General features: G+C 38.3%; 1 protein-coding gene across 6 annotated transcripts; it reads left to right on the top strand.

Moving 5' to 3' along the window:
• Positions 1–4953: 4953 nt before the first annotated feature.
• SLC6A15 (solute carrier family 6 member 15) lies at positions 4954–45057 on the top strand. 6 transcript variants are annotated; one of them, XM_068936507.1, is made up of 12 exons: positions 5009–5122; positions 14087–14552; positions 25627–25784; positions 26266–26392; positions 28586–28767; positions 30426–30536; positions 33643–33884; positions 33987–34179; positions 35123–35315; positions 37037–37196; positions 41760–41922; positions 43606–45055. In XM_068936507.1, exons 2-12 carry the CDS (start codon positions 14264–14266, stop codon positions 43975–43977), a joined length of 2190 nt encoding a protein of 729 aa, XP_068792608.1. In that variant the 5' UTR covers positions 5009–5122; positions 14087–14263; the 3' UTR covers positions 43978–45055. The 6 variants fall into 6 exon arrangements, with proteins under 6 accessions (XP_068792639.1, XP_068792608.1, XP_068792616.1 ...); XM_068936515.1 differs by lacking the exon at positions 5009–5122 and adding an exon at positions 5384–5480; XM_068936527.1 differs by lacking the exon at positions 5009–5122 and adding an exon at positions 5506–5700.
• Positions 45058–60948: the final 15891 nt, after the last annotated feature.

Here is a 60948-nt window from a genome sequence, read left to right as displayed (position 1 = left end):
CAGCACCAAGGGGCTAATAGCCTGAGTTGCCTAAATATGTGTGAGACAGTCTGCAGGTAGGACATAAACCCTTAGGGTGTTCCTTTACCAACCTGTTACAGATAGCAACGATGACAGATATCACATCATTCACACTCCCTATTTCATTCTCTTATAACCATGTGGCAAATATATACACCACAAAAGACAAGGGCTGAAAGAATATTAACCTATTATAATTCTAAACAACAGATAACTGCTGCAATCACTTCCTCTTGCAGTGTTATTGTAGAGTTACAGAAATCCTATGTATAGAAATCTTGTGCACCTTCTGTCCAACAGTAGAGGAAGTGAGATTGAAATATAAGTTTATTTGCTAATCCTATATACCCTATTGCCCTGCTACTATGGTTGAATGTGCCAACGATATGCTCATAAGATTTTTCAATTACTTTTTTCCTTTAGATGCCATGAATATAAATTAGTAGCTAGACTTTCTGGATATAACTATAAAAACATTTCAGTCATCTTCTCAACACACGCTTAAATACCGCAGTGAAGTTACACACAGAGTAACACACAATCCGCCACCTGACAACACGGACACAGACGTGTCCTTTGATGAAGTCAGTAAAGGGTGGCAAAACTCTTACATCTGTTGATGTCTTTGAAAATATTTAGAAATGAAAATGTGGAGAACTGAAGCATAGCAACACTTTAAGGATTCCATCATCACTGCAACATGAAGGCGCAATTGCTGTAGCTTATGACTGTTCACAAAACCCTGACAGAACATTTGCAATGCAACTATCGCCTGAACAGTGCTTAGAATCACAGTGGCTTCTCACCTGATCAAGATTTGTTGACATGCTCATCATTTGTAAAAGAACCACATCAAAGTCTACAGTCATCTTTGTAGATTTGGCAAAAATGTTTAGCAATGCAACTACTGGGCTTGTTTGCTTGTCCAAGGAAATTTGGTCGTGTCATCAGATCCTTCCCTGGTGAGAAGCATTGTATGGTCAGAACGAACACCATCCTATCTGATATACTCCCATCTTTAGAAGTACTAGTTAAGTTAGGTGACAACTCAAAGATTATTCTCTCCCTTCTAGGCAGCAGTTCCTATTGATGCAGTCAGTAACGTGATCACCATAATTTGGACATGTTTAATAATCTGGAAAGCTATTTAATTGCCCTAAACTAGAGTTTCACAAGCAGTCGAGAGTTACTGTAGGATTATAATTGCAATCTTGAAGCATACACACAGAAAAATTATGAGCGAGCAGATTTGAAGAGCGAGCAGAGAGGAGCTAAAAAATTAGTCTGCAGATCAATTTGCACTGGGTAAATTAAATGCTGAACCAAAAATTGTAAATGATAGTGCAAGGTGGAAAATCCAGCAATTTGCTATTTTGACAGCACGCTATCAAATGATGCTATCCAGAATAAGTCATTGACAAATTATATTAACAAAGTGAAACGTATTTCTTCTTCAGTTTCTAACGGTTTGAAAGTAACAGAGCATCAAATTTCAGGCTGAATATGATCCTTACGACAATCAACTTGCTGTGTAAGTACAAAACTCTAGACTTGCTACTGATAACATCCTTCACTTCTTGATGGGTTTTGCGTGTAGCATCTGCATGCTTACTGTGCATCAGATCATAGTTTAAAATATGTAACAATAAAGTATTAGCGTAAATCAATCTTCCAGAAATTTAAGTCACCATTGTACAGCTATAGAAGACTGGTCAAATATCTAGAATGGCTGATAATTACTGGTGTCGGTCGGCTTACAATACACAGTATTTTGAATTGCAGTAGTTCCAGCTAAGTTCCAGTGCTGGCCTAATACTGAGAAAAAGAGATACCATTAAAAGTAATGACATATTCAGAAGGCAGAAGATCCTGGATTATTTGATTTCACAGTTAGCGAGTGTAGGAAAAAAGTAACATTTATGCACTGGGAATATTTGCTGTACTCGTGTACAAAAGGCTCAGTTAACAAGCAATGTCATTTTCAATTTGTTGCACTATGCAACAGCTGTTATGGAAAAGTCCTGCACAGGTTCAAATCACAACGGTCCTGTCTTTCAAGCTCATGCCTAGGCTCTGAACCTTAAAGATGACTTTAATCAGTAATAATGACAATTACTTATCATTGTTTCTGCTCAAATTTACTGCTGTACACTGACTCCTATTTTTTCGTAATACTTTGGTACGTGCTTGCCTAGTGCATCATTCTAGTCACAAGAATGCATTCCTAACTTTTACCTGTTACTGACTAGCATACCATCAGACTAACGAATACAAATAGTTTAGGGCAGAGGAGGTTTCTAAAGAATACGAGAGTATTAAATATAATTGTAGCTATTCAATAGTTAGAAAATACATGAAAGTACTTTTTAATAAATGAGTGGCTTATTTCATAAGTGCTTACTTCCAACAAAACTATAGAAAACTGCATTTAAAATAGAAATGTCACAGAGGTGACAAGGTATTAAAAGAAAAAAGAAAGCCTCAAATTGACAGAAATGCCCATTTTATAAAATTGGCATAAATGCCTAAAACAATTTCTTCCAAATAATGCACATTTATTTTCTTTACTTATGAATTTTTTATCTGAAGTTTTGATAGGGTAGAGATTTTGTACGGGAGCGTCTCAGCTTTGCTGTAGGATAACGTTTCTCGTGTTGGCATTTCTTGCTTTCCGCTCAGACTGCTTCTAACTGAACTGCCCTCAAATCTCCTGAGTCACATGCCCAGATACATTAACAGGCTGACCAGCAAATGAGGCACACTCTCTTTATGCAGAGGCTTATAACTCGGATTTAAGAACGATAATAAGCTCTCCTCCAACACAGGTCAAGCTTACAAAGGCTAACTGCAGCCTTTTTGTCCATTAAATACACTGGTTTATTGTGTTTAAAAAAATGACAAAGAATTAAGAAGCTGGTCTTGTATCATATTTTTGTCATTTCCACCCAGAAGCAAAGGATGGAAATCTTTTTGCTTCTACCATTCTGAAGCTGGAAATATCTGCCCTTTTAAGATTAAACCAACGTGGAATTTAAGGAGGGTTGTTTATAGTTTCAATAAACCTAATAAAAAGATTACACAGATCATTTACAAGAACTGGAGTAAAAATACCCTATTTACAAGAGCTGCAGTAAAAAAAGTCCATCTGTTCAGAACGTAGATGGGTAGTTTATAGAAAGGCTGAAGAAGAAGAGGAAAATAACGCTACTGAATGCTTATCAAGGTGATACTTTAAATATGCTTCTGTTACAATAACGGTATTTGAGGAACTGTAATTGCTGAAGAAAAGTGTAAATATGTGATCATATGCTTGGCGGACATTAAAAGTTGAATTATAACTTTCTCATGGTAAAAGCAGAGGCATGAAATTATTGGGGACATGATTGGCTCAGACCTAAGCTCATCATTACCTGTACCAAAGGATCCAGAAATTACCTTTTTATCTCTCAGTTAATTACATAGTCATGTGATAACATTATCTTTATTAGTTAATTTATTAATAAAAATATAACTCATGATTAGGCATTGGATAAAAGTGAATTCTACTTTTCATTTGTACTTAGTACATAGACACAATTCACAGAAACTAACTCAAACAAAAATTCAAGACATGAGACAAACCACATTTTTATATGTTTTGTTCATTTTTCAAATGAGTTTCAAATAATATTCAATAACTAGATGTAAAATGTATTGTTTATAGAGCTGTTTTTGGAAATAACTGAAATCAGGCTTGTGGAAATCATTAGTCAAGAATACTAGCAACAATAATGAGAAATACTCGATGCTATGACAAATTACTTTTGATAACGAAGTAAAAATATGAACGTAAGTGTGCATCCCAGCTTTCCCTGTGAAACACTGCTCTCCGAAACATGAAGGAAATGCAAATCAGCAAAGGGGATTCATTTTCTAAATCTCTGAAGAACAATCTCTCATCGACTCCTGCAGTGTAAAGCAGTTACATATTTTGCTTCCACCTGTGCCGAGACTGAAGCCGTCGCAGTAATTATTCGAAGACCGCACAGTAAAGACGCTCATTCGCCACTCCATCCCACCGATCTTCAATAAAGTAAACGTGCTTTTGCCGCCTGACCACCACGCCTTTGAACGGCTTTTTAAGTCTTTCCGATGACCTGTCCTTCCCAGCCCCAATCCATCTGCTTCTTCAAAAAAAAAAAAAAAACAAAAAAAAAACCGCAAGCAAACCAAAAGCGAGCGGAAGACCGCAGGACAGGCTCTATGAAAGTTGAAGGGGCGGCGGGGAGGGGGCTGAAGAGAAATGTGCCGATTTCCTCGTCATGCCGCCTGCGGCGGCGAGGCCGAGAGCGGGCTGCAAGACTGGCGCAGCATCCCCAGGGGCGTTGGCCGGCGCCTCCCGCCCTGCCCGGGCCCCCGCCAGGGCTCTGGCGGACCCGCTCTTCCTTCCCCGGGCCCACACACCCCTCGCTTCCCCTTCTCTTTTTTTTTTGGGGGGGGGGGGAGGGGGAAATCCTCACGCTCTCTGGGGAGACGCACACCGCGCCGCCCGCCTTCCCCTCACGGCGCACCCCGGACCTCGCCTCCCCGTCTCTACCCCCACGCCACCAGGGCCGCGGGTGGATGCCGGCGCAGCACCGGCTCTGTGTAGGGGCCCACGAGCACCGGGGGCGGCGGGGACGGGGGCGGCCGCGGGGCCGCCCGCCCGCCTGCCTCGGTGGGGAGGCCGCGGCGGGGCCCCGGCTGTTGGCGCGGCGGCGGGGCCGGGCCGGCGGGGGGGGGGGGGGGGGCTCGGCCGCCGCCGCCGCCTCTGCCCGCCTCCCTCCGCCAGCCTCCAGCGCCGGCGACGCTGCTGCTGCTGCTGCAGGCGGCGGCGGCGGCGGCGGCGGGGGGGAGGGAGGGGGGTGCGCTCCTCCCTGCGTCAGGAGGTGCGGCTCCCCCGGCCCGGCCCGGCCCTGCACCGCACCTCCCCCCGCCGCTTTTATGTCTGTCTTTAAACAGCCGCCGCAGAGAGGGCTGGGCACATGTGCCGTCTCGCCGCCTGTGCGCGCCGCGCCCGCCGCCCCGAGCCCGCGGGGCCACGCAGCCCCTCTCCCGCCCCGCCGCCGGTGCCCACGCAGAGGTAAGGCGGCGGCGGCGGCGGCGGCGGGGCCGGGCTGGCAGCAACGAGCGACGCCGCCGCCGCCTCGGTGCCCGGGCCGCGCCGCGCCGCCGAGGGGAAGCGGGCGGCGGGCGGGGAGGCGCGGCCGGGGCGCGGTCGCCTGCTGCTGGCCAGGCCGCGGTGCCGGCGTCGTGTCGGCGGGCGGGAAGGGGGCAGGATGCGGCGCGGGGGGCGGCCGGGGGCTCGGCGGAGGGCGGCGGGGGGGGGGGCGGCTGCCTCCGCCTCCCCGCGAGCCCCCCGTGGGCAGGGGCAGAGCTGCCGCCCGCGCAGACAATAGCGGCGCCCGCCGAGAGAGCCGCCCACGCGTTTTAAATCCGCGGTAGGTTATAAGGACGTCTGTGTGGGCCTTTTTTTTTTGGTTCTGTTTTGTTTCCTTTTGGCGGGGAATTTGCTCCCTTTTCCTCGCATGAATGATAGAAATTTCATTCATCTCCCGCGTGTTGCGTGAAACACCTTATAAACGTACGCGCGGCGCCTGCTGTAGGGGAAGAGGGGGCGAGGGCTGTCTCCGTCGCAGGGGGAACGCAGCTAATCTGGAGGTAGGTGTTGGCACGCTTGGCTGTGGCGATGACGGCTCCCGGCTTACCAGGGGCAGGATGATCTCCGCCGGGCTGGCAGGCCAGCCAGGACGAATACGGCCCGGCAGCGGTCCACCAGTCTGCGTCGCCCGCCGCCAGCCGAGCGCGATGCTGAGGACGGGGCGAGAAGGAGCCGCCGACGCGCACGCGGGTGGCGATGGTTTCGGTGGAGCCCTGGGTGAAGGAGGAGGATGGCTGGGAGGTGGGTAGAGCCCGCAGGTGGTGGGCATGCTCCGACGTCGCTGCCGCTGGTCCTCCCGCCGCCAGCATCCCGCATCCTGCATCCCGCGCAGGCAGGCGGGAGTCCTCCGGCAGCGGGGCCGGGGCACCCCCGTGTCAGCCATGTTTGGGTGGGTATGTTAATGAGGACTTTTTCTCAACCTTTATGCGTCTTGGATTTATTTTCTGCCCCGAATTTTAATGATTGCAGCGCTCCACAAACTACAGCATATCCACAGAGTGACAGCGTAGATTCATGTCTACAGTCTTCTTGCCAGGACTGATTTCTTTCATTTTTTCTCTTAATAATTCTTATTTCCCATGTCCACCTTTGGTATTTTTTGTTCAGATTTTGCTAGTATTAGAATGAACTGGAAGCCCTGCAGTGAAATTTAGAATTGCTTTGCAATACTTTGTTTTTATTGTGGAAGTAAATGAGATTATTGAAATATGTCCATGCTGTCACACTGACCTGCTAAATGAGCGGCTGGAAAAGGATTTGTTCCATTCCAATAACTCTCACTTTGTTTTATTTGTGAAAGATGCTGTGCTCAAGAGCTCGTCCTTATCAGCCATTTTATTTTGTCTGCGTGGAATTGCTACATAGCAAGCCCGCTGTCGTAGTAGTGATTTCTAAGAGCAGCCTAATTATTTTTAAATAGCATGTCACTGTGAATATTTCACTGTATTTGCTATAGGATAAGGCTGTAGATTTCTCCAAATGTCTGCTTCCCCCTCCAAGGAAAAGTATAGATTAGGAAATTAAAGATTTCTCTGAGTTTTTTGACAGAGTGTACATGTGTGCTGGATGTATTATCCAGACAGTTTTCTCCATTTAATAAAAAATGGTGACAACACCCTAAAATCTTTTTTATTTAGTATTGTATTTCCCAGATATACTTTATCAGCACCCCATTAAAAAGGGAACTTTAAAAAAATACTTACTTAATGATTGCTTAATTTTGTACTTGGCTAATACACAAAATTATGATTTACACTTAAAACCTATTAAGATAACAGTTTTTTTAGGGCCTAGTTTTGAATTCCAGCCACATACAGCACTCCATTTGGGCTCAGTTCTGCACTTAAGGTTCAAGAATGAAAACTGCCATTGATTATGATCTATGGATGAAGAAACAAGCCATTTCATAGCTGTTCCGATGTGACACCAATATTGAAATTAAATAAGTGAAACTGCTAAGGCATCCTGAAGCTACTTTTGCAGTATAAGCTGATTCATATTGACCTTTAGTGCTTTGTCATTCTTACAGTTTTCTTTTTTCTTACTGGCAAGCAACGGGAAAAGTAGTAGTACAGATGAGGATTGTATAGTTTGAACAACTCTGTCAACTCTTTTTTCTTTGCTGTATATTGCAGCAGCCTGTGTGCACAAAATTTTTAAAAGGTCGAATTTATCAGAAAAGAAAAAACGGATTATTCAGAGATATGTACCCATTTCCCTAGCTACTACCATGGCACTGACTTTCTCTCATAACAAGGAATAATGTTCTTGCTCCAGAAGACAACGTATCTGTTAACTTTGGAGGAACAATTGTGGGTTGTTAGCTCATAAACTGTATGAATCAACATGGCAATGAGTCATAAAAAATGGTAAACACAAACTCAAATACTGAAATGTAGTGTCATCAGTGTTATACGGAAGAGGTGACGAAGATAATTGAATTGGAGTTTACCTTCTGAGTATACACTTTCACATAAATAACACCACTAGAAAAGTGAGATTTAAATTTAAATAATCTGCTTAAAATTTCAGTATTAGTTATATTTCTTAGAGTTTGTTCCTATCTCTTTTTTCTGGCTTTGATCTTTTAATAGTTATGCCACCTTCCCATGAATGCTACTACTACCAGTAGTAGCTTCTCCTTGTGACTTTTTAAAGATCTCTGAATTCTCAGTTGTTTGCAGAAGAGCTTTTACATTTCAGCAGGTGGCATCCCAAAACTTCAGCAAGTCCCTTCTTCCCCAAATTTTAATTAAACCTGAGCTTGCCATTACTCAGGAAATGTTCTCAAATAATTGAGGGAAGATGTCACAAACAATAACAGAATACTCTTTAGCATTCTGAAGAGCTGGATGTGCAAAACCTGACACACATAGTATTGCCAAAAGAAATACTAGCTGTTAAAGCAATTGCTTAGGGAAGTGGCAGCAATGGGACTGAACTTTCCAGAAGCCTGCGTTGAAATATGGGTCTTGATTCCTATTTTTCACGCTAAGATTAGGGGTTTCTTTTTTTCTGTTACGGGCGAAAGAAAAGAGCAAGGCTGTATAAGGATGTGTACAAGAAGGCCTTGAATCTACTTTGTGGTGCCAATAGTCCATTTTCCACTTTGCGAAAATGGACTTTTGCAGCTGGCAAGTGAAATTATTTTTGTATTTCAAGTGTCTGAAAAGTGTACTGCAGTGCTAATGATTCATCATGGTTTTCTTATGAGAAAATGGAGACAGGATGGGAAATTGGAATGGGAAGATGACAAGGTTGGATTTTCTGTAATGGAATATAGATTAATCTCTTTTTATTTTAAAGACTTAGGGATTTACAGTAGGGTAATTTGAAAGCATGACTTATATCATGAAATTAAATAACCAGAGTTGAGGATATGCAAAATTTCTGCTAGCCTATCTGTGGGTAATTCAGGTTTTTTGCTTATATATAAAGACAGATACAGATGTCATCACGTGAGTTTTTCTCAAGGACACTTTGATTTTCTCGTTGACCTGTTCAGATGCACAGAGGGCAGAGAATTAAGATCTCAGGGCAACTGTATGTCTGGCAATATCTAGCTTTCGATACTTAATTTTGTGACTTAAATAGCTTTTTAATATTTCCTATGAAATATTTAATATATTTTCATATCCTCTTCCATCTCAGAAGAGTGATAAGACCTTCGGTAAAATCCTGGTCATGGTGTAGCTTATATAGTTAATTAGAAAATGGATATTCTCTTTCAGGTTGCCAGCAGGTATGCCTTTTGAACTTGACCCATCCACAGTCGAGTGTATTCAGAACTGCTAGTATTACTTCACTCAGCTTAAGCTGGAGGAGTGGTAACTACTAAACTTGATCCTTCAGTAAACTATCAATAAGAAAAGACTACAGAGCAGGTGCTGTGTGTGCTATATGTGAATAGGAAATTTCAGTAAGCATATCATGTAAATCCGTAAAGTATTTTAGCATCTGTAAAGTGTTTTAGTAAAGGTGACCTGTGAGAAAAAAATGCTGAGAAATCCATAAAATCTGGTGAGAAGTTATTCTAAGACTAATAAAGTCTTTAGATACTACACGCAATGAAAAACAATTCAAGAGCTCTACGTTGTAACATTCTCTCTCTGTTTCTCTTCAGCCAGTGATTTTAAAGCTGTTAAGATCAATCTTACTGACATTGTATGATTTTGAGAAAGGAATCGTATTTTTCTTGCCAAATGATATTGTTCATCTTACACTTGTAGAAAGTATTCACCAGTAGCTAGAATTTAGGGGGACTCATATGACAGGGGAATTGTCCACATTTGAGACTGTGCAGGTTCTTGATGTAAGATAAAGCCAGGAACAATATTTTGTAGGAACTGGGAGTGAATTTCCCAGTTATAGTAAACAGATGCTGTGTCACTGAAGTCTATATAACTGCCTGTACTTGCAGTGCATCTGAATTTGGTCTTGTGCCTTTAAATAGTTTTGCTGTAATCTAAACCCTTTGCCTGGATAGAGATGCCAGAATCAAAATATTCACGTTTTCTAATGCTTTGAAGTCACCCGTAGCCCAAAGAACTGTCATTTTTTACAGTATAAGGTAGTGGTGTATGTGCTAATTAGCATGTCTCAGGTAACATTATTGAAGAATACAGAGAAATGCAAGTTTCATTTTGTACAGAATATAGTTATCTTTCATCATGATCAAGTTAGGTACCTCTTGAGAGCAGGTCCTGTTAGACCATCTAGGGCAAAAATGCTAGATCATGCAGTTCGAGCTAAGGAGCAGCTTAATGGCTGCTCCAGTAGATAGATGGATAAAAATGGGCTTGACTAGGCAAGAAGACTATGGTGCATATTCTTATTTCCGCCAAAGAACACATTACTGCATTGCAGCAGTAATTCAAAGTCTGTTCAACTCAGTACTGTAACACAGTGTAACTCTTCTTGAAATAATTACCTGTACACAGATTTCACCAGCTATCGCCATTCTTCTCAATCTCAGTACTGCCACGAAACCTGGTTTGCCCCTGCAGTCTTCTTTCTCTTAGTGGAATATGATGGCCATTGCCCATTCCCTGCTCTCCTGTCAGCACCAATGGCCTGATTCCTTTTTGCAGACTCAAAGCAAGTCCTTTGCTCCTGAAATTTTTATTTTCCTTTTTTCATAATCTCTTGCTCCCATCATTTTTAATTCTGTCTAGCTCCTAGACCAGAATAGACCCTTTTGAGGTGAATTTTGCAGGTTTTCTTCAAAGTGAAGAAGCTCCTCCTCTTTACTCTTGTGTAGCATTCTCATGCAGTGGTTTCATACAGCGTGAAACCTTTGACATGAATATCAGCCGAGATCTTGTATATTTATTTGTCTGTCACAGTGAAAATCCTGGCTCTGTTCTGTGTCATCTGCTGAATCATGCTGTTTTCTTTGTTTGGAGTCAAGGCGGAGATTTTGTGAATAGGAGCATAAGATACTAAGCAGCTTGTGGGACTGGACTATTAGACTGTGATGTCGCAGTCTGCCTTTGAAGCAGAGATTACAGTAATGTGAACTCCTTGCAGCTTTATATTGTATTCTGCCACCCCCAGAGTAACATGTTGATATGTTGAGTGCTTCCTCAGAGAAGAACACTGAGCCCTGAAGAACAGAATGTTAATCTTCAGCTCCCTTTAAGGGCAAACGTTGAAATTCAAAGGTACCCATTCTTGTTTCTATTTTTATGATGTTACGGTAGCATATTAAGACACCAGGAAAATTAGAGATTCTTTTGTCTGAGCTTTCTTGATATTCTTGATATTATATTCCCCTGTAAAATGTCCCTTCAGTGTTTTCATCTGACACATTACCTCAGTTGAGTTATGGAAAGGATGAGTGAAACCTTCTAGAAACCAGAATTATATCAGTTGCTCTAGTTGCATGATGAGGTCATATAATGATAACAGTGGCTGCAATTCAGTGGTGGTTTGTCATGTAGATTTGTTGATAATCCTTAGGAGAGACAGTCCTATTACTTAATGCTATGTTGCTGTACTCGTCTGTAGAAAGTAGCTAGCTGTAAGACCTAAAGACTAGCTGTGGACCTAAAGCAGTAATTTAACAGAATTTGGTATGCTATCTCCTGATTATTATTTGATGTTAATGAAAAAATTAAGTTCTCTACTTGACTACATCCAAATTCTTTGGGAACTTAAAGTAGCATTTTATTGGTAGAAGTGCTAAAGTTCAATATTGGGATACAAAAACGCTTTTTCAATGTTTCGTGTTTAACCTAACTCTGCTTGTTGAGTAACCTTGCTAGGTATCTCCCTATTCGTTCTTCATTCCAGAGCGTTCACGTCCACAGCTAGCACAGACTGAATAGTTTGGTGCTTGCTTTCTGATCCAGTTTGATCTGGACCAAAGAATAAGGCCCTTTCCTGTGCAAGTCTCTTAAAATGCGTTCTGGGAATGCCTAAAACAAAACATCAGATTTCTTGCACAATTCAGTTGTGACCACATTTTTAAATTTGCACCTAAATGCAATTGGTGGTGTCTGATGAGGTAGGACTTTTTGTCTCTTTTAGTTAGTACAGAGAACGATTTGTTAAATTTGGCAGTCACAGACTACCTGTGAGTTTGTGGTGTATCCTGAAAGAGTTAAGATACGTAATCTTTGATGCAATATGGACAATGATGCATACTGAATTAGAAAACCAATACTGATAGAACCAAGCATTATCACTCCAATCTGCTGAGTGTGTCTCCCATATTTTCTCAAGCCCTGCAAGTATTGCAAGCATATGCAGCAGTATCACTGTTGATAACATACTGCTGAATTAAAAGCTTAAAAAAAGGGAAATTAATATGATACTGTGCTAGACATAAAAGTATCAAACCCAGGTTAGTCTGAAACGTAGAAATGAAGCGTTTAATGCATGAGAATACAGATAGTATGATGCAATTTCTGTTGGCCTTGACTCATCTGTGACAGCTTAAGATTTGCTGCCCTGCAGGTTATTGCATCTAAAATACCTCGTTAATATAGATATGCCCCTTTAAAACATTTTCATAAATACAGATGCATGGCAGGTACCTTTTTAGACTGAAAATACTGTTTGTTTATTACAGTCAGAAAAGGATTTCAGAACTATAGCCAAAACTGGTGTGCAACTGTTCTATCAAATATATAGAGAAAATTGTCTCATTCTGACTTTGTACTCCCCATGCTTATTATTAATTACTGAAACTGGGCTTATTATTAATTACTGAAACTGGATCAAACTGAGAATTGGTGTCAGTCAATACAAAGCCTGATTCAAATTCCACCACGTTAAAAGGAAGGTGTGTAGGACCCTGAAACCTTCCAGCATCTGCAGTGAGCCATGAAGCAGATCAGAAGCCACTAAGCTCTGCTGTGCTTAAAAAATTGGGCTACATGCCAGAGCTGGAATTGCTGAGAGGAGAGAGTAACAGGAGGGAGGCTGTAACACTAGGGAGAGGGAAAGTGAGAAGACGAGGCAGGAGTCAAGGGAATGAATGAAAAAAGGTTAAAAAGGAGTTCAGTATGCAACTGGAGTGAAGTTCTACTGCAAAATTCTTGCACAGTATTGAACAAGGTAATTGCTTTCTCAAACAGAAGCCTGGTGGTAGTACTTATGCTGATAGAGGTTTTAGATCTGCATCTGCGAAGTCTCTTCTTGTTAAGCTGTGGGCTTTGTTCCAATGGCTTAACTTCTTTCCTTGTGATCTGCCACTGGGCCCTGAGAAGTAGCCTTGAGATGCTTGATCTCTCAGATGTTGTGCTAGCATTCCGGTAATACCTTACAGTTCTCTGATCTGTGTGAATTTGTCAGAATATGATATAATGTTCATCCTATGTTTGAGATGTTGCATCAAGTCTGTAATCAAAAGCTGAAAATGTTCATGTATCCTCTAGTAATTTCTGATTCTCATCAGTTAGGAGTTCTTGATTAAACTCCTTGTGTAAATGTATTCTCTTTGTAGGGTTTTCATGAAGCGTAACACATAATCTAAATCACTTTTAAGACTCTTAATTGTGCAGATGGCTTTGCACATTTCAGTTTTGTCCCGTGTGAATAGTGGAGATTTCCTTGAAAAATATTCCTCCTAAAATCTTTCAGTTACCTTCAGTGATGGCAGCTGCAAGCAAGCCCAACTGTCCTTTTGAGTGACTCATTGTGTTAAAGAAAAGCATGTATTTAAGTTTAGGCATTTTTGTGTCTGTACATACATGTTTGAAACAAAAAGCTTTCTAAATGGTTTTAGTTGCAGCTTCTCAGATGTTTAAGATGTGTTTAATTATCTCTCATTTCCAAGAAGCATTGAAAGCATCAAAGCTTATAAGAAATGAGCATCTCTCCTTTGAAAATATGATTATGATTGTATATTCCTTGATGTATACAGGACACTAAGTCTCTGTTGTTTTTGAAGCACTAATATGCATCCTATACCTCAAAACCCTAATTGCTGTATGAATTTCAGGAAATGGCCTCAAAAAACTTAAGCTACGTTGTTTAAAGTATTTTAACACAAGCCCAGCTGTTAAGCCAGAAAAAGAATGGAATCGGTCTTCTAAATTTTATGTAAAATTTGTCCTGTTATGCCTGCTAGGAAGAATCTTATTTTGCTGCCAAATTAAAATATGAACAATTAGCCTATCAGTCTACAGGAAAAGTGAATGAAATGCATTTTACATGAATATTTAACACCACAAAAGTGGACTTAATTCCTGTAATTTGAAAGTAGTTTGAGAAGATAACCTACCTAGATTGCTGTCATCCCTTTCTCTTTTTTCCTCCTGTCGCAGCATAGTGAGATAAACTGAAATGGGTAAAGCAAGGCATATGATTTCTAAATTATGTTTCTTCGGTATAGTATAACCTCTTTTTTTTTTTTTTTTTTTTCCCATCCTCCCACAGGTATTTTCAGTAAAACAAATGTTTAGAAACAGAAGTCCTTACTCTTGATTCCCTCGTATCAAGGACTCATCAAGCACCATCTTTGGCCTAGTTTCTCAGTATTTTTGGCTAAGGAAAGGGAGAGCTGCCTTCAACACAACTAAATTTGACCTCCCAGCCATTTTTCACATATTACAAATGCCTAAGAACAGCAAGGTAGTAAAAAGAGACCTAGACGATGAGGTCATTGAATCAGTTAAAGACCTTCTTTCTAATGAAGACTCTTCAGATGACGCATTTAAGAAGAGTGAACTTATGGTTGATGATCAGGAGGAAAAAGATGTAGATGTTGAGGAAGGCTCAGATGTAGAAGATGAAAGACCAGCTTGGAACAGCAAACTCCAATATATTCTGGCACAAGTTGGATTTTCTGTGGGATTGGGGAACGTGTGGCGATTCCCATATCTGTGTCAGAAAAATGGTGGAGGTAAGTTTTGCAATAGTTAATGAAGTTTTCTCATTTCAAGGGTAGCACAGTTATTCCAGAGTAAAACATGCTCCAGCATGTCAGATTTTTCTCTTAGTTTCTACCAGAGCCTCTGAGGAAAAAAACATATCCTTTTTTTTTAGAGACAGAACTCTACTAAAGGAAATAGCAAATTCTTCTCCTGAGCTTTCTTTTCCACATATTTTAGGGTAGAAAATTTCTTAAAATTCTTGATGTGAACCTAATCATTGGTTAAGAAAAACCCTGTTACTTCTTTATGGAGGTTTTATATTATTTAGAACCTGATATACTGTTGCACAAAAGTGTTCTTTATAGTACTTGAACAAAAAATCAAGGCATTAAAATAAGCATAAAATAAATGTACATCTACTTTAAAGACCAAAACAGTTTACCTGATGTTTAGCAGTACTAAGCTTCAAACCTTTGGTTTTTATTCGCCTTCAAGCTCCCAGAATGTTTGACCATGATTTATTAATGAATAGTTTAAATGATAAAATTTATGTAAAGGGAATACATCTATATGGTAATGATACTGTGCTGTCATACAGTTAGTTTACTTTCCTAAATAAATAATCTTTCACTTAAAATAGTAACATAAAGGTGTTTATTTGTTATCTGTCTATCAATGGTCTTGAACACAGAATGAAGTTTGAGGCTGGAGACCTTCCTTCTTCTATCAGTGCAGGCTTAGTGTATTATTCTATACTGTACTGTACCCTCCTACAGTACATTAAGGCACATCCTAATGTAGCTAATGACTTAGCTTAATTCAAAACAAATCTGTCACCCTACAAAAATTAGATCTGTACTACAGAAGAGGAAATAAAAAATGATATTTTATTCATGCTGGTTTTTAAAGGCTAAGTGGCAAAACTAATGTAACTGAGGAGTGTAGAAACTGGCCTACAGTATAATTAGAGTGTAATTCTGCAATTTATGTGTTTTCTGTCATCCAATTCAAGAAGGAAAAATGGAGTTTGCACTTTCAAATCTTCCTATCTCCAGAATGAAGTCTGCATTTTTTTTTTTAATTAGTGTAAATTTTTCACTCTCATTTAGCTTCTTTTTTTTTCTTTTCTTTTTTTACTCTGGAAAGAAAGTCATTAACTGGTTGGTTTAATGATTCCTGTGGAATCTGAGTTTTTCTTCATCAGTAACGGGGATGTTACTGAGAAATCAAAAGTTGAATGTAGCTTCTCGAAAGCCATAGCTTTTCTGTGAATGACAATCTTGTATAATCTACTAGATACGTACAGTATAGGGTTGATTATGTATCACTACTAATTGAAAAAAATTAACAAATCTAATTTGAAAGCAAACTGATTAGTATTTAGTTGCAGATATAACTATTAATATTCTTCTGTTCTCTATCGTTTTGTCCTGCATCTGATGTGAAGATGTAGTCTCAAGGACTACACAACAGTTACAGCAGTTTGTTTTGTGTAGTTGTGATCCCTTTGGAAGGTCTGATAATGTAGTTAATTATGAATTTTGCAAGCCCATTGGATTTTCCTTTGAACCAAAAGAAAAAATCTGTTGATGTGTCCTTAGACTGTTGCGTTCATATCATCAGGCACATTTACAAATATTATGCTAGTGATGGCAAACTTAACTCATATGAAATCAAAAGATATTAAAAAAAAAATCATAATTTGTATTTCATACTTTGGCAAGAAACCTCGGGGATTCTGCAATGTCATTAACCAAACTTGAAAAAATAAAAATGCAGTCATTTTTGGGTTGAAATTAAATATTTGCCCCTGTGCCACAATTACAGGAACTTCCGTATGTAGAATAGTCCAGGCAGATGTAATGTTTTCTGCCCATGGCTGAGACAAGAGTGTATTTGGCCTTTAACAACAATTTTTGAGTAATTTTAGGGATTTGCAAACTTCTAATCAACAGAGAAAAGCAAGTGATTATTACAGCTAAAACTTTCTTGGTTTTCAAGTTAACCATAATGCAAGGTGGAAGAATACAAAACATTCAAACTATGAAGTGCTTTGATGCCTATAAAAGTTTGTGGATGGACAGGTAATTCTCACAAACATGTAAGAGAGCCAGGGAAGGGAGGGAGGAAGAAATTCAGACACATGTAAAATTTGCACAGATTTTATGTATAAGGTTCCAGTGTTCTGCTGAAGGAATAATAGTGCAAATATGTATCTTTTTTCAGACCAGTTTTAGGTTAAATTAGAGTGCTTTTATGCTACCCATTCAAAATGTCTGTATCAGAACTGTCCTGTAATCTTTTGCTGAGAAAACTTTACTGTAAATATCTGTTGAAGTTTCTGAGTATACTGTAAACATCTTTTCTGTGTTTTTTTTATTAGAAGAACTTCAGTGAAGTATACGGCTAGGTCTGCAAGCACTACTGTTGTCCAAACATTTCTAATTTTCTTCCCTACCTTTAAATAACTTATATCTGGCAAATAACTTCAGGCAAGGCAAGTTTAAGCTGGTTAACTAGTAAATATATTCTAGGTGAAAAAAAAAAAAAAAGAAAGAAAAAACATAGTTATTCCTTAAGAAGTTGCCTTCACAGATGTCCTCCAACATGAAGTGATCCAAAGCCATCAATAAAAGAGAAGCTAAACCTTAACTATGTCATAATCTTAAATGTTATTAGTTTTTTAACTTTTATCTTTGTGACATGAGCAAAATAATCATAAAAAGACACATGAATATTAAGCTGAATTGATGTATATTATTAGAGGTTTCTGTAGGGATAATACTGGGTCTCTACCACCCTGTTCACCAATGAGATTCAGTTTATTTATGGTTAAGGCCTGGGGTATGCCTACACGACTGACTTCAGAACTCTGTACTGCTTCAGTTAGATATCTGAGTTAACAGGTTTGAAGATAACTTGCATATTCTACACTGCACTGATACTTGGACATTTATTATCTTTCCCATCTCTGATTGTAGATCTGGTCTGTTCTGCCAAAACAACTTCCTCCTCTTTGTTTCTTGAGTTCCCTCTCTGCCCTTTTGCTTTCATTCATATAAACTTGTAAGTATTTAGAGTAATACCTAGCAGTTTATATGCTTGTTTGTATTCTAGATTCCTGATTCTATCTAGACTGGGCTGCTCCTTGCTGGATTTCAAACTTGGCTCCTTCCCACAAAAAGTTTGTTGTGACGGGCGAGAGGAGAGGCTGGCGCACTCACTAACTTTAATCTACAGTTGGGAAATAGCTGTAGCTCCTATAGCAGCAGCTAGCTCTAGCTAGCTGTAGCAGCAAGTATCAAGGAAAAAAAAGGGCTAGGAAGAGAGTGTGCGCACACCAGGGTACTAATTTGCTTGGTTTGGGAAGAGAGAGTGTGCCCAGGGGAGTTTTAGGGTCTGTGAATGAGGGGCTGAAATTGTTCCATAAAGTTTTGAAGAACTGCTTTTGGATCCTCGTCTCTGCCTCCTTCACCCCTATCCTCCCTACAGATCCCCCTTCTCCCTGGTAGGGAATGCGCAATCCCAATGTGGCACTTAAGACACGTCTTCCACTCTTTTCAGCAGATATAAAAGCTCTTTCTTCCTTGAGCCTCACAAAGGTGATCTGCGTTGGAATTGAATATACTATAACTTGACTTTAAAAGTTTTTGACATTTAGCATTTTTACACTATACAGTTTATTTATTACTCCTTTGCTATGTGAAGGGAAATACATGTGATTGTTCAGGCAGGCACAGTTCTTAAATAACAATTTCATAACAATTTTAAGAAAAAGTCTTATGTCAGAGAGTAAAACTGAATAATACAGCCGTTTTGTGGATTGCTATGTTTTAATCCCTGTTGTTCTTCAAGCAGAAGACTTTTAGTAATAAAATACAATGAAAGTTTTAATAATTTCTAATAGAAAATTGGCTAATCAGAGTGGCTCATATCCAGTGCTGGTGTGAACCAGCAATATGGCAGTGAATGCACAGAAAACACAGTGCTTAAATGATTTGAGGATGTAGCCAGAGTGAATAGAAGGGCAATATTTAAGAGAGCATCGTACCAACTGATTAACATGAGTCTTAGTCTTTAAGCTGTTGCAGAATCAGAGTGAAGGTGTATGAGATAGCGGAGCTGATGTAACAACTGCTGGGCATGAGAGTTCTCGCTCTCCATCTCATTTGACCTCACGCTGTCTGCCCTTGCTCCTGGACTCATGGTTCTGTTGTGTTCTTTCATTGATTTGGTGCTTGTCAGACTCTCTTGATTCAGTAGATGCACCAGTTCAACTGATAAATCCAACAGAAAACTATCTTCTTTTTTGATTTGATAGTGTTTTGCCAGTCTCATGCTTTAAACTGGAGAATGATGGGGTCTCATCAGTGCTAGAAAGAGCACCAAAGTAGGCAAAAGCGGGTGTATGTAGGAGTGGGCCCTTGCATTTTGGTTTGATAAGTTAATAGGTCAGCTCAGGCTGTCTCATGTAAGGTAACATTGGATTAAGAGAGGATAAGCTGAGTGGAGGAAGTAATATGAAAGCTAAAAGGATAAGTTTATGTAAGAATCACCTAAGGACACTTCCTCGCACACTCTAGCTGCGTGGATGAAATGTAACTGCTATATTTAGTGCTGAATGATAGACAGACTTTATAAGGTTGACTCAAAATTACATATTTCAGAGCAAAATAAAAACTATAGCTGGGAAATTCTTAAATATTTCTAACAGTGTTTTTCTGTCTGAAGCTAGTTTGGAATTATTTCTATGCATATTATGGAATGTCATATTTTATCTCGTGCACAGTTTATATATAATAGCCTGCAGCTTTTTTAAAGGACTCAGTCACGTTTGTCTTTACTGCAGACGTTCCCAAATTTCTACTCTGCATATTGCCTCAAAAGAAAATAGAGTAATATCATTACAGATTTTTTTTAGAGTAAAAATAAATCTTGTATGCTGTAGAAGGCAAACATTAGGAACTAACTGCAAAGGGCCTATTCTTTAATGTAACACTACATATTATCAGTAAGAAAACAGCCTCAGATTAATGGACAAGGATAATCTGGATATTACCTTGTATGACTTTTGTTCCAGAAACTTTTTACATACACCTATTCTGAATTATATAGACCTAAGAGCTAATTCCATAAGCAAACATGGGTGTTTCAGAGCTCAGCACAATAGCGTTTAACTTCTAAACACCCGGCTCCTGGAATGGAGTCCATATATTAAGATAGGCAGGTGCTATCAATGCAAGAGTTTGAAAGTCATTATCCTTAGACTGGAATCATAGCAGACTACATGTTGTGTGAGAAGCCACCTTAACCAGCCAGTGGGGAATGCTGAAGGGAGAGGTACGGTTCTCATTAGGATTTAGCATAACTTTAGGCTGCAATGAGGTGTTGTGGCATTTGAAACTCTTGACTTGTTTTAGCACTGAAAATTATTGCTTTTCAGAACAAAGCAGAGTTACTTCATGAACGCAGGTTGAAGAGGAGGAAGTGTCTCCTTTTTAACCAGTTGCTCTGTGCTTTGAGAACGTACTTTGCTGGCGACTGAATTTATTTATTTGTCTTCCTTAGCCTGAGGTTGTTCAATTCACATCTTTCCTCTCTGAATGTGTCCTGATAACAAAGTATAGGCTGTTCTGCGCAAAGGAGGTAGTTACGGAAGACTAGAATTCAGGGAGTGCACTGAACAGCAAGCCATTCAGGAAAGACTGGCACAAATTAGTGATTAGAGTATTCACTTGCGTTCTGATCCCTGTTCTGCTTTTATGCAGTTGAGGTTTTATTTGATGACTTGTTAATACATTAATAGCTCTCAAAACTGGGATTCCTCCCATCTTCCTAATTGTTAGCCTATGAAGCCATCCCATCTCTTGTGCCTTCTTGTCATCCAGTGGGCCTGGACTTTATATACAAAAAGTGGAAAAGGTTCAAAGCTATCATTGCTTCCTGCGGTGGATAGTGAGCCTTAAAAATGTCTACCCGATTTTGCAGTGAGGCCAACAAATAGTGACAAACTAGACCTATATTGTAATCATCTGGTGAATAGCTTGCACATCTCTCAGCTTTTTCAAAGTAAAATAGTCAGAAGTAAAATAGTATGTTCACATATTAAAACTAACAAAAACTAACAAGGTTGGCTGTTCTGTTAGAATAAGTAATACTTAAGTGAGCTTTATTTTGAAGCCTAGTGAACACAGTTATCGAAGAGGTGCTTTAAGTATTGTAAATGTTATTGAGAGTCTGCAGAGTATTGCACGTACAGATTTTTTGTATTGAACTTCCATGAGCATTAGCTTAATTTTCCTGATTTTTTTAAGTCAATCCTTTTAATAGTAGTGTGACCTAACAAGCTAAAAGAACTAGCAAAGAATGATAAAGCAATGATAGCTGTGAGCAGCATCAAGAAATCTATAGAAGATTACTTTGTCATTGCATTTTTAAAAGATTGATATGAGTGGAAACCTACCCCGAGTTTTTACAGTTAAATATTCTGAATTTTTTTACTGAAATACCACCAGATTAAACAGATACTGTTCTGTGAGGCTGTAGAAACCAAAGCAGCTATTCCTGAGAACTGTTATGGAGTTAACAGTTAGACAATTAAAGGTTTGGACTGCATAGTGATTAAAAGCTACAGTCCAGTTGTCCAGTCTAAGTGGAGGGGGAGCAAAGCAAGTATCCTCTAGTAGTCCAGCACTGATTATGGATTCAATAGCTTCAATATGTTGTTCTTGATCAATAACTTAAAATCAATGGCTTGAATTCATTGCTGTCTTCAATATTATTTAGCAAATTCTAATTTAAACTGTATTGTCAAATTCATGACCTTCAGTGTACTAAAAAATCTTATTTTTCTTCTGCAAGATTAATTCTTATTTCATTAAAGCTCATTGTCTAAGGGAAGTTACATCCTTTAAGCATAGTTTTGAAATAAACATACCTGAACGTATTAAAACCGTGAATGACTAATTTCATAAAAATTGTAGGGTGTTTCTGATAAAATCACTTTGTATTTTGCAGTTGCAAATAAATTCACTTAAACTAGTTTAGTAGACTGCAAACCTGTAGTGTTTTGCAGTCCTAACTTTGAAAATTTTAACATCTTCTATGTTCAAGAGAAATTGATCTTCATCTGAATATCAGCTTCTTTCTGGCAATCTATGAGTAAGTGTGCAGTAAGATACAAAACTGGCGCATATGTCTCCTCAAAACAGTGATAAAACACTCCTTCATTGAATGAAAACTTGAATCAGACACTAGGCACTTAATTAAAAATTACCAGCAGCAAGAGTTGAAACTTTGAAAGATTTTTTTTTAGGATTTTTGAGTTGCATCAAGAATGGCTAGGAGAAGGAAGATTCTTCTTGTAATATCAAAATGGTAATAGCTATCCTACCTTATTACTTATGCAATTATTTTCTAACTCTTTGATCATTATGAATCATATCATTCTATGTGTTTTCTTGAAAATTTCTAAGAGCTTAAGTCAAAAACAACGTTAATATTTCCCTTCTAACAGTAATCCTGCTAAATTTACTATGTATAAGAATCTAAAGTGAGACAATCTACCAATTATCCCGTTATGGTGCTAGATTAAATACAAAATTTAAGAAATGAGTTGTGCAGTGCACAGTATGAACATTTCACCAGTCCCTGAAATCATCACTGGCATTTTTACTGTCAATTCTAGTGAAGAAGGATCAGGTATATATTTTAGACATTTTGTTTTCCTTGTGAAGTTGAGATGAAAAATATATGGCAGTTTTTTATATGAAAGACCATTTTTAAGGCCAAAATGCATTAGGAAAAAAAAAAAAAAGCCTGTACTAGTGATTTTACAGTAGAATTGTTTTTAAATTGTAGAAGGGAGAGATGGGGATGCTGAACCACACAAGACTATAATACTAAGAAGGCTGCTTGGCTGGCAGGTATAGCAGAGTAAAATTATGTGAGTAATTGTAGGATGCTGTTCAAGGCCAGGATATATAGTTTGCTGTTCTAATTCAGATAAGAATGAGCCTTACTGAAGACTAACAGGACTGAAGACCAAGGGCCCATGTTTTCATGCACTGGCAAGTAGCAGCTGTGCAGAGCTATTTCCGAAGTGATTCTGTTTATAACGAAGTGAAGATGTCTTCCAGGTTATTGAAATGTGCCTGACTTCAAGGGAAGGCTGAAACAAGGTACTTATCCAAAGATGCTGTGGTTTCATATGGACTACAGAAAACAGGAGCACTTTGCAGTTTTGATACACAGTTGTACAATCCAGCTATATCCAAACTCTAGTGCATTGAAATTCAGACATGCACCATTCTCCATTATATCTTTCTTCCTGTGGTGGGGTCGGCGGGAGGGCAGGATTGAAAAGGGAGCTCAGCAGGTTTGAACGATCAGAGGACCAGCATTTCAGGTCCTCTGCACAAGTCCTGCACTACAGAGATGATCTCTGCTGGCCAACCGTGTTGAGTTATAGGGTTGCACAATGCATAATGTAATGTGGATTTAACGCCACATTTATTTAAGTCATTTAACTGGATCTAACTGATAATTCTTGCAACTTATATTGATACTGCACCAGAAAACACCCGCATCAGCCCAGTCTTTAAACATGTGCTTAACTTTGCAGCCTTGTGGTTAAGGTTGTGGACTGGGACCTGAAGAGCTGGGTTCAGTTCCTGCTCTAGTACAGTCATCCAGTGGGATACAGGGTAAGTCACTTAGGCCCCAATTTTTTTGAGCTATTTAGGCTTTTCTCTGCTCAGCTGTGTGACACCTGTCTAACTAAGGTATCTCAGCTATCATTTACAGTAGTGACATAGACTTAAAAAACTATGTACTGTTGGTTTTCAGTGAATTGTCGGACCTAATTTTTGAAAATACTGATGCCTATGCTTCTGTGACTCATTTGCAGTGTGAGTTAGTAGTATGGTTCTGTCTCAGAAATTTTGAGAGAATGATAACAATAAATCAAGGGTTCTTAATAGTATTATTTATTTAAGACTTGTATGTTCCTAAGACAGATAGTCTCACTCATTCTGGAATGTTATTGTTACTCTATTTATCAAAGTAAATTTTCCTCATATTTGTTTCTCTGCTGTCTCTCTCCTCATAGTAGAAAGTAAGTCCTTTGCAGTCTTTTCATTATGTGCACATAGAAGATCAGCCACAAGAGAGCCCAAAGCACTGACTGGGGATGTAGCTGCTACCACAGTATAAATAATAATTATAATCATGTACTTAAGTAGAGAGTAAACGCTGTGCTGACGTGAGTAGATAGAACATGATGTTTGGCTCTATGAGGTAGCATTTTAACCTCGAAAACAGTAGATTGTTCAGAACCTGGCATAATTCTTAGAGAAATTCTGCTCAGGCATAGTCATTGCATATCATATTACCATATCATGCAAATGAAATACAAGCAGCCGTTTCATTGCTAACAATAGCTTATAGATTGTGGAGTAAATAAGATCCATAGGTTCTTCCTTTCGCCCATCAACAGTTTTTCGCAGATTTTCTTTCCTCTGTCTCTCTTCTTACTTTTCTTAGAGACCTATGACTTTAGTTACTCCATGCTTAGGATCTTTGTAAGATCTTTATAACAGAAAATGATGTTGAGCTTATGCGTGTTTCATGAAGAGCAGAATAGCAAATGGACCAAAATAGGAACTATTGATGATACTAGAAAATCTGAGGCTTCCTGCACAGCTTTAGAAAAGTCTATCTTTTCTAAAATAAAGCCTACTACATGAGATAAGCTACTTACTAAGGCTATGCAAATTGCAGTATATGTTGGCAGACTGCTGAAAAAGCACTAGAAAGTTGATGCTGGATGAAGAAACGTAAAATAGGACTTGGTTGGAATTGAGGCTGTCAGCCCCAAACTGGTTTCTGATCTTTGCTCAGCTTTTCTCTAATCACAGAAGTGAATAAACTCATTAGACAACTTAGTAGTTACATCTCTGAATCTAAGGTTCTGAGGTCTTTAGATTTTTGCTTTGTAGCCTGCTCAGACATGCAGCAGTCTGACTCTCAAGTGCTTTTTCTTTAGCCTGACAATGGTTGTGAACAAGATTCCTAAGCTCTTTGAGTTAGGTGGTCCGTACACTATTCAATATTGTAGTGTAAGAGCCAGACATTTGAAAACTAAGTAAGTGCCACATTGCTAGTTACTGATGCTTAAATATTTTGTTAGTTCTAATCTTAAATACTCTCCAATAGCAAGGATGAAGCTTGTCTCTGAACTGTCCATGCACTTAGCATATGGATATGTTGGCTTGCAATCAGTTTTACTGAAATAAATGGAAATACTCACATCCTGAAGTTAGAAATGCATGTAATTACTTCCCTGCTTTAAGACGTTGGAAAGAAGAATTGCTTATATATATTATGTCTAAAGGTGAAAGAACAGCTGGGTTTTTGAACATGTATTTAACTTGAGTTTGTAGTGCCTCAAGTAGACTATCTGGATCTGTGATACTCCATTTCATTTCCACCTCATGTCTCTCTCTCTCTTGTCTGGAGCAGGGTAGAGATGGGCTGGTGCAGGCTTCTTATTTAGCTGAATAGAACCACTATTCTGTACCTTGTGAAATCCCATTACTGAGCATATGAGGTGTACCTGGAGAAATAAACAGTATGGTCTTTAGAAAATGTGCTTAAGATCAGATGAAATTCAGGATGTTGCAGCAAGCACGCTGTGCTATTTCCTTTACATATTCACTCTTACGGTTCTGTTAGAAGTTATAAGGTGTAGATTTTTTAAAGAAATGTTGATTCAGCTCCTGATAAAATCATGATATCTCTAGAAAGTTTGATCCTATGCCCAAAATTTCACATAAACAAACAGCTGGATTAGATAGTGATTCACTTTTTTGGTAAGGTTTGTCTCAAAGTGTTACAGTGTTTTAGAAATATGTCATCTCTGGGTTTTCTGGATTTTAAAAGATCAGGCAAAATTCAGATAAAATTACACATTGCACATGATCAAAAAGGTTTCGAAGTGAATTACGCTATTTCTAACTTGAAGATATTAGATGGTTTCCCCTTTGTTGGGTCCGATTGACTCTTCTTACACTCACTCTGATTTATATTTTCTTCCTTTGGTAGGTGCATATCTTGTGCCATACTTAACCTTGCTACTGATAATAGGGATTCCACTCTTTTTCTTGGAGCTTGCTGTGGGGCAAAGAATCCGACGAGGGAGTATTGGTGTATGGAATTATATCAGCCCCAAGCTTGGAGGAATTGGATTTGCAAGCTGTGTAGTAAGTTTTTTAAGCTAAATTGTGTGATTTGTCTCCCAATCAGTGCGATTGTGACTTTCAGTTTTGCTGTAAGAAAAGGTGAATGATTTGTAGCTGGGATTCAAGGTCAGTTACAATTTTTAGGAAGGTCTTAGAACTCAAACTAGTATATAAAAATGTTTATATGGATGTGTCCCTAAAACCTTATCTTGTATTCTGTTATTCTTTTTAAGTTAGGAATTAGGAAAGATTAGTCTTCTGGGAGAAAAGAAGCCTGTAACAAATATTACAGGTGTAATGTACATGATAAGTACAGAGGAAAGTGAGAATTGAAAAAATGCAAGCTACGTTAGCAGGGGCAAGCCATTGAATTCTTATTCTATCTTTTTTTAGTTAAAATTGAGTGTGCAGAAATATGCAGAATTAAATGCATTAGTTTTTTTTTTTTTTTTGGATTTACAAATGTAGATAATGTAACTTTTTGATATGTCTTTTTTTACAGGTATGTTTCTTTGTGGCCCTGTACTACAATGTCATTATTGGATGGAGTCTGTTTTACTTTTCTCAGTCTTTTCAGCATCCATTACCATGGGATCAGTGTCCTTTAGTTAAAAATACATCTCACACCTGTAAGTGTGTTATATATAAATGTTCTTTAAAGTCATCCAGGGACAAACCCAGTGTCATTAAGGAAAGGGTAGTCTTTCTGTTGAATTTCAGTGGCTTTGCGTCAAGATTTATTCAGGAAAATGTGAATTTAAAACCTGCTTTTACGTTTATCTCTTTTTACAGCTGATCCTCATACTTAATATAACTGAAGAGAATTGAAAAAAAGACACTTTCTCTTTATTCTTCCAATTACTTTATTTTGCAGAATTGACCAACCTGGTATATAGTGAGTTACCCACTTAATTCTCTCTTGTCGTTTAGTCATTCATATGAACTTTAGCGTTTTCAAGCAAAAAAGAGACAAAACACAAACAGATATTTGTGGGGGAAAGTGTATTCAAAGCTTCTTTACATTTTAAGAAAACGTTTTACATCTTAAGAAAAAGAAGGAATAATTAGTTTTTACACTTAAAGGAGATACCACATTATGATACTTGGAAAAAATACAACAAATAAACCTAATCTGAAACAAACACACTGAATTTGGAAAGGAACATCACTTTAAAAATTGTTTTATTGAGTGGCGTAACTAGGTGAGTGTTATTTACTTTAGTGTGTTGTGGGAAAAACTTAAAAGAATTTCTGATTATGTTTTTCTGATCTGATGCTGCCTTTTGTGTTTACTTGGTGAAAGAGGCTGTTTCTGTATTTTGTTTAGTATGACATACTTCCTGCCAACAAAGCCAAGAGGTATTGTACTCCTGACAAAGCAGAAAATGGAAAACTGTAAACATCAATGAAATACACATGATAAAAGCTTTTTTGCCTTTAAACAAATGGAAATTATGGAATTAATAATTTGTTTGTAGCTATAATGAGATAGTCTTGTATGGGCATATTTATTCTGCAACAGTATTAAAAGTTCCTTATGCCTCAGTTTTTGTTATCTTATAATAATCACACACTTTGCATTTGCCTTGTTCTTGAAATATGAAAGATTTCTTTTGATTTCTTTTTATTTCAGATGTTAAATTTTCATTACTTTGTGTGGTTTTTTTCCTCTTTAATGAAGATCAGGGCCATTTGAAGAGTTGTACAACATACAGTCTTTGCTAGAGTTGTAAATTTTTGAAAGAAATGATCAGTATTTGTGAGTGTTTGCAGAGTCAGACTGACTCTGATCGATAGGTTATTGTCCGTTGATCGAGGTAGAGTGTTTATATACTCTTATTCTACCTCAACAGTAAGATACACGGTATCAGCCTAACTTCAGCAAAGGTCTTTTAAGCTAAGCTAAGCAACAGAGAACTATTATATTTGATGACATCACTTTTGACAGCTTATTTCAGTGAAGGTCTGAAAACTGTGCTAGATTTCTTAAAAGTAGTATGTTTTTTCTCTTCTTTTCAAGAATTACCTTGATTCAGGACCTGGATTAGATATGTCTTTGTCAAATGTAAATGTATATAAAACAAGTAAATCTTTTCTTTAAGAAGTATGTATTTAAAATTACATGTCATATGTATGTGCTATATATCTACATACACACAAATTCTGAGACTGGTAGCGCAAGTAAGACAGAATTACAGTATAATCAAAAAGCACTTCTAAAATACATGTAGCAACTTTCATTTCAACGTACCTATGTAGGAACCCTTTTTTCCCTTTGTCTTAATAATTTAGTCTTTTTATATTACTATTTTAATATTTGTAAAAGGCATTTAAGTGCCTATTGATTTGAGTGTCATATAAAAGCAGATACAACTGACATTTTTTAAAATATTTATTTCAAAATTAATGTAATCCAACTTTGAATTTCAGGGTAATAGTTTTAATACTATACGAGTCACAGTTTCATATGTAGGAAATCTGATGTCCTGTGTGATGAATGAAATATATCTCTTTTATCTAGGCCTGCCTGCTAATTAGTACTGAAATAAGAGCTAAGTTCTGCCTAGGACTTGGATTGACTATCTACAGAAGAATATAATATCCCGAAAGAGTGTTTTAAGAAAGATATATATAGAAATTCCCACTGCTAGCAGTCACCATTTCTTTCAAAGAATATCTTTAGATTCTTTGTGAAATTAGTTGCTTAGTAAATGGTGATGCCATAGTTGCAAGCTAGGGGGAATGGCAGAACGTTGTTGTGAAATGTTGGAAAAATACTTCTGTCCTGAACCCGTTTTTGATTTACCACCCTCTCCTGACAGTTGTGGAGCCAGAGTGTGAAAAAAGTTCTGCAACCACTTATTACTGGTACAGAGAAGCACTGAATATTTCCAGCTCTCTCTCAGAGAGTGGAGGTTTAAACTGGAAGATGACTATCTGCTTGTTGGCTGCCTGGGTCATGGTATGCCTGGCTATGATCAAAGGCATTCAGTCTTCAGGCAAAGTGAGTATACATTTACCTAAATGACAGTGTTTTACTTTGAAACATTTAAGATCTACTTCACTGCCTTTTTGTTCACCTCACCCTCTGCCTACCCTCTTTTGAAATCTGCAGGAGCAGGCTAGAAGCTGTGACTCACCCCAGTATTTGTATAATCCTAAGCAGGGGAATGTTAGTAGTTAAGCATTAAAATTGTAGTAATTTAAACCCAGGAGCTGGCATCTAAAGAAAAATCATTTCTGCTCTCAGTCAGCATAACTGTTTCAAATAACTGCACCTCGGCTTTGTTGTATTGTTAATCTAGTATGTGTCTGTGTGCTTCTGAATGTCAGACTAAGGAATTACGTTTCCAGATATACCCATAGTCTCAGTATGGTTGTAATGCCGCCATTAGAATTCCTTAATTAGTCCTCAGAATGCCCTAGCATTTAGCTTTTTATTATTACAGTCATTAGTCTCCATGCTTCTGTAACACTTTGTAATAACCACAGCTTCTTTTCAGGATTCTAGATTGTTTCTTTTGACTAGCCATCCCTTTGGATTTGAGTGTATCACCTTGTTTTCATTCCTTTCCATAGAGTCAGCTAAGTTTGCTAGTGATTTGCTAGTGCTGTTGATCGCTGGGATTTGCAAATGAAAAATAATCTGTTTCTGATTTTTGACATCTGCAGAATTCTTTGCTATTTGGAAGTTTTTTGATGAATAGGAGATGATAGGAAATTTCTACAACCTCTTTAGTATATTTCCATTAAAGAAATAACTGCAGCAAGTTGAGTGAGGGAATCATTTTACTGAACTTCTAAAGCACAGAATAAATTTGCTATTCAAGAAATGATGGAGGTTGAAAGACCGTATTTCATTACTAATTTTTTGTTTTCTCTGTGTATTAGATAAAATCAGTCACTGTGCCAGAAAGATAGTCCGTTATACAAATGTTAAAGTGATATAGAAGCCCAGGAGTGTTGGGTTTCACGAACACAATAGCAAAAACGTGCTCTTCAGCTGGGCAGTATTGCATTTTAGGACTCTGAAGACAGGACTCTGCTTTTGGTGTGCCTGACAGTCAAAGCTATATTGTTTCCTAGTTTTTATGACTCAAACCTACTGGATCTTGACTCACTTCTGTAGATCAGAGAATATTCCTGGTTCTTCTTCTTTCCTGGCAATATGCATTTTTTAGTGCTTTGAGTCCATTGGTTATATACGTTCCACTATCTGCATATTCACATCTTCCAGGGAGAGAATGAGTTGCTATTCATGCTGAACAGAATAGCAGGTATCTTTACCATATTGTCTGCTTGAATCAAAATGCATTTGTAAAGTGAAGCTTTTCTAAAACAGGCTACTTCTGTCCTCTTCATCTTTTCATTGAATTCGCATTGAATTTCCCTGCATTTCAATTTGTTGGTGAATTAGTTAACGTGCTGGCAACCATATTATTTTAATACAATTTAGAATTTCCTTTAGTACTGTCGTGTTGATTTTGTTTTCCTCTGCACAGTGAAAGGGAATGGAGAGAAAAGTGTTTTGTGTATCTTTTTTTTTGGAGAACATATGGTTATCAGTTCAGTCATCTAGCCAAAAGATACTGACTAGAAAATAAAACTACTTAAAGTAAAGGCCACGGTTGTCATGTTAAATTTCTTTTTAATGTTTTTCAGATTATGTATTTTAGTTCCCTTTTTCCTTATGTGGTGCTTTTATGCTTTCTGATCAGAGGACTGCTCCTTAATGGGTCAGTGGATGGAATTCGTCACATGTTCACACCTAAGGTATGTGTTTAATTTCTGTCTGCAATATATTTAACGTTTCAAGGGCAATATGACCATTTATGAACGCTCTCAATTGAGCTTACTGCGTTCATAGAAGATCCTGCTTGGTAATTTTCAAAATCACTGTAAACTTCAGTGGCACAACGTCAAGTCCTAAGGTCCAAAGGCTTTAAGTGTTCAAGGTTAGCGTTGAGATATCTCCGTTAGGTGGCAAGTTTCCAGACTTAAATGTGTTAACAAAGTTAAGCAATTGGAAGTGGCATTTTCAGTGTTTAGGATATGTAGAAAGCTCCACGAGTTGGCCGAATACTGAAGAGAGAAGTGAATCTTAAATCTTGCCGTTCTCTAGGGTTTAAATGCCTGGTTCTGGGAGGTCATAGTGAAATGCCTTACTTTGAATGCTTTCCAATATTTACATGGTGGATTTGTCCCTTTTGAAAGGGTTGTTCATTCTTTTAGAAATAAGTAAGTGCTGTTTGCATAGCAGTCCAGAAACATAGGAGACCTAACACTCTGCTCATTTTGTGAAAGTGGTGTAAGTACTCACCACTCAGCTTTCCTTACTGTGCTCCATATGGCTGTCACACCAAGACAGCAGCAGGTCTAAGCATATATTTTTGCCATCTATTTGCCATTTTGCCGGTAATACCTTTACATAACCATAGATTTTATTGCTGTAGGGGTGAGAAGGGGTGCTAAGAGTCATTGGTTAGCCTGAATGCCTGAATTCTACTCACACCCCACTGAAAAGCTTTTAGCTATATATATGTACTACAGGAACAGTGTGGTTGTGTAGTCAGAGCTATATTACCTGCTTGCTCAGGTATGCATAATTCTTCTTCCAGTAAGTCAGTTTGACAATACCATTCAGTAGAAACAGGACTGATGTTCACAAATGAAAGCTAAATAATAACGTGTTTTAAATCAATGCACCTAGAGGCTAATGCCCGATGACAGGAATGTTGTCAGGTGTTTTGATTCCATATGTTCTGAGTCTGTGGAGAACCATCATCCTATAAATGTGACCTTCACTAGCAATCACATTGTTATTTTTTGCATTGTGATAGGCAAATGTTCATATGCGAGCATGAGCACTTCACTCACTCTTGTCACTTTTCAGAATCTTGGTTCTGCAGGAACTTGCAGGCTGCTCAGACAAATTTGGGGAAATCTGAGAAACAGAGAAGTGTCATGCTTACTGACAAAGAGGATGTCTGTAGCAGAGATGGAATACAGACCTCTTGAAATTATACTTTGGTTCCTCAACCACAGTGTTATCCTTATTTAACTGTAAAAATACCAGTAGGTACTGAGGGAAAGTAAACATTAAAATTCTCCTTTAATAGCAAGACTTCAGCACCCCTCGCTATTTAATTTTTCATGAGTTAGGCCTAAAGTGAGTTGCAGTTGATGCTTACTTTAGGATTACTTCATCACTTGATAATACGATTGTTTCAACTGTTCAGATAAACAATTTTGAAAGAAAAAAACGTTTTTAGTTTCTTCTACTGGTTTCCAGGTATGGGTATAGGTTATAAAGTGCATTGCTAAACTGATCCAGGTTGAAAATAACCCAAGTATGGGAGGGAAGGGAGAAAAGTCTTTTCAGTCTTGATCACTTCAGTAAACCAGGTCACAGCACATTCCCACAAAATAGTTGTGTCAGCACAGTAGAGGAGTGGCACACATTGGCACAGGTGTGATAGCATAATGCTAATAAAGAAGGGGTGATTTTCTCAGTTAGGCATCGATGATGAAGAAAACAGAAATGCAAAATATTAGCCTCAATGAAATATTAAAAGAAAGGTATATCAAAAGCCCAATGAAGTCAACTATTATGAAGAAAATACAGGAATATGTGAAGCTTAAATATTTAGCCCTCAAAATCTCACAGTAAATGTATTATTATGGCAAAATCACTTATGAGTGTATTTTGAAAAGCTAGACAAGATGTATCTGGAAATGTAATATCTTCGATTAGGCAAAACAATACATTGAAGAAAGAGAAGCTTTTGAATATTTAAAGCATCTAGTTTTGGTAAAATTAAAAATATGCCTCTATCTCCCTCTAGTGGAAAAGATCAAGCGTAACTGTGATATTTTTACTGTTACAATAGGAAATGCAGTTTTCTCAGAGTAAGGCAGTCAGTCATTTGATTGCTAGTATATATAGGCTGAAGCTTTTTAGTTTGCAGTTTTTGATAAGGCTAGGGTTTTTTTTTTTAAATAAAAATCATAATACCAGAAGTAAGGTCTTTTACTGTTACATGAATGAAGGCCCTGGATCAGCTTGAGAAAATACAATGTTTAAATTTCACATACACTTCTTCTTGGGGATCCACTCCCTAGAAAGATCTAAGGTAAACAAATGATGACTTATAACTTTAACAAAAATTTTTCTTGAAATGTGATCATCTGAAGAAGCAATGCATGTAGAGCTAACTGTTTAGTTTTTGATAGAAGGCTTTGTTGTCCCTCAAGTTCATGATCCATTTAGGTCAGAGTAAGTTTAAGGCGTCTAACTTGAAAGACTTAACTCATGGACTACAATACAGATTGCAGGGGCCAGCATTTATTTCAGATATTGCATTTTGCAGTACATATTTGCATGTAGTAGAATTCTGTATAAGCATGTGTGTTTCATGTTCACTTAAAAAAAACCCAACAACAAAACAACTTACAACCAACTTACTGCATTTATGAAAGGGTCGATTATCCCAAAGTAAATCTTAATTCTTATACCGGTCAATCCGTATATTGTATTAAAAAAAAAAAAAAGTGACATGCTGTCTCCAACTTCACTGTATAACTGGCTGTTAGTTCAGTTATCACATACGTCCAGGAATGTCTCATTGTTGGAGACATATTGTATAGCAGATTTCTCTTTAAGGATCATATTGCATAAAGTCGATGGAAATCCTGGCCCATAAGGTCACCCAACTTTAGGTGTCACATTGAGCTTCTGTTTTATCATAATGAAAATGCTTTTATAGTGAAGTATTCTAATTTTATGATGTAGGTTGTCTTTCTATTTCTCTTCTGTTGTCTTTGCATATAATAGAAATGCATTTCATAGCTGACATATATTGTATCTAATTTCAAACAGCTTGAAATAATGCTGGAGCCCAAGGTCTGGAGAGAAGCTGCTACTCAGGTGTTCTTTGCCTTAGGGCTTGGATTTGGTGGAGTCATTGCCTTTTCAAGCTACAACAAGAGAGACAACAACTGCCATTTTGATGCTGTACTGGTGTCCTTCATCAATTTTTTCACTTCTGTGCTGGCAACTTTGGTGGTGTTTGCTGTTCTGGGCTTCAAAGCCAATATCATAAATGAGAAATGTGTTATCCAGTATGAATATACCTTTATTTTTTCATTTTTATGGTATATTTCATTTAGGAATTCACACAGATCATCCACTTTGATTTATCTGTTTTTTATTGTGTTTTACAGAAATTCAGAGAAGATTTTAAAACTTTTGAAAACAGGCAATCTTAGCCAGGATATGATCCCACATCATATCAATTTCTCGAGCATTACAGCAGAAGATTACAATTTAGTTTATGACATTATTCAGAAAGTTAAAGAAGAAGAGTTTGATTCTCTTGGTCTGAAATCTTGTCAAATTGAAGATGAACTTAACAAGGTGAGAGTAATGAGTAAGTCTTGCATACAAAGTTTATGAATGGAAGAATATTTGTAAACCTGAAACATGCTGTGAAATGTAAGTATACACAAAGTATCAGTACTTTTTACTTAGCGGTGGTGAACCTATAGAAATCCGTATGAAAACATGATTCTGTGCAGGGTCTCATTCCAACCCCAGTTTTGGATCTGATGTTGAATGCATTCTTCACTGATTTATCGTAGATTTGATCATAACATTGCTGCTCCAAAGATGATACATTTTTACAGTCCTGATTTTAGAAGAGTTGAACACAGGCATTTTCCAGAAACTAAAATGGAGGTGTAAATATCCAACATCTCAAATTATGATGTCTTTTAATTTTGAGATACAGTTATTAAATATAAATGCTACTTCCTCAGAAAGTAAAAAAGTTATTTCTTTTAGATAATTCTTTAATTGTCATTGTCCTGTTCGGAAATCATCACAGCAAGCCTGATGACTTCAGTGGGATTTTCAGTTTTAAACAATGACCTCTATTTATTTGCACCAGCATCTGAAGCTAAAATACCAATCAGCGACTTAGACATTAAAAGGTTCTATACTATTCCCACTGTTTTAATCTGCAACAAATTGGTATAGAAATCGAGTCCTTCGTATATTCAGTGGAGAGAACAGAGGGTATTTTGTAGCAGTCCTATATGGTGTCTCCCATGCAAAATTATCAGTGAAAGAGATGGAAGTATGTTGTTCGTATCAGTCACAGATTCTTAGCCCAATCCAATATTGCAGTAAATAATATTTAAGTTTGGAAAGGTGGAAAATTCACATCTTAGCAGGTTCCCATTCTACCTTCAAGACTGAATCAATGACATATGAAGTCAGACTGTTGCACCCAAACCTAAAACTCGCTCCCCGTCAACTGTCCACTAATGACATTATGTGGATTTTTCCTCACTGACAGGCTGTCCAAGGGACTGGTTTAGCTTTTATTGCGTTTACAGAAGCAATGACCCACTTCCCGGCTTCTCCCTTCTGGTCAGTGATGTTCTTCCTCATGTTGGTAAATTTGGGACTTGGAAGTATGTTTGGAACTATTGAAGGCATCATCACACCCATTGTTGATACCTTCAAAGTGAGGAAAGAAATTCTTACTGGTGAGTTTTAGGAATTTTCTCTTCTTGCTAGTACAGTAAAGGAGGAAGGCTGTACATTACAGCTAAAAAAGTCTTGGAGAGTATGAAGTTAATCTTAATTTATGATATTGTACCTAAAATCAATACGCTTACTGTCTCGAGAAATAGACTTTTTCCCACTGAACGCTGAAAGGGACTTGAAGAAGATGTCTGCTTTTTTAAATGCCTAAAGCTATATATGTAGCCTTTTCATTTAGCTCAGATGATCTTGTAGCAATTTCTCTTTTTAAAATAGAAAAACAGGTTAAAATATGAAAGTTAGATTTCTGAAAATCTTTAGGACAGCCACAAGGGACTTCATCCATGATGGGCAAATTCAGATATCAGTAGCTGTGATAGAAGGGATGAAAATTAGAATAAACTGTTCTAACATTATCTAACTCTATGAAGAAAATAACATCTCCGTCATTTATAAAACTAGTTTTACCAAGAGTTAGCAGCAGATACACTGCACTTCCTGACTGCTGAGTACTTACATAATAAATAATATTTAACTGAAAACATATATTTTTATATTTTGCTAGGTCTACGAATTAAATTCTGCATAAAGATTCATCTGATGTTTTTTTCAGGAATCCTAAGCTATTGAGCAGGATTAGACCATTGCCTTTTAAAAATCAGCTCTTAAATTCTTATTGAATAGACTATATGACATTTTAGAAGTCAAATATTTGCCATAAATATATATGCAAATAACATGATCTTGGAGATACACTTTTGGATATGGAGATAGGCCTTTGCATTTTACAGTAATTCATGGTTACAGAGTTTGACAAAAACTGTTATAATAAAGGAATATTTGAGAGCTACTTTTCTCTGGTAATTTTTCTAAATGTTGTACATGCATAATTTTTTGCTACTTAAGTCAATTGCACTCAAAGGATTACAACATAATGTAATATTTTTATAATTAATTTATAAAACTGAAATGCCTTGGTTATACCTCATGCAGTACTAATGGGATTTAACAAGGATTATACCTTCACTATAGTTTGTACTGAGGAGCTACAAATCTTCAATTTTTACAGAAGCATGAATACGTTTGTAATTAGTAGCATTATTGTTCCAGTTCAGTCCCTACTGAGTTCAGGGGAGTCAATTCACATGCTTAACGTCGTTTTGTGCTCAAGTATTTCCAAATTGGAGTCTACCTGTGTATGTGCTGAGGTATGAATAGTGTACCTACCAGAGCCTTAGTTTACAGCAAGATGCACATTTTTTGGACTCAATGATAAGACATGATGAGAAAACATAATACAAGACAATCCAAATTGCATACAGAAACTTTGGTTCTTTTCACTTCTAAATTCTAAAAAAAGATCTAGTGACCAAATAACATAATGTATGGTGCTTAATTTACCAATTCTCCTTATCTTAGCCTTGCATTCATATTAAGTGAAGTGCTTAATGCAAAATAATCCCTTGATTAATCTCTGGTTAATCAGGGCTACCTTAATATGTAAATGCCAATGATTACTTCTGTTTGCATGACTTTTCTGATAGGTAGGGAATAAGTAGGTTTCCTAATATTCTCAAAATTGAGACCAAAAAAGGGAAAATGGTATCAACTTTGGTTATATGAAATGATGTGTTAAAATGTCTTTGATAACTCTCCCTCTATTTCCTTGTTCTCCATGGAATATCTTTATTATTACACTTCACATTTATGTCCTTTATTCCAGTCGTCTGCTGCTTGGTAGCATTTCTTATTGGCCTGATCTTTGTACAGCGCTCTGGAAATTATTTTGTCACGATGTTTGATGATTACTCAGCTACACTGCCTCTGCTTATTGTGGTCATTCTGGAGAATATTGCAGTTACCCGAATATATGGAATAGACAAGTAAGTGAAGGAAATGAATTTCAACAGTATTCATTACAATAATTATTACGATGTCAATTATATAGCATCAGCTATTTGCTATGTGCACATAAAGACAGGTAGGATATTCCTAACCCAAAGAGATGTTTCCATTTTATACAAAGACAGGGAAGGAAGAAAAAGAAAGACAAGATCAAAGTAGTCGGAAAATAGGAATTTATATTGGCAGTTGTTTCTTGCTGGTGTGTGTGAATATAAAGATGTTATTCTTGGTATGGTAAAGGAGTTCAAATGTGTCAGCCTGGACTTAGAATTGAGTATGCTTTAGGAACAGATTTGAAACAAGATATAGGCATCAGATTTGAAAAAAGGCATCAAGACAGTGTAGTGAAACCCAAAGAGCAATCACAACAGATCCACAGAGAGCAGACTGCAGTAAAAAGAGGCAAGATTAGAGAGGCAGGAAGGAGGCTGGATGGGTGAGTATGAGGAACGTGTATAAGAAAGGCAGCATAGGGGAAGGATTTCAAGAAGCAATAACCGTGGTCTAAGGAGCAGGTGAGAATGAGTACTTACTTTGAACAGCTTTGCAATACTTTGGGCAGGAGCAAAGCAAACTTTGTGACACTAACAGTAAGAACGTTTCAGTTCCTGAGATTTATTTTGGGGGTGCTGTAGCAATTGCTCTTTGCATTAGTTTTGAGAGAGAAAGTGATAGCAAGGAACAGGATCAAAACTAAAGTGAAAGTAACATATTTGATAATGAAGTTAAGTAACTTTCAACTAGTGAAGATTGAAGGAAAAGAGTAAAGAATATCAGGTCCCTTTAATTTGTTTATATCAAAAGACAGCAATCATCAGAATGTGTGTGCTAAGTGAGACCAGTGAGGGCCACACTTTTAAGGAAGAGAGAAAGTCTGTCAAAAACTCCTGTCATGCACAGATGAAACAGAGCAGTCCACTATACTAGCATGTGGAAGTAATTTAACCTTCTCTGACTCTTTTGCATGTAAAAGGGTGACATGAAATGGGTGTTTCATTTGACTTTTCACTTGTTAGATCTGAGACAGCAGCCGATCCCTCACCATAATGAAATAAAACTATAATAGGCAATCTCACTGTATGGTTTCCAGAAATTGTTTCTAGTCTATGCAAATAATACCTGGACTACTTACTTGATCGGGAAGAATTCCCACTCCTGCTACATGTATAATCCTATAACTGATCCTACAGACATGAAAGTGCCACGTACACTTCTTTACTCTTAAAAAACAGGTGAAACCAATTGGCCTGAATATTTTGGTATTGTCCAAACAGGGAGAGTTCCACTGTGAAAGGAGGTAGACTTGCCAAAAGTCAACAGCTGCCTTTTAGTAAAGTTGGTATTTAGGAATAGCTAAAATACAGTAATACTTCAATTCTGAATCAGAGTTCATTTTATTCATGTTTTCAAAAGGGATTCTGACAATATAATGAGCGTTAGCAGCCATTTTTCTCATTCATAATGGCCATCTTAACCTTCATCTGCAGTAGTCCTAATCTCTTTTCTGATGTGTATTTCTCCAGAATATCCTTCTTCAGGCACCCAGCATTCAACAATCAACAACCTAAGGTTTCCATCAGTTGTGGGAGCACCAAGGGGTCATACTCATAGATTAAGACATAATAACATGTTGAACATATAGAAAACATGAACGTATAGAAAAACATTCATATGTTCTATGAACATATGGAAAAAACATTGCCTCCAGAGGGAATACAGCCAAAAGGTAGAGACAACACATGGATACAGATAACTAAGAAGGCAACAAACGGAAGATTTTGGTTAGTGTGATGAACACAAGTCTTGCAAAGCTGCTGCTGTCAAGATTTGTGTAGACTTCACTGCAAAGAAAAGTTTTGCTGAAATACAGTCATCAGAGGTATTTATAGGTGAGGGACACTACTTCTGAAGACACCGTTTTGAAAATACAGAAAGGGAGAGATAAAAACTGTAATCAGTGACGCAAAGGAGCTTGGTAGCTTATAAAACATGGTAAGTAGGACAGAGAAGATGATGAAAGATCTTGAAAATGAACATAAAAGATTTATGTTTAATTGGATGAAGAACTGGAGATCCCAGAAAGAAAAGGCCATCTACACAGGGCACAACCCGTTTGTAAAATCACCTTCTTTTCAACAGTGTTTATCATTACATTGTAAACAAAGGACAGAATACCAAACTCTGCAGTTCAGAATGTTTTTGAGATTTTATGTGACAATAGCTTCACATGTGTAACTGCTTTTAAAGCATGTTTCTTGCTGTAGGACCTTTTTTATAGTCATATTTCAAAAGGGAATGGAACCGCAAGGAGGTTAAAATAGAATCAGTGCTTTGTGTGCACACTCCAAAAGAATTAACTCTACAAATATTCTTTCTTTTTCTACTGGCTCTGGAACCCATGTACGTTGCCATCAAAAAGTACAAATATAGGAGTTTTGTGCAGAACATAAATTGCAGTTTTGAGGCGCAAGGAGACAAATTTAAAACTTCACAAGGTTTTATTTTAGCACCTTACATAATGCAAACCATAGCTTATGTGTAAAGTTATTTTTTACAAAGCAACGCACATATGAGTTCAGAATTAATTTTTACCTCTGTAAGATGTGCTGTTTTTATATTTGCTCAAAAGCGATGACACATGCCTCGGTAAACAGCCCAGTAGACAATATAAGAAAATGTAACAAATAATCTATAAAAAGAAAGGTGAGTTTAAATGTCTTTCCAGCATGGCCCAACAAGCAGCCCACGCACTAAATTTGGTCCAAGGCATGCTCCCATCGGGTCTGCTTCTAAGAAAATGAGGAGAACTGGTAGTCACAACAGCTGGATATCCCCTCTGGCCTGACAGTTGCTCAACAGAGCAGTCTTGAGCCTTTATAACGTTCATCTTACTAGTAGAAACAAGGAAGTGTGGGGGAGCTCTTGCTACTGCTGTGTTTGGCCTATTTCAGAAGCAAGCAGCGTCCCCTTTTTCTTGTATTTGCGCAAGAACAAAAAAGGTCATAGACTATATCCATCCCTTCTGCCTTGTTCTAGACTGGTCTGCCTCCTTAATCTCCCAAACTCGTCCTCTGCTCTCTGGAGCACCTGAACTAGTCCTGTCAAGATTCTTATTGCAGTGGAAAGCTTTCCATATGGCACAGGAAATTAATTTTGTGTCAGCTACCACAGCAATTTGAGGGGAGAAGTAGAAGGAGAAGAAGGCTTCTTGTGCAGGGGCTGAGGTGACGAGATGAAGTAGACTGCTTTCTCAGCTCTTGTTTGCAGGCAGCTGTTCACATGGGAGAGATGGCTATGATGTACTTGGTAGAAGGGCAGTATCTCCTTCTGCGTCGGGAGGGAGTCTCATGGGTCCCACGGACCCATGGAAGGGGAGTGCAGCCTTGCAATATGGATCAGGAGGTGCAGCTTCCAAGATCATCCTTTGCTAGATCATCTTTGATCTTGTGTATGATGAGTGTTCCAGCGCTAATTTTGTTGTATCTTCACATATTGTTGACATCCATACTGCATAACAAGTTATATATATGCAGTTGTCTGAGTTGTAATCATACTTTAGCACAGACCTCAGGTAGTTACTGTGTTGTAGAATAATACTTTCAAATAGAGGGGAGAAGGCTCATGTGCCAAGCATCTTTGCAGTACAGGGTTTCAGAAAAGTCGAGTTGGATTTACAGACTTCCTGTCCCACCTAAGCTTGTTAGTGGAAACAAATAGAATATAGCTTTGTCTTCCTCTTTTGCTGTGGTGTTTGCTTCTAGATGAAAGATTAATCTTCGGAAAAATTTATGAAAATGCACTGTATCATTTGAATTCACAAATTAACTGAACCTGTCTTTCAAGGCAATGGCTGCCTAGCTCACCGACCTGTGTTAATGAAGAGAATTATTATAATTAGTACCTATTTAAAAGACTTTTAAATAGCAAGTGTTTATTGCAAGTGTTATTTGGCATAATTTTTTATGCAACAGTAATTACTTCCATCTGTAAGATCTCTATTAAGGGGTAGTTGTGAATGTTAATTTGGTTGGAGCCCTGAAAATGTGATCTCATTGCTGAGGAAAGTTAAAGGTATTTCACAGTTTCTCTCTACTCACCCAGGAAGTTTCAGAGCAAAAGCTGCTTTTAATGCACTTCAAGATACCTCTTGCTCTAGTCTTTATTTTCTCTTCAGCAATCTGGCACTGTGACAAATCAGACATTAAAACTTGGAGAGAAAACTTTTATGGACTAGAAGGGGATCATGACTCTCCTTTTTACTTCTGCTTATATTAGGAGTTGAGTCTAAATATTCAGAAGTGAAAAGCCAGTTTACTAAGCCAGTTTACTTCACTGCACTGCGTAGTTATTATTACTCTTTCTATTCATCTCTTTTCAACTGGTAATATAAGTTCTATTAGTCAACCAGTCAAGTAAATCTAACTGCAACTGTATCTGTATGTGTATTTTGTTAATTTGCCTGTTCCCTCAAGTTAGGTGTCATTTATCAACTATCAAATTTCAGTGTACACAATAACAATAACCTTTTCTTCCTTTCACAGATTTATGGAGGACTTAAAGGATATGCTTGGGTTTTCTCCAAGTCAGTACTATTACTACATGTGGAAGTATGTTTCCCCTTTAGTATTGTTATTGCTACTGGTAGCTAGCATTGTTCAAATGGCATTAAGTCCTCCTGGTTACAGTGCTTGGATTGAAGATATGGTATGTATATAACAAAAACATCATCATTATACTTGTCATGTTTACAATATTTCAGAAGTACATGAAAAGACAAAAATTTGCAATTGCAAATACAAAATTATTACAAATAATGGCATGGATATTTTTATCTCAAGTAATATTAATGTAAAGTTATTTTTAGTCATTTTTAGTTATTCAGTAGTTTCTCTTTAAAATCATAACTGCTTGACACCATCTCCGTACTTTATGTGACTATCAGTTTGTTGGTGTATGTTGCAGATGTTCTTAAGGGTCAGAGCAGTTGTTCTATTTCATTATATTTTACTTACTGCTTAAAATAGTTGAATGACAACACGGAATAAATGGTTACAGGTGTTGCATCAATTTTTTGTGTGCAACTAAACATTGAGATTAGCCATATCATAGATCTTCCCTTTCGGAACACATACCACATTGTAGCTAACAGCTGCATTAAAAACGGTTTCTGATAAGAATTTCTAAGAAACGTATCTGTGTGAAATGCAGACTCAGTGATAAGGGTTAGCTCCAAAAAGAAGTTTAGCCAAGGTAACTCCTCTGAGTGCCAGCCTCTAGGCTCATCAGTCCTGAGCTGTTTGTACAGGCTTGTCACACAAAATATGGGAGGATAAAATTTCAGAGACAGGAATCTCAGGGGCCCTTCTGAGTGGAGAACAGTCCGAATTAGCCAGGAGAAAGAAACACAGCCAAGACAGGGAAAGTGTCAGTAAGAGAGAGTGGCTTTACTAATGGTGGGTGGATGCCTGCATCTGACCAGACAGCCCCTGTTGTTTTCTTGGGATTCTCACGCAAACGCTCTTGTTATGTTAGATTATTGTCCTCAAAAATCAGAAAGATTAGAATACCCAACAGACTAGGGATGAGAGCACTCAACTGGACTGTGGGAAACCTGGGTGTTGGTAGTGCCTGCCGTGCCTCATTAGGGGCACGAATCTGAATCTGTGTCACAAGCATCTTAGTGAGTAGTACCCTAGCAGTCAAACTTTTCAGTATGATAGGAGGTGTCTTCCATCTCCTAGGCCTGAGCTGCTCCTTTCTGTATGTATATAAAATTAATTCTTCATTCAGCTAAACAAACTGAATCAATTTTCCAGTGATTCATGCACTCGCTAGAGGCATGGGGTCAGGTCGTTGCCCCAGCAAATGGGTTATAGTTTACCTGAAGTTTATATAAAGTAGAACAATTCCACGTGGTGATCCTGAGAGAGTCCCTGTCTAGACTAGCTATTAGCCTCCAGAGCAGGGACCTACCTTTCAGGCAAGGTACAGATAGATATCACTGCACATTGGTCCCCTGTTGTCCTGTGTCCAAATTAGGTTCTGTACATGCTTTAAAGGATCAGGAAGAACTACAGACAAAGGTAGCAGAGTGCCTAATTTGAAAATCCTCATTTGGGCTCTACATCAGCGCTCTGAGGATCTCAGAAACTGTGGGACAGCATGTGCACTCTGGCATTTTTGATCTTACTCACTGGCAGAAAAATAGCAATATACATGTCTTTGGCTGTTCAACTTAGAGATCTGTAGTTGTGCCTAAACTGTGGGTGCAAGGTGACAGAAAGATGGATATGCATTTGAAAATTGCAGGCCTTACTGAGGACGCCAGATTTGTTCATTTTTAAATAAAGATTTTATATATATTTTTTTCCCTCTGGGACTGCTCAGGCTATAGAAGAGTTCCGCAGCTATCCAACATGGGGAATGATTATCTGTATATCTCTGATGGTATTGGCCATACTGCCTGTCCCAGTAGTCTTCATGGTGCGCCGCTGCAACCTTATCGATGACAGCTCTGGTAGTTTGGCAGCTGTATCCTACAAAAGAGGCCGGATAATAAAGGAGCCTATTAATCTGGAGGGAGATAATACAAGTCTGATTCACGGGAAGAGTCCAAGTGAAGTACCATCTCCAAATTTTGGCAAAAACATATATCGAAAACAGACTGGATCACCAACTCTGGACACTGCTCCAAATGGACGCTATGGTATTGGATATCTAATGGCAGATATGCCTGATATGCCAGAGTCTGACTTGTAACTGTGAAAAAAAGAAGTCTTCTGTTTGTTTCTCCTCTGTCACTGATCAGGGCTCTCCTAAGAGAAGTGGTCAGCTTCACTTACTAGAGTGAGATCTCAGGTGCTCCATAGTGACAGTCTTTAAAGTGTCATGACAGTACACACAGGTTGAGAAAACTCCCTTTGGATTAATTCTCGGTTTTTCATTTGCACTGAAAGGAATACATACAAAATCAATGGCAGCTGACATCTGCCAGCATAGCTAAGAATTTGATCTTTTTAATTAATTTCTGAATTTGAAGCTTTCTATCTCTGAAGCCCAAGGGTCACACACTCAAATGATGTAATATTTCTGAGGTAACATCACTGAAAATCCTTTTTTCTGCTTTCAGGTTAATTCCCCAGTATTAAAGGTGAGCTCTGAAATACTTCACCAAACCCATGTTTCTGCACACATTTGTATAGACCTTATGTAGATATGCTGTACTTATTTTGTTAGCACTGATAATTACTTAGGCTATTAGCTGAGTAAAAAACAAACCTGCAAACTATTTTCTTATGTAATAGCTGTATAGAGCAATAGTACTAGAAAATCAAGGAGTAGACTTAAGGGAAGGCAAGGAAAGACTCCCTGTTCACTGGGGACTGCATAAGCCGTGGCTGTATATTTTGTGTAAAATATTTGCTTTTTCAGTGTGAAAACAATGTAAGAGTGAGTCACTCCAAGAATCTTAAGGATTGTGCAGATTCTGCATTTTTTCTATGCTGTGTGCCTAAAAAAGACCTTCTTGATATTTATTGTGGTTACAAGATTACATATATATTATATTTATATAATATACTTGTAATGTAAATATGTATATTATTCTGTATGTAATCGTTTCAAAAGTTGAAGCAAGATGGCTTTTTTAATTAGTCTCCTTCTGTTTGCTTCTGTTTTATGCAGATAATTTTTTCAGTCAGTAATTGTTAAGAACTGTATGGCATTACATTTTAACCTATGAATAAAGATATTGACAGGGTGTTCCTCTGTGATTTCATAACACACTCATTGCAACATAGCTTGCTTTTCCATCACCTGGACTATCTGAAAGAATAGCATTTACCAGCTGAATGGAGATGATTAAAAAGCCTGAAAAATGCTAAATCAGTTAGTCATGTTCTTATTAAACTATTGGATAAGGGCTTTTACTAGGAATACAATAGCTGATGTAGCACTGTAACCTGACATGACACACTGACAGTTAGAACGTGATTATTGCTTACCTTGAAGACCTTTAAAGTAAGGCATAAATTCTGACTTCGCTACCTTTAATGAGCAATGGGCAGAACGTGGTTGCATTGCTCCAGCGTCAGACTAATAATGAGATTACTCTGTCTGAGGAAAGCACAGGTCTCAGAATCATAGTCAGCTATGGATTTCTCACTAGCCTATTCTCCATCCTTCCAATTTAACTCTGTTTAAGAGGCCAAAACCTGAACCAGATCCCTTATGTAAGTGTGACTATTCCCTGTCTCTTATTGCCCACCTCTTGCCCCTTGACATGGGAAGAAAAGTTGTGAAGGCTGATTTGGGATGCTGTCGGCGCTGCTGCTGGCCAAAGGGTAAAGTGCCTTCTGCTTATCCACATGTGGAACAACTGTGTTCCAACACATACTGTAGCTGTGTTGTTCAAGATTACAGTTTTGGGGATAATGGTGTGGAAAAGCTATGTCAGACAAACAGGACAAAAACCTAAACAGAGCAAAACATCCCAGCAACCTGATAAAATTCTTTAGGGATAAATATTTTGTCTCTGGGAATATAATCCCAGATAGTTTTCTCTTTCTAATCTGGGATCTTTTGAAGTCATTTCCAATCCTTACAACAGGGCTAACTGGGCTAATAGCAATAGTTGAGAGAAAGCTATATTGAATTATACCAGGCTTACCTAACACAGTTAAGATGATGGTGCATGTAAAAAATGGAGTTTGAAGTAGGCCACTAAAGTGCTTGTATTGGAACATGTGGCAGAGAGCTGGCATAATTTAAGCAGACTGCTCATTCATGAGTGATCGGTTGGCAGCGTAGAAGGTGCATAACGTGTCAGAACATGAGAAATCGCAGAGGAAGCACATAGAAAATGTTCCTGCTGTGACAGAGCAGCAGCAGATTTCCACTGTCGCATCCTATCCCTAAAGTAAGTGTATGCTCTGGGTACTTGTTCTGCATCCTCTCTCTGCCCGATCCACAGAGGACTTGGCTGTAATGACACGTGCTTTTAGTTATGTAGACCCTAAGTTTAAACGTGAAGGGATGGCCAAATGGCTGCTACTACACAAACACCCATTAAAAAAAAAAAAATATGAGCAAGATCTTACTAGCAAAGTACAATAGCCACTTCTGTTTGAAAGATCACAAAGGGGGATAATACTGCTTAAGTAGATTGTTGAAGATCATTCTGCAGGGAAATGTATGTCTTGTTTCTGTCCTTTTGCCTGCCTCCCTGAACACTTCTAACCACTATTTGAATTTTCCACTCATTTAAACCACTGCCTCTCTGTCATTTGCCTCCTAATAGCGCCCATTAGCCATTCTCACCCCCGCTTCATGAAATTTTACAGGCTTGAGAAATCTCTGAAAGCATATCCTGTCTACTGCCAGATGACAGAGTCATGTTTTGATCTCAGCTGTGATTGAACACCCTGAAGTGCAGAAGTTCGTTGCCACCTAAAGAATTTGTCTGGTGTAGTCTGATGGGCTAAACATGAAGGCAATGTCTCTCCTGCCTAAAGAAGGAGGACTAGTCAAAAAATAGCTAGATGTGGAGCTTTTAAAGCATTAAAAATAATTACTATGCAAGAATAACATCCAAATTCTTCCATATTAATCAAAAAAGCACAGAAAAATAAAGTATGAAAGTGTATGTACAAGTGCTGCTTAAATCAAAAGTGCTCACACATTTGGGAATTTGATTGTGACCATATTCTTTTCTTTTTCATTATTTGTATATGTTGACTTATTTGTAGGGCTAAAAAAGGAATGCTTTTGCTATGAGTTGTAATAAAATCACAGAGCAGGTAAAACAAAAGAAGCAAAGGGTCATGATGAACTCTGAGGCATCAGTCCAATGGCACACAAGATTGCAGTGTCTGTGTCTATAGTGTTTGGGGATGTCATGCTTTCCAAAATTATTTTAGCACTGCTAAATATTCTTCTTACTTCTACTTGAGAGCAAGTTGCTACTTGCTGCCTTTATGGATAAAAAGCAGAAGAGTAGAAGATAGGAAGAATAGAAGACAGGAAAGGAAGATTTCAAATATTTATCTACTTAAAAGCCAGAATGTTTGTGTTTCCTATCAGGCATACCCAACAGTTAATTTGTCTATTGTTAAGGAAAAAGATCATTGCAAAAGGCAGTCATGCTTAAAATTAAAGAAAAGCCTATTTGTCTCTTATACAATGAGAAGTAGCCTAAGAACAAAGTCATCCATGTGGAAAGTGAAAATATACCAGTATAATTTATTGCAGAAGGTTTAAGGTTTCTGAAGCCATTACGCTTTGTGAGGTCTGATTTCCCCAAAGAAAGGTAACAGAACTGGTCTGCATTAGTATAGCATAAACAAAGGCCATGCCTTTCCCTCCATATTCTTCAATAGAGGTTCTCAGATTCAGTGAGTTGTAGGCCAGAGATCACGTAGTCTCATTGCCTATTTTTAGTCTTTCCTTATATTATCACAATTTTATCACGATATCTTACAGAATGTAGAGAAGAAAAAGAGACTGGACAATCACAGCCTTGTTCTCAGGGAGCAGCAGGTACAAGTTAGCTGATGTTGACTTTGCATCTTCAGGCTCGTGTAAAGGGGAAGAGTGAGTGATCCTGTCACAGAGGTGAGGAGTCAGTTATATTTGTGATAACAGTGATGGAGAAGTGAAGGACGTGTTTGCAAAAAGATTTTAGATGCTCTGAAAATAATTATCTGTACTGAACACAATGAAAGACTGAAATATTCACTGGTTCAGCTGAGATGCAGTGTGCTCAGGAAAGCTTCCTAATTCTAAAGCAACATCTTTGAAAAATTAACAGATATGTAGTTATGCCAGTTTACAAAAATGCATGAAATTTAATATAAACATTTAAATTCCCAGTTAGATTTTGTGGCTTCAGAAAAAAAGAGGAGGGAATCAAACATATAAGATGTGATTTACTTCCATTGCCACTGGATGGTGCTCGTAGTTCGTACATGTCGATAAAATGACATGTTCAGGAGCCTTTAGAAAGGGAGAATTTTTGTACTCTACCAAAGCAGAGATTTCTTCAAAATGACCATAGTCTCTCTTTCTCTCTCTCTCTTTGAAAGTCAGAGCTTAGTACTAAGTCAATCTGTACCTTCAACTACTTCCATTAATATCTGATTTTTTATAACCAAGAAAGAAAGACACAACTGATCTTTAAGGCTAATAAAAACAGCAAAATTCTGTCAATATCCCAATGCCAGAGTAGTACACTTTTGGTTTTCAAGGGCAACTTCTTGATTCAGTATTTTGAAATCAGTAATTTTTTAACGTCTCGCTCAAATGATAGATCGTTTCTGAAATAACTTCAGTTAGCAAACTAATTAGTGGAATAACAGAATCTCAGCCTATAATCATATTACTAACAGCAATAATATTGAAGACTTCAGTGCTTTATATTACCATCACCGGTAAATGCTGAAAGGTGCAGTGAGGTGGACAAGAGCTGAGGGGCAGCCGGGAGTCATGAGAGGAGTCAGCAACTGATGTGATTCTAGTCTGTATGTAACTTTGCCTCTGAAGAAAGCAAGTACCATGATATACTAGTAGTATTTAAAAAGTAGTATTGCTCACTAAGACATGCCTTGGGCAGCTGCTTAACCCTTTCGGTAGAGATGGTGTGAGGCATTTCTTACTCGCACTGACAGAACATACTGTGTTGTATTCTCATGACTTAGTACTCACTGAGAGAGAATCTTAAAATAAGACACTTCTGTCTCAAATCAGCATTAATGGGTGTCTTTGTTGCTATTTTCTTCCCGAGAAAGTGAACAGACCAGCCATAGTCTTTATGATGTTAAAATAAAAAGTTATTCAGTGAGAAAACAGATATAGACACTCTCCCTTTTTATTCAATCCTGTACCTTTTTCTGCTTTTGAGGTGTCCTCTGAATGTTTCATATCTGATCTGAGTTCAAGATGTGGAAAAATATGTTTTCCATCAACACTGGTAAAGAGATTATATCTGAAGGCTAATATCCTAGATGTTCTAGGATAGAAGATAATCTCTCTCTAACTGAAAGAAGCAGAGGTGATTAGCAAAGAAAATAATCAAATAGAAAGAAAAAAGAAGTTTCCTTTAAAGCAAGTCTAGCTGATTTCCAGATTTTCCAGAAAAGGAAGTACATGCAGAGGGAGAGTCAGGTTTGGGGCTGAAAGAACAAGGAATTAAGAAAGTGTAAAAAATTCCAGAGTGGTGAGAGGAGGTGGAACTGAAAATGGAGCTCACTAAGTGAAGAGCAAGAGAAGAAAGAAGATATTGCTGAAAGAAGAATCATTCAATGACTGACCAAGTGCAAACTGGCCAGAAAGATAGGGAGGGAAATTTTGAAGAGAATAAATTAGGACAAGAGAATGCTGGACTAGGAGGAAGGACTTGGGTTGCTTCAGAAGTAGTTTGTCCTTAAGTACACAAATGCCTTTGACACATTGAAAAGCTTAGTTACTTCTCATAAAGTATTTTGAGATGCTGTGGGGAAAGACGTTCAAGAAATGCAGCCTTCCAAAATGAATCTATTTTAGCTGTCTGAGTTGAAGAAAAAACTATCAGGATAAAATAGCAGGGAAATTGTGATACGAATTTAAGGCCTAAGAAGAAAAATAATTACTTAAAAACACTGCAACTTCAATGTATGGGGCTATGAGGTGAAGTAAAATGAGAATCTGTAAGCTAAACTCTCTCTCTGACTCGTAGACCACTGCATTGCTATGATTTAACATTGGAGTAAATCTCCTGAGCATTTGCCTAGCGTCAAGGATATGAATAGTCCCAGTCATTACTCACACACTTGAAATTAGCCAAAAACTGAAAGCACCTAAATGATATGCATTTTACTGCCTGGTCCCTGGAATGGAAACCAGATACCCAGCCTCCCATATGCAATGCATCTGGACAGTTAAGAGTTCCAAAATGTTAGATCTATAAATGGGCAATATTTTGTCTAGGGACTTAACTCTGACAGAATCCCTTACTCTGAAAAAAGGAGAAACTGAGGCACTCTGGAGAAACTGCCAAATCGGATAGATGAGACATTAATATGTTCGTTGGCCTCTACTGTTCAACTATCAAACATTTTGAATAAAAGATAGTCTTTAATAACATGGATGTTGGATTTAAGGAAGGTGTTAGGAATGTTTTCCTCTCTCTTGGGCAGTAAAAACATAGAAAAACCATTTTGCAAGACACAAAAAACAGGAGTGGTTTGCAAAAATATTGTAAGCAATATGCATACATGCACATACATATACATGTGAGAGAAGAGTGAAAGAGGGATGGAACTATCAACCCTGTAGGTTCTCTCTTCACTCATCAAGAAGACTTATTTTCAAATCAGGTTAAGACTGATGTAAGGATTCTTACAAGCAGTAAATGGCTAAAAGTAAGGCCATTAGACCAAAAAGATCTTTTGAATTAGAGAAACAAACGGTTTCTTGAGACTTATTTTGAAACTTCACGAGAAACTGTAAAATCTTCTGCAGATCTCGGATCCTCTAGGGTCAGTTTAACAAGACCTCCATTTACACTGTAAATGTCCCAGCACAAGGTTAGTGTCTCATATATCTTAATTCTCACGTTGTTACAAGCTTCCTTTTGATTTTCTAGATTCCTTTCTGTTGCACCAGGATTTCTCAGATGGTTCCCATTTTCACTCCCGGCTGCGCAAGCAGCTGTGCTGGCAAAATGGATTTGGTGGTGTAGAGATAGTAAAGAATAGCTGAGAGTGAGGATTGCTTAAACCTGCAAGGACCGTGAAGAAAGTAACATGGAATTTCAGTTTCAATCTTAGAAACATTCATTTCTGTCTATGAAAACTGTGGAATAAACAATAAAGCAACAGCAGAAATATCCAAGGGCTCCTTAGAGTTTTACATAACTTCATGTTAACAGGTAGTTGAAAATTAGCATATAGAGGGCCTACTGATTGCTAAGGAGAGCTAGTGACACTAAATCATGAGTTATTAAAACACAGTATGCAAAAAACAACTGAATTGCAACTTTTAAACTTCTTTGCCCAATCTCTTCCTTCTGTTATCTCACACAATTTTTTCTAGTTATTCATTTCTATCTTTTCCCCATAGCGTATTCAACAACCTTCAGAACTCACTTAACAGTTAGGTAAAGTACCTGGAACTTGCAGAAGCAGCCTAACAGAATTTGTCATCACACACATGTAAATTATAACTGTTTGCACTGGATGTGCTAATTGCCTTCTCAGCCTGAATGGAGAGAAACTGAGTCTATATTTCTATGCTGGACAGAAAATGCTTGTGCCTTGTTGCACAGGTCAGAATGAGTCCGATCCAGATGGCACACAGACTGTATATACATGCTTACATCTCTCTGTATTGGCTGTGTAAAGGACCGAGGGATTGAACCCTGGTTCTCTGAAATACCTTCAATGATTCTTAGGCCAAACACCTATTGTTGGTTGTTCTGATATCAAAAAGCAATATGAGGCAATACTGAACAAATCTAGCAACTTGGTGATGAGGAGGCGAAGGGACGTTTCATCATCTTACTCTCACCCCTACCCACTTCGGCATTAGTCAGACCTTCACAGAGCAGATCCGATTCATCAACCCTCAGACGCCTTCAATTTTCTTTTGTTTCCTTTTTTTTTTTTTTTTTTTTAGATGAGTAAATTGAATTGATTCAGCACAGGAAGAAATGAGTGCAAACACTGATGTAGGAAGGACGAGGCGCCTGCACAGTCAGGAAAGGATTAGGTGTTTGGGAATGGAATAGGAGTGGGATGCAGAGCGGACCTCCCTCTTTTGGTAGTAATTAAGTCATTATATCCATTCAGTCTGGTTCATGTAATATCAGCCCAAGTTGGAGACATGGGAGTTGATACTCTGGATTTTGCCCAAGCAGGAACAATTCCCAGATCTATCGTATCATTATAAAACCTATGTTATGTGTACCCAAACTTTCATGATATGCATTACTAATTGGATACATATTGCACAAAAATTCCTATTAAAACTGGTTAATAATCTTCTAGAAAAAAACAAGGGAAATGTTAGAGTCTTAACATACTGCCTTTAATGTGAATAGAATCATTTGTCACTCATTTACTTTTTAACCCTGCTTGCTTTTTGCTCCTGCTGAATTGACTTGGTAGGTTTCCCTGTCGTGATGTAATGAGTGTGCTGCTGACCTCTCCTCACTACAGTCATCATACTAAATGAATAATTTAATTTAACTATGGGAGCCCATTCTTTTCAGAGGTGAACAAAATGTATCTAAGTAAGATCTTACATTTGACTTCTAATATATTTACAGACATGCATGAAGTCTTGAGTGTTGTCTGGGCACAATCCTTGAGAAACTCAGCATGTGGTGTAACAAATTTTCACACCATGCCTAGAAATGAACAGAGATCTATAATGAAAATGTAACACTTTAGTTGCCTTAATGGCTCTATGTATAATCATTTATATGCTATACAACATATAGAAACTGTTGCTTGAAGACACAACACCAGGAAGAAAGACAAAAGGGTTAGCAGCTATGCTAGATAGTTCAGTTTCTTCAGATGGAAGACTGGAAGAAAAATGGCCGTTAAGTATCACATTGTTCTTATAGGCATAAACGTAGCCTGTCTCAGCAACTTCAGGAGCAGTTACTGGGCAGAAGGTTACACTTGTAGCATCCTGCAGTGAATCAGCTTCTCAGTAAAGGAGCTGATGTTACCCATGGAAAATATGTAAATAGCCCAGAACTCACTGAAATCAGGATACAGCAATCTCTTTATGCAACAAGACACCCTACACTACTGAAGTTAATTTTGGTAAACATTCAGCTGAAACAGTATAGACCCATACTAATTATTTTATGCAAAATAATGCAATTTCTTGGCTGGTGCTCAAAATGTATTTGCGTTCCCTGCTGGACAATATCAACCAGTAAAAGTGGAACTATGAGATGAAGTTGTGGAAAAATGCAAGGCAGAGGAAAATGGTGATCAAATATGAATTATCTTGATACAGACCTAGAGAAATAGAATTTGCTTTAATTTAACCAATAAAAGAAACAGAAATTTCCAAAGTTTTTAACTTTCCTGAGTATCAGGAATGAAGACTCTTTTGTAAGTATTGTTTGCCTGGAACAAGAAAATAGCAATAGACAGGGCAAAAATTGTCTTTGTAACTCTCCCTTTGTATGCACTCTCGTATGCTACATGCATGGCATAGAGCACACTCTGCTGGATCATCCTTTCTCAAAATCCAGCCTCTCAGGGAACAAACAGATCCTCACAGCTGTTTATTCACACTGCTGGCATGTCTCAGGACCCTTGACCAGGGTATAAGACTCCATCGTGGAAAGTAGGATAAAATCAGAAATATCCCCACAACACACACACACACAAAGAGACAATAAGTCCCTTCTCTCAAACCACCTACTCTATTAATAAAGGATCATGGCTTGCAATTCACAATCTAACCTGGTGCACAGTGGTATAGGTATAGATGGAGCTACCTACTGTTCCAGCAGGCTTGCATTTTATTGAGCAAGGGGAAACGAGCACTCTGCTCAGCTTTAGTGAGACCTTGATGTAATTCCTTAATGCCTAATGGAGCAAAAAGCCAGAGAAACCATCAGGTCTCAGAGATTTTGAACATTCCTACAATTGTCTTTTGTGAGAGAAGTAAGCCCAGAGGGTAACTCTGTCCCCCTTCAGGCTGCATCTGCCTACCTCCATAAGACTTAAGACAAAATAACTGTTGAAAAGGGGAGAGAAATGCAACAAGAACAAAATAAGATACTGAATGGGACACTCCGTTGTATTCTTTCCCTCACAGAATCACAGAATCATAGAATGATTGAGGTTGGGAGGGACCTCTGGAGATCATCTGGTCCAACTCCCCTGCTCAAGCAGGGTCATCTAGAGCACATTGCCCAGGATTGTGTTCAGGCGGGTTTTGAATATCTCCAGTGAAGGGGACTCCACAACCTCTCAGGGCAACCTGTTCCAATGCTCTGTCACCCTCACAGTGAAGAAGTTTTTCCTCAGGTTCAGGCAGAATTGCCTGTGTTTCAGTTTGTGCCCGTTGCCTCTTGTCCTGTCACTGGGCACTACCGAGAAGACTCTGGCCCCATCCTCTCAACACCCTCCCTTCAGATACTTGGACACACTGATGAGATCGCCTCTCAGGCTTCTCTTCTCCAGGCTGAACAGGCCCAGCTCTCGCAGCCTTTCTTCACAGCAGAGATGCTCCTGTCCCCTCGTCATCTCGGTAGCCCTCCGCTGGACTCTCTCCAGGAGTGCCATGTCTCTCTTGTGCTGGGGAGCCCAGAGGTGGACACAGTAGTCCAGGTGAGGCCTCCCCAGGGCTGAGGAGAGGGGCAGGATCACCTCCCTCCACCTGCTGGCAACACTCTGCCTCATGCAGCCCAGGATCCCACTGGCCGCCTTGCCCACAAGGGCACACTGCTGCCTCATGGTTACCTTGTTGTCCACCAGCACTCCCAGGTCCTTCTCTGCAGAGCTGCTTTCCAGCAGGTCAACCCCCAGCCTGTCCTGGTGCATGGGACTACTCCTCCCTAGGTGCGGGATCCCACACTTGTGTATGTTGAATTTCCGGAGGTTCCTCTCCGCCCAGCTCTCCACCCTGTCGAGGTCCCTCGGAATGGCCTTCTGCTGTGTCAGCCACTCCTCCCAGTTTCGTGTCATCAGCAAACTCGCTGAGGGTGCACTGTGTCCCTTCCTCCAGGTCATGGATGACTAAGTTGAACAAGGCTGAACCCAGGACTGATCCCTGGGGGACACCGCTAGCTACACGCCTCCAACTAGACTTTGCGCCAGTGACCACAACCGTCGGAGCTCTGCCATCCAGCCAGTTCTCAGTCCACCTCACTGGCCACTCATCCAAGCCACACTTCCTGTGTTTGCTTATGAGGAAGTGCTGGGAGAGAGTGTCAAGAGCCTTGCTGAAGTCCAGGCAGACAACATCCACTGCTCTGCCCCCATCTACCCAGCCAGTCATTCCATCGTACAAGTCTATCAGATTGGTCAAGCATGACTTCCTTTTGGTGAATCCATGCTGACTACTGCTGACTACTTCCCTCCTTCCCATTTTAAAAAAGTACAGGAGGAAACCCCCCGCAAAATTGAGAGATTAAGCCATCTATTAATTCCCTTTTTTATTGCCTATTTGATGTTAAGGTTATACAGGTGATGCTTTATAAACCAAGCAAATTAACCCCGCATTTATTAACTGCTGATCTCAAGAGGAAAATGTCTGCTATTCAGTATTTCATGCTCTGGATATGCTGCCATGAGGAAAGATTGAAAGTGGGACAGGAGATTTAAATTTTAAACTTCTGTTTACTCTAATGTGTGTCACACAGCTTAAGATCCTGTGAAAATGTGTCCCTCTGCAACCATTTAGGATGAAGATTTTCCTTTTTGAAACTTTCATGTACTATGCATCCTGGCTCCCATGTCACATACTTGAGCCAAATTGACTGTATATGCCAGTATCTTTTTCATTTTCCATGCTCTGGCCCCTAATTTAGGTTGACATTCTAGTTTTGAACTAATATAACTACACTATCAATGATACAAGAAAGAATTCATCTGCATGTTGGCAAGCATTTCCCTTCTGTATGGAAGAGTCAATTCTGCCCATTGGTAGATGCTATTAAGACTGAATGGTTCTATTCGTAAAAACTTTTGGCCAAAACTATGTGTTATAGGGCAGGGAAGAAGCAGCATGATTTGTAGGTGGCTGTATACATCATATTTCCCCAACTCTATCCCTTTTAAAAAGGTAGAAATAAAAATAGGGGTTTGAGCACTGGTTCCTATGAGGCCAGATTCGCCACCAAAGGTGTGAGTTTTCAATGTTATGATCCTTTTGCTTGGCAATGGCGTAAAAGCCTCCAAACCAACATGGGAGAAGATTCTCCTGGTGTAGATACTGCTAGTCAGTAGATGAGACTCCCTCTCCTTTCCATCACATACACTAGCCCTGGAAAGGGCTATGCACCGGCCTACAGGAGGGAGCAACACAGAATGAAGGAAAAAGGATTGTGAGCACTGCTGGAAGCTAAACATGGAGCGAAGAGCCATGCACAGCCCACACAGGACTTCCTATATTGCCTGGGTTATGGAGAATTCGGGAATGGTTTAGCGCCCTCTCAGCACTGTGAGGTCTGTGATATACCTTTTGGAATTTTTTCCCTATCTTTTCTTTAAATCTGTATCTGTATGCTGCTCCCATGAAATAGGACTTGGCATCTCCATTTTGCAGGGGATACAAAGTACAGAAAGATCACAGATGAAGTCTGTGGCAGATCTAGACGCAAAAATCTCACTGGAAAGGAAAGGAAGGACCTGATGCTTTCCTTCTTCTGAAGCCGAGGGAAAAAATGCATCCTTACTTTAAAATGGGTTTTGCAGGGATTTGGAAATGCTGAATACTGGTGCAATTTCACAGGGCTAGGGAGAGCTGGCTAGCACTGCAGCCTTTGGCCCATGTGCCTCCCTTAGGTTTTACTCTATACTTGCTTCATAGCTTTTTGAACTAACAGCAAGAGTAGACAATTATTGAGTTTGATTGAGGATATGAACCACTCTCTTTCCTCACTGTTTTTGCTCTTAAGGTGTAAAAATTTAAATGGGGCTTTTCTCTTTAAGAGTAGGAAATTGAAATGCTTGTTGGCATGTCCTAATGACATGTAATTATGTACAACACCTGACTGTCCTCGGGGAGAATGAGATGGCAGGGCAACAGACGCTATGTGTGATGTACATATGGAGCTGTGACATAAAGTGAATGATCTTCCATATAGCTGAGTACCAGTGATGCCCTGACAAGTATAAAACATAAATTTGACTGCTGTTTTGCATACACAATAAGCATATTCAATCATATAGAAACAATTGCTATAAATAACTTGGACAAGAAATTTGTTTACTTTAGGGAAGAAAATCTCTTAAAGTTAAAGTAAAGAGTTACGCATTAGGGAATACTAGTTATAAACCTAATTTTGACATAAATTTCTTGTGTAACAACAATTAATTCATCTCTCTTCATATCTGTTATTTTCTCCATAAAACAGGAATATTTTATAAACTACATCTTAACATTGCTATATCACTAAATTTTTCATTGACCCATTGAAGTCAGTCAAAATAGGATGCTGAGTATTCTTATTCTAGTTAATGGAAAGTATTCTGGTTTTAGTATTAAAAGTTTCTTCTCAAGAAGGAAAAAGGAAGAAAAAAAAAATCTACAGCTGTGCTCCAGTGGAGGAAAGCTATATTGGATCATCAACCATAAAGTGCTCTTACAGCCAGTATTAGACTCATGGTGATTCCCAGGCAATAGGGATTTCCTTGACTTTTTCTCTCCCTCACTATCTAACTTAGCCTTAATGTAGACTTTCATGGCCTGAGATCTCAGGTATTGTTCAGTTTGCTTCCCTCTTAAGTCAGCCATAATGGGAGCCACCTGGACAGATGAATATATGCTCTCTCTGTCTCTGAAGTAAACAAGTTTTGTACTTCTGTAATTGTGAGCATATTTCATTTCACTTTCCTTTTTATTTAGGCTGTGGCTGGTCGGAACAGAAATTCTCTTAGTAAGGGCAGGAGTCAGTGATGTACTTTTCCAATTTTATACTGACACTACTGCATTAGGAGCAGAATAGTACAACGATGAAACTAGTCATTGCAATAACAAAAATAACAATTTGATCTGCAGAATAATCAAATTTATGCCTCTTCATAGGCAGAAGGAAATTCAGGTAAATTTTAAGATTTCTATCAAAAGCTTGCTCATAAATTCAAAACATAATATTAAAATGAAAGCAGAGATTAACACGTTTGTTAACAGAAGTACCTTTTTAATTCTTATAGGTGAGTGCGTTAAAAGGAAAATGTGTTGGTCTTCCTGCCTCACTATATACTGTTAAGGCGTTCCTGGTCCCAGGATCTGCTGATAGGAGCACTGATTCCAATCTGTACAGCACATTCGGCAAAACACTGCTCTTAGGAGATAGATCAATGGAGACAGAATTACAGACAGCTACAAAGACAGATGTCAGTCAATCCTCATGAAAACTATCGCTTTTGATGAAAGAAGGGCCCCAGAACTATGCATCTCACTGGTCCTTTTTTTCCATTACAGTAGCACCATATCCTGGACTGACTCTCTACCCAATCTGTTCCCTTAAGCATAGTCATAACTGTGCACCCAGCCCATTCAATACAATGTGGTGCATAATATTTCAGTTTTACAGAAAGAGGCCTGAGGTAATCAGGTACTGAGTGGATTAGACAGAATGGTATATAATGCTGCCCCATACAGAATGGGAACCTGAAAAAGCAAGCATCAGAGGCATTAGCTGGAGTTCTTCTCAGGCAGTTTACCACCATAATTTGGCAGCCTTACTCTGGGTTTAACTCCAGGTTATCTTCACACAAGCAGTAGAATAAGGGGAATGCAGGGAAGGATGCTTTTATTCAGAGGACTACAGAACAAAGAGAAAGCCATATGTGCAGATTTCAAGGAATGCTTGGGATTTTGTAATTATTTTTCAAAATTAATAAGATGAAGTTGCTAGTAGTTTGGAAATTCTTTGTGGAAGAAAGATGCTCATTTGGTACTGAAGTTTTCATGAAAATATCCCCCCTCCTTTTTTTTTTTTTTTTTTTCTGAATATTGCTGGTAAAATAACCATTCCAGGACACAGAGTGAGAACATCAGATTTTGTAACCTTGTATTAATGTCTGACTTTATGCCTAATGGGAGCATATATTTCTCTTTCTTAGAAAAACTCTACCACATGAAGACTGATGCCAGTAGCTTTGGTGGCTTTTATAACCAGTGAAATAGCATCCCTATAGTTAACTTACATCCACATAGTGGGACCTTAGCTGGAGTAGGTCTCCTTACACAACCATGTCCATATCAGGCCTGATTTTCTTATTAGGGTTATTAAATCACTGGGAACTGTGAGTACTCAGCTCCTCACAAAATCAAATCAGTTGTTTTCTCCACAGTGTTGTGTCTAATAGTCATATTTAGACCCTGGCAGGACATAAGGTCATAAAAATGAGGCTATTTTTGGCAGCTGGGGTGTTTTGAAGCTCATGGGAACGAAGTGTTTTGTTGATAGTCTTCCTCAATCAGCTACAAAAACTGTCGGTGATAGGTAGGTCAGCCAATCCTCATGAAAGCAGACTCCTTAAATGAGAGACATTCTCCAGAATTGTGCATTTCATGAGGCTAAATTTCATTTGAAAGTAAGTTCTCCCTGTCCTTGTAAAAAGTGTTTGTTCTTTAGAATGATTTCATTTTAACTGATAGGCTTGGACTTCAAATAAAAGTATCAGTGTATTAGTAATATCCCTGCAGATAACTCGTCAAATGACCACCCACACAAAGTAATGGGAGTCAGAAGGCATGACTCAAATTCACTGTGAATCACAGAAGATATTGCAGGTTGCCATTTCTGCTGCCTGTACATTTTAATACACTTTCTTTGAATCCGACTTCAGAGCTTTTGGAAGCTTTCTTACTCATGGACACAAAGAGACAGAGTACAGCATAGTCATGTAGCTGCTGAAAATTTACAATACTGCTAGCCAAATAAGCTAAGCAAAAAAAAATCATATGCGGTGCTGTGGTATCTCATTATGTCTAGTAACATGAGACTAGGGAAACTGCTCATAATGCAGAAAAAAGCCATTTATCAGTGTATCTTCAATTTCTTTTCTCCAAATACATAACATGAATTTAATCTTAAGATATGAAAGGATACATACCTGTAGAGGTGAACAAAATTCTCATCTTTGTTTAGTATACTTGAGAACTTTGCAACTATTTATTATAATCCATGAGCATAAAGCAGTAAGAGATTTCATCCTCTCTGCTGCTGGAAAGAAATATATACTTATGAGCTGGTGACATTTTACTATGAGCAAAACTAGGTTTTCCTAAATTGGCTGTAGGATCTGTTTTGCAGCTTTTCTAGGGAAGTAGAATAGCTTTTTGTTTTTGTGGAGGGAGATGAATGATTTGATATAAAAAGGGTCTGTTTTCATACTTGGAAACTACTTTTTATCCTCACATATAACAAGAGCCAAATAATAAATAATTGTAAGTAAACCAATTTATTGCTTCATATGTTCATAAAACCACCCAATGAGAACCCTAGTGTAACTTTTTAAATTTCACAAGTAGGGGTGTACTTTCCCCAAAACAGTCCCATATAGTCCCAACATCCAGTAACCAGCACATACACATATGTGAGGATTTTTATTTTTTGGATTAGGAAAAGATATTGGAAATCAGCTGAAATATAATACGAAGGCTTAAAGGTTTCATGACAATGTAGTATTCTGTTTGGCTAATGTGCTTTGCAGAGTAAATAGTATTTAGAATTGGGATATAATACTGGAATATGACAGTGCCTGCTGATCCATCTATTGCACAAGAGAAACACCATCTCTGCTTATTGAAATAAATCCCTATATTCTAAGGGACATGGGGAAGGGGATTTGGTACCAGATTAGTTAAGAGCCAGAGCTGGCAGGCCGCACAAGAAGGAAATTCAAGTGATGCTAATCACCAAAATGCACCATTCTCTGTATTTGAATCTCCATTACCATTTACTATGCTGTGGTTTAACACAATGCTTTTTCTCCTGCCGTGGAGAAAATGAAAAAATGGTTGATAAGGCTGCCGCACCCAGGTGTT

The sequence above is a fragment of the Struthio camelus genome, chromosome 1 (genome assembly GCF_040807025.1).
Source record: "Struthio camelus isolate bStrCam1 chromosome 1, bStrCam1.hap1, whole genome shotgun sequence".
NCBI lineage: Eukaryota > Metazoa > Chordata > Aves > Struthioniformes > Struthionidae > Struthio > Struthio camelus.
Note: the sequence above shows the minus strand (reverse complement) of the source record. Positions and strands in the feature narration are given on the sequence as shown.

What these genes read in the sequence shown, in the direction of transcription:
- SLC6A15 (XM_068936507.1), top strand. Translation starts at nt 14,264, where the DNA reads ATGCCTAAGAACAGCAAGGTAGTAAAAAGAGACCTAGACGATGAGGTC. An exon ending in TAAAAATACATCTCACACCT is followed by an intron (nt 26,393 to 28,585) that starts GTAAGTGTGTTA and finishes CTCTCCTGACAG; the next exon opens with TTGTGGAGCCAGAGTGTGAA. An exon ending in GTCACATGTTCACACCTAAG is followed by an intron (nt 30,537 to 33,642) that starts GTATGTGTTTAA and finishes AATTTCAAACAG; the next exon opens with CTTGAAATAATGCTGGAGCC.